The 72,089-nt window shown below is 33.9% G+C and overlaps 1 protein-coding gene across 1 annotated transcript; it reads right to left on the bottom strand.

Annotated features, from left to right (window-relative positions):
- Nucleotides 1-22,942: 22,942 nt before the first annotated feature.
- LOC113778857 lies at nt 22,943-55,805 on the bottom strand. Its single transcript, XM_027324374.1, has 22 exons — nt 55,554-55,805; nt 55,307-55,465; nt 51,369-51,431; nt 49,297-49,646; nt 49,131-49,200; nt 48,950-49,027; nt 48,797-48,856; nt 48,591-48,695; nt 47,511-47,621; nt 44,587-44,628; nt 44,339-44,431; nt 44,068-44,255; nt 39,567-39,850; nt 39,362-39,483; nt 39,173-39,215; nt 38,998-39,089; nt 31,022-31,070; nt 27,947-28,017; nt 27,697-27,816; nt 25,033-25,133; nt 24,685-24,730; nt 22,943-23,313 (listed from the first exon to the last, which is right to left on the bottom strand). The coding sequence occupies exons 2-22, from the start codon at nt 55,463-55,465 to the stop codon at nt 23,266-23,268; spliced, it is 2,295 nt and encodes a 764-aa protein (XP_027180175.1). The 5' UTR covers nt 55,554-55,805; the 3' UTR covers nt 22,943-23,265.
- Between the last annotated feature and the right edge of the window lie 16,284 nt (nt 55,806-72,089).

Raw genomic sequence — 72,089 nt, 5'->3', positions numbered from 1 at the left:
AGGTTAACTAATGATTCCACATCATCTTGGGAGTTAGCTATAGAGCAACTAGCTAATGTAATCTCCGACCGTTTTGCTAGGATTGAAGACAGGTTAGATGAATTAGCTTCTCACTTTGGTAGATGATTTGTACTATGACTCTAGCATGAATGGAGGGAGTGTTGTATGTGAAAATGGATTGCATTTTGATCAAAATTATGAATCTAATTTCAGTTTCAATGAGAAAATATTCATTTCACATGATAGTACCTTTGAAACTAACTTTAAACCTCAAGAGGTGAGTCTTAACGACTCATTTTTCACCTCTCTTGAGGAATGTGTTGAAAGTATAGTGTTTAAAGGTATTATTCACCAAGAAAACCATGCCGACGTTCCTTTGGTGAGTTCTCATGTGGTACATATTTAAGATAATATCTATGAAACACTTGAGATAGGTAAGCCACTTCCATTTCTCACATCATTAGAACACGTGGCTTTTGTTGTTAAGCCACTTTTTAATGATCCACCATAATCTAAAATGGTGGATTATTCAATGACAAAACCTCCTTAAAAAATGAGGTAAAATAGTCGAGCCAATGACTATAAACAAAAGCATTTGTTGGGAGGCAACCCAATATTTTTGTTATTAATGTTAATTTTATGTGATCTTATGTTTAAATTATATGTTTGAGTTATCTTGTTGTTTTTCTTTTGTAGGTATTGGAAATAGAAACAAATGTGACCAAATAAGGTGAAAAAGACGAAATTTGATCAAAAAACTCTACTCCTCGATTTGAGTAAAAGTTGTTTTTGATTCGCTAGAAAGGGGTAAAATGCATGTTTTGATTGTTTTACATGTGCGTGCATTAAATATTTTGACAAAAGAATCATCTAGAAAGCATTTTGAGCATTTGGGATAAAAGTCAAATTTTTGGAAAGTTGCAAAATTTCTACAAAAAAACTGCAGAAATTGAAAACGTGAGATCAGAAATACACGACCTGAAGTCGCGTATTCATGAGCAGTGTATTCCATTCCGCGAAAACAAAGAAGAAAATGCGAGTCTCAAAATGTGATTTCTAGTCATATATTCAGAAGTTGTGTATTTGCAAAATTACAATAGAAAATGCGAATCATTAAAACGAGACTTTAAGGCCGCATTTTATGGACTCACGTTTTTAGGGTTCTTTTTAAAAGAAAATGCAGGTTTCTTGTTTATTCTCTTCTTCTTCTTTTCCTCGTGTATTTCCCTGTACCTTGAGTAGTTTCTTCTCAATTTTCTCACCAAGATAAAGGCATAGGAGTTGTGGATCACCATTATATGTTAATTAATGCCTTTGTTTCTCATTTCCCATTTTTAGGTTTATATCACTAATGATTACAAATGGAACTCATGAAGCGTTGAGGATACACGGACAATGGATTGTGAAGTTTCATATTCACACATTTTAATCACAACAATAGGGGAGTATTCTTTTTTTTATCTTGATTTCTCTTTTTACACATTGAGAACAATGTGCATATTAAGTGTGGGAGGGAAAATTGAAATTATATATGTTGGTTGTGATTGAAATGATTTGAACTTGATATTGGGAATATTTTTTGTGCTTTAATTTGTTCAAACTTAGGTATGTTGGCAGGGAGTTTAGTCCATTTATAAGAAAAAATTCTATCAAAATCTTGTCCAAATTTGTAGAATTGCCCCAAAAGTTTTCAAATTTTTCAATTTTATCCAAAGGGCAACAAGTTCCACACCATTAGTAGTTCAATTTCCTTCTACTTTTGAGATAAATATATATGATTTGAAAACTTCTTTTCTCAATTGATTTGGAAATGATTATTATGTGATTATAATTTGTGCATTTGTAGGAAAGTATATTTAATAAAGTGGAAAAAATTATACCTACATTTTGCATGTTTGATGAAATTTCTTCTTTTTACCTGATTTTATAAGTTAAATGATAAATATGGTCAATAACTGTAACACTCTTCTCATGATTATTGTTTTGAGGAATTTTTATTATCTTTATTTTAAAAAAGAAAAGAAAAGAGAAGAAGAAAAAAAAAAGAATAAAAGAATAATAAGAGTTATTCTACTCCAATAATTCTTGTACTTAGTAACCGGGAGTCTTTATCTACAAATGTCGACTTTTGCGTAAAACGATACTAGAATTAAGAGTATGCAAAGTAACTTGAGTATGTGAAGTGTTGAGTAACCGACGGTCTTCATCTAAAAATATCAATTCTATCGTAAAAAGGCACTTTCACAACTTGAATAATATTTAGCTATGATATATGAATAAATATGTTTTTAAGTTGAATAAGAAGATGATTATGAGTTTAGGAAACATTTTATTAACCATATGAGTTACTCGCTTGTAAAATTGGGTAAAGATGAGAAATTGAGTTGAACTAATTAAAATCATGGTATAATTGGCTCTTCTGTACTTGATATTATGAGTACTTGAGATTAGTTGAGTGATTGCATAATAGTTATTTATCTTGTTCTTGAGGAAATAAAGTTGAATGGTGCACATATATTTCATTTCAAAATATAGGATCATTGTTAGTTTATATTTCTTATTGCTTGAGGGCAATGATTCAGGTGGGGGAATTTGATATGTGTATATTTCATGTGTTTAAGTGTGTTTTATTAGTTAGTTTTTGAGCATTTTCTTTAGTTTTATAGCTAATTAACTAAGTTTCTAGTGAAAATATATATTTTATGGTTTAAAGTGTAAAAATTGCATTTCTATGGATTTTAGTGGTGAAAACTTCATGTTTTTATATGTTAAATGATTCAATCATCAAAGGGAGTGAATTGAGAACATATTTGGAGGATTATTGATGATTTGAAGTGGTTTAAAGAGAATATAAAGTGCAAGAGATGAAATACAATTAAGTTATAAAGAAAACCAAGTTTTATAGCTTTGACACCTTGTGATATTTTGGTAATATCTTGAGTTATTGAATTGAGGTGATTCTTGAACCATTTTGAATCTAAAAAATAGGTCTATATTTGATATGAAAATATCGGAATCCAGTTTAGTTGTTTTCATTGTCAAAAAGTCGAAATACAGAAGTGAAACTCTGTTGTCGAAAGCTGAAATACAGCTCTGACCAGTCAAGGGTAATTTGGTCATATCTCGGTCCATAGAACTCCAAATTGGATGATTCTTAAGGCCTTCAAAGGGTTACAACTTTCATGTTTTGTATAAGAGCTAGTTCAGCATCCATCATCAAGAAAATATCAGTTGAAGTGGTGCTAAAGTGAAAATGATTTCCTCCAATACGCGAGCTAAAGTTGTGTATTGCTAAGGTCGCTATTCTCTTCTGTTTTCTGCAACGTGCTCATCAACTTGCCTTGCTTTCACACAACTTTTCCAACTATCAATTTAGGCTATATCTGACTAGGAAAAGTGTGAAAAGTTTGGAGAAGTATCAAGAGTAAAAAATGACAACTAGAAACAACTCATTTGACTCTTGAATTCTTCTATAACTAGCAGCCTTGGAGAACATTTTCACAACTTTGGAAGGCTAGAGAAACTCCACAAAAATGTAATCTTTACTAGAATTTTCTTAGTTCATTAGTTAGGATATATAGAGTAATTAATATAGTTTACCCTTCTTGTATTTGTAGTTAGATTTGGATGAAAATTAGTGTAGTTATTACTTATAATTTACAAGTCTAACCAAAGATCCTACTCTTATGTCTAGCATGTGGTATCAAAGCATTAGATTGAATTTATGGCTAATAAATCAATTATGTCATACTCAATTTTAATTTATTTTTTCCACAAAGTTTAAGACAAATTTATGAGAATTGTATGAATTATTATATCGATTATAAATTCACATTATTGCTGCACCTATAAAGTGATTTATGGTCTTTTACTGAATTTCTTTTAATTGATAGCCTTCTATTGTTCACATGCAAGACAATTTCATGCCTCACAAGAATTATTGTATGCAAATTACATGTGTTGAATTCTTGTGCAACCACAATGTGGAAGCTTAATAGGAATTCATTTAGTTTGCTGTATGAAGGCCTTGTCTAACTATTCCTTCAATTCCTATTGTTTACTAGTGTTTTACTTTCTGTGAACCCATGCATGTTTTTGTATTGTTTGTGGGTGGAGTAGGTACTCTAATAATTGTTGTTCTCGTTAGAAAGGTGCAACTAAGTAAACTATAGCCTACTATCTTTATTAACGCAATTTGAATTTTCAGTCCATGTGGATTGATTTAACACCTTGTCCTTTGTATGAAATAGTTGGTCAAATAGTCAATTGCTTATATTCGAGTAATATACTAAATATAAGTTAACCATGACCACATCCTATTAGTTTGGTATTCAATTTACCAATTGAGCTATTGCTCTTCATGGCATTCAAGGAAATTTTATGGGGTCCATGTAATTGTTAGTCTTGGGATACCAGGTTATAGTTTACTTTGGATTTAAGTCATATCATGATAATGTAATTCCTAAATTACGAAAAGTGTGAATTTTGACTTTTTACACAACATGTTTGTTGTAAATTGGCTTGTATTTTTTAATATGCCATTATGTATAATTTTACTGGTATATTACAAATGGTAAATTTGAGATAATTGTATGCTTAAATATTTAAGAAAAAATAAATTGGAATCACTATGCATTTGTTGTTTGGTCCTGGCTTGATATATATCAGCATGAAGTGATTTGTGATAAATGAAATAGTAAATAGATATGTACAATTCAAAGTTGATTCTCGATGGATTTTGTTTATGCATTCTTTAACATAATAGTCTATCATAATGTTATCCCTAGATTAACATATGCGATATGTTAATTTTGCCATTCAATATCCTAAATTAAGCATGCAATTGCAAATTTGGTTTTATGGTGTTTTTATATGGGAACAAATTAAAGAATCCCATATTGATGTGTATTTGAATAACTTCAAATATTTTGTTAAAAAAATTCAAATTAACGTAAATTGAGCCAACACAATTATATTCTTGGGCACCTTAAGGCTGAATAACCTATATAAACATGATAGTGATGATTAATTAGTTGTCATCAAAGTGATGTAATTATAATAAAGTTTATTAAATGGTTATTTATATGAAATCATGATTATAGAATTATAATATGCCTAAAGGTGTTATATTTCTATATCCATGAAATAGTTGTTATATTCCCTAAAAGTGTATAACTTCTTTGATACAAGTGAATAATTGTCACTCACTTGTAAAATTGCCCAACTAAAAATAATATTTATGTTTTGGTTTTATGAGTGAATAATTGTTTCTCACTTATGGAGTGAATGACTGGCATGTCATTATTCAACCCAAAAGTAGGATACAATGATGCAATAGATTACTAGTCTAATATTCAATTGTTTAATAAATCTATTAAACAAATTGGTTTGCTAGACATTAAATTAGGAAATTTTTCTATGCCCAAAGGCAAGAACTATTTCTTTAATTTATTGTTTTATCTTGTGAGTTTAGATTTACTATTTTAGTTAAAATTATATTAAGACAAAATAGCATCCTTATACCTTATACAAGTATTCTTGTTTTTAACTTGTATTATATTCCAATAATTTGTGATTATTTCCTTACGTTGGCCAAAATTATTCGGTTCTCTTAATTTTGGATGCAAAATTAAATTAGCACACATGAGTATGAATCTCACTTTAATGTGTATGTGCTAATATAACAGTTGGATACAAGTAGTTAAAGCAATTAATATTATTAATATGCTTATTAAATATTATATTCACATAAAGATGTTTGGTTATTACCCTTAAGTGATTAAAGTCAAAATTTTCAAAAAGGTGTTTGTGGAATTATAGTATATTTTTGACAAAGCACCTTTCAAACACTTTTTGTTTTGACTCTGAAATGGTGTGAATTAATTCTTGAATTTACGGTGCAAGCTATTGATTTATTTATGGTAAATCCCATGATTAAAATTTCGATAATTTCTTGAGCATTTCATTTTAAATTCTCTTTGAAACTTTGAACTATTCAGAAATATTTTACAATACACATTAAAGAATATGAATATTACTGACACTTAACCATGTGCATGTGAAAGAACAAAAGTAGTTTCAATTTGAGAGATGAGACATTAAAAGTTAATATTGTGCCTCATTAATGTAGAAATGCAAAAAGAGGCAATGATGTTTCCATAAAGGATGAAACATAAATTAAGATAAACATTTGCCATCCTTACCTAGCCAGAAAACATTGAAAGATTTGTGTTTATTATTATAAGTTATTTTGAGAAAATTCAATAGGTGTCTCATTTTATATGTTTTGACTATGAATGACACTCGTTGTCGTACCTCACACAATTTATAGTACCAAAATATGTTTAGTCTTAAAAGAGAAGGAAACGTATTTGATAGGGAGAAAGCATATGTTATAAAAAATGATACCTTTATGAATATACAAGTGGAGTGTTTTCACCCATAATAGGGAGTTCTTTTCAAAACATATTTGGTCGCAATCTAGAATTCACTTCTTTTAAATTAATAACTATTGAATATAATTTAAATGTTGATTATTCAATAGTAGTTTAAAATAATAAATTTATATTTCTAGATTTTGAACTGACATATGAAATTGAACAAAACACAACTTGCCTTATATAACAATATTTGGCATTAAGTGTGTCATTCATTTAAACTCATTATGTTTGCTATAGGGGATTGAAATATGTCTCCATAAGTGTATTTTGATAAAATGAAAGACACAACAGTTTTAAATTTTATCAATCATAGCATATATTTAGACTATATATTAAAAAATAGACTAGTCAGATTGTTATGGATGGGGAAAATAATTTACTTTGTTAGTAGTCATAATAAAGATTTTATGAATTATTTTCTACTAAGTTGAAGTGGTTAAAGATATTTATTTATCTTATTTTTTATAACAATTCAAACTTAATGACTTTGTTCTTATATTTAACATGTTCATACGAGAATAAATGTATAAGAGCTAGAAAATAAATTGATAAAAGTTGGGATAATTTGAATATCCTATGTATAATTTCTTGATAGATTGCATTGATAAAGAATATACACTGCTTAATTGACAATATTTGAGTTATGTGTTTGTATCAAGAAACGAACACTTTTGGACAAAATAAATAATAGTTTGAATTTTTCTTTACTCTTGTACAGTGAAATCTTGAAAATTTCATTATATATGTTTTCTGTGTGTCCATCCATTATTGTCGAGAATTTTATTTATGTCATGGACTGGATTGATATTTCAGCTTACATGGAGATATATTATCAATATTTAAGCAAACTAAAATAATAACATATAGATGTTTTAGCTTATGTAGGAATATGTTATCAATTCTTAAAGAAGCTAAATGCTTGAAATACTGTCATATGTTGCAACAGTTTTTTATATTAGAAATGTTTAATTTTTTAAAAAATAGAATAAGTGATTTGACTCGAATAATGGACTTGAAAGGTACAAGTGAATTATGCACGTTACCATTATGTTTGGAGATTAATTGCTTTTCAAGAGAAAATTTAAAATTTCAACAAAATGAATGTTTTTGAACTATCTCATCTAATCTTCACTAAAAAGTTTTAAGAACCTAAGATTGGAATTTGATTATTATATTTTGAAATAATTGCAAATTATATGGATGCTATGATATTGTAATAAAATATTTGTTGTTTGACCTATATTTTGTCGATTTTGTACTATTGGCCATTTGAAAGTCATTGGCTCAATTTTGATACTTTTATTAAAGCATGTGAGGAAAAGTGGGAATTGAATCGAATAAATTGACATAAAGTATAAAAATTAGAATATTAATGATAAAATAGTTGCAACTACCTGAGTTCATTAGATTTGAATTATAATCATTAATGTTATAACTTAAGGATGTCAGCTAAATTGTTGTCACAATCATATGACTCATAAGGAATGTATTAACTTATTGTATAGTTGCTACTATATTTCTAACTATTTGTGGATAATTAAGTCCACTATGTTTTACTAAGAATTGTCACTATTGTATTTTTATAGAAGAGTAAGTGCCTTAATGGATTTAAGCAAATCAAAGTGAATTATGTATTACATTGTTCAATACAACATGCCAAATTTAGGGTGTCCATTTGAGCATACTCATTAATGAAATAATGGCGCCAAAAAATTTTGTGAACTTGGATGGGGTTTTGCTACTATTGATGTTTGGACATATTAAATTATGTTGTTTATGCACATTATCATGAGAAGTATACGCAGGATTAATATTTGGACGATTAAATGGAATCAAAGTTGTTTATTCCTTCCTCAATAGGTTTATCTACATTAAGTTGTTAGAATTGTGATACATCGAAGGAAATATATTCGCCAAATTGATATATGACCACCATGATTCATTCTAATAATGGTGTAGGATAGAACATAATTAAATGTTGTGGCCACTCTACTCTATTTATTGGTACAGGACTATCATAATTTATATAGTTATTTGTCCAAGTGGGAGAATATTAAAATAGTAGTGTGGCCTACATGACCACAGACAATGTTCTAATATTCATTAATTATGTCACTAGTTTATGGAATAAATAACTACTTAAATAAATTTATGTTGATAATTATATAATCCTAAAAATAGACAATTGGAGGAAGTAGGGAGTTTTATATTGGTCATATGTGGATGTATTGTATGATGTTTATTGTGATACTTATATGATAATTACAGTGATTATTAATTTATATCTCATCATTATGTTTAATAAATAAAGTATGATATATCTAAAGTATATTAGGGTATAGCGTTATCCCATGATTGGAGAGATTATGACTCTATAAGTATCCCAAGGGCTCCTGGCCCCTCTTACCACTCTAATATGTTGTTTTTTATCCATCACTAAAACAACATAAAGAGAGTCAGATGAGGGAAGACTAGGCTGCACGGATACAAAGTGAGGAAAGACTAGGTTGCATGGATATAAATTGTGTGATTCTTTCTTTAAAGACATCGTCAGTAGATTAAAGTTAATTGGTTACAACAATCATAAGGTATGCCTCAAATTATTGCTTATGATTTACAAATCTAAACTAAAGATCCTGCTGTTACGTCTAACACTCAATGCTGCATCAAGGTTTCGTTGTCTAGTTCTATTGCATTAAACTAATCGAATCATAGTGTAGATAAGGTTTTCCATATGTCTATAGTGCAATTTCAAAGAAGCAATATAGTAAATAATAGAGATATATTCTTTGACAACTTCTAAAATTTAGCTAAAGTAATTCTACAAGATTTGCAGAGGAAGTCACTCAATTTTGTTATCTTGAAGTTTAAATGGATCTAGTCATACTTTGATTCATAATTTAAATATAAATGTAAAGCCAAACAATGAAACCAACACAAAAAATGTCAATCAAAGCCAACATCTAGTAAAAAAAAAGTTCTGCAATAAACTAGAACCACAGTAAATAAAATTCGAAAAGACACCAACTCCAATTCTTTTCGGTAAAAACATGACTAGGTAGAATTTCGAAGTAGCGATTAGATCCTTGATCAGCATTGGATCGCAATTACTAGTCCACTTTTCCTTATATAACTTCTAAGATGGAACCCAAAAAAAAAGTCCAATCTGCTTAATGTATAATTTGACAAGAGGTAACCAACAAAAATCAAACAAAAAATGTTCTACAAAATGTATATATATATTTGTATTAAGCAATGGAATATTAACATGCATACCTCTAACTAATGTCATCAAGTAGAAATTGAATCCAAAATAAGGGAGTTTCTAACCTATGCCTAACCAAAATGAGGGATTGTCTTATAGATCAAGTACCACAGACTATTTATAGACTAGGTTAGAGACTGGTGAAATGAAAATCTCTAGGGTTTCATTCCATCAAGGAAATGTTACCATTAATCATAATTTGAGAATAATATATTTGACTAATTGACTGATGTGATTGATTATTTGATATCAATTAATAGAAGAAATCAATCAATCATTATTAATAAAAGATATTAATCAATCATTGATAAAATATCAACCAATTAATTAGAATATCAATCACTTTAAAATCAATTATGTGGGTCATAATTGCCTCTTTAGAGGAAAGTCTTACATTCTTGCACTTGACCATGGAATAGTCATATAACTTATGAGTGACTAGACCATAAGTCTTTATTGTCACTCAACAAACTAACAATTGCTTAATTAGAAAATAATAAAAAATGAATAATGGCAGTTAAACTCTTAGGGTAAACACTTCCTTGCATGTATTACAATGTACTATACATTCTAACCAAGTATTAAAATAACTTTATGAATAACTTCAGATAAGTTACTCAATATCCAACTTTATGGATCAAATGGTCCTTACTTTATACATGAACAACAATGTGAATAGTCATATAACTTATGGATGACAAAACCATAAGTCTTTATTATCACGCAACAAATTCAACAATTATGTGGGTGTAAAAGTTCCTCAAAAGTACACTGTTGAGAGATCACCTAATACTGATTAAATTTGGACTTAGGATGTATTAAGTTTGGCTCATTCCAAGAAAAACCTTTTGAGATTTCACTCTTTTTACCTTTGAACTTCAAAACCACCATGGCACCACATGTAATGGAACCAACCAAAAAAAGAAAGAGAAAAACAATATGTATTCAATAGAGTTTCAAAAGAAACTAGTAAACTTGAGTGTACTTGGGAGATGAATCACAAGGTTTTTGCTAATATTTTTAGAGGACAAAATGAGACTTCCTGGTTTTACCTAAAACTCAAGGAGCTTTTGTGGATTTTTCCCTTTCAATAATGATCAAAATAACAATAGATAGTGATATAAAAATACAGGCATCAATCCAAACATCAGTTTGAGCAATAATTTAAGTTTCTTTCTAGTATGTCTAGTGAATAAAACGGCTGACTTTTGTGTTGAGCCTTGAGCTTAATGGGCTTAAGATAATTAGCTTAGTCAGTTTAGTAGAAATAATGTAATCCCTATCTAGTTTGGATTTGGGTTAGAGTAGGGTTTTTTATGTTTTCTATTTAAATCGCAACTCTCTACATTGTAAAGGGCTTTTGACCATCTAATTAAATAAGAATTAAGATTTTCCTCATTCTTCTTCTTGTTACAAGTTAGTTGTGTCTCCTTGTTAAGAGTTATGGCTTATCAATTCAAAGACCATGTTTGAATTGTGGCGCCGTTCTATCCTTCTATTCCGAGGTTCACATCATGTGCTAGATGTTGGGTTGTGATTGTATCAAGGTTCTTCACTAGTGTGCGGTGATGGGTTAAGGATACCATCCATGATGTCCCTTGAATTTCAAACCTTGGTTCTCTTATTTGTTTAGTTGTGAGTTGAGATAGTATCAATAGATTCGCAACTAAGGGGATTTGTAGGGTCAAGGGATCATACCACCCTCTCAATTTTGATTCTATAGGATGTAGATCTTAGGCTGATCACATGCGGGTTTCGATGGAGTCCATATCAGATAGTATGTGAAATATCCTTAGTTACTATCTATTCATATGCGAAGAGCAAATAAAGCATTTAAAGGAAAGAGAACAAAACCCTATAAATATAATTCAATTCGTACTTGGCTAACGTGCAAACGATCCACTCAACCAATCCTTCTGCCTTCAGGTACTCGAATATTTAATATTTTGTTGATTTTAAATACACTAATCATTTTATTAATGACATAATGACACTATAATAAGAGATGAATGCCATTAACTATAATTGAAAAACCTTCATTATCTTTCTTGGAGACATTTTATTAGTTAGTTTTTTTTGTTGAATATTAGCCAAGAATTGAGAAGAATATTTGGAGTCAAGATTCATTTATTTATTTCTTTTCCATTATTCATTTTGGAACTTACAAGGCTCATTTAGTTTAAAGTTGCGAGTAGATCATTCTAGATTCATTGGAATGCATAAAGATAACTCTAAATAAGTCACGTGCCCACTAACTCATTAACTTGACTTACCAGCTAACTAATTAATTAAACACATTACTGAATATATTCCCCCTTAATGTGTTTTTCTTGAACTCCAAACCTCTTTTGAAAATAATTAAACTTGTTTTTGGAAGTGCATTGATAAAGATATCTACAACTTGGTCTTCACTCTTGCAAAATTTCAACTCAATTTCACCATCTTCAATTACATCCGAAATGAAATGGTGTTTGATAATAATGTGGCGAGCTATGCAATGATAGATTGGAATTTCGGTAATGTCAATTCCTAATTTATTATCACAAAACATCATCGTAACTTTCTTTTGCTTCTGATCAATGTCATTAGGAATTCTTCTAAGTCAAATGACTTGTGATATTGCTAAACTTGTAGAAACATATTCAATTTCAGTGGATGATTGTGCCACACTTTGTTACTTCTTTGATGCCCAAGAAAATACTCCAAAATGTGAAAAATAATAGCCTGAAGTGCTCTTCAGATCATCAAAACATCCACCCTAGTCTCTGTCATAATAACCATGCAAATTTTTAGTAACTCCTTTGCTAAATTTGATGCCATAGTTGAGTGTCCACTTGATGTATCTTAACACTCTCTTGATTGCTCTAAGATGTAATTGATTAGGATTGTGCATAAATCTTGATAATAAACTTGAAGCAAACATGATATCCAACCTTATAGCTGTGAAATAAAGCAAATTTTCTACCAAACTTCTATACAAAGTAGAATCAACTTTTTTTTATTCCATTTTCTTTAACAAATTTTTCACTCACAACAAGTGGAGTGATTATAGGTTTGCAATCAGCAATGCCAAACTTCACAAGAACATTTTTAGTTTTTTTTTGGCAAATAAAGACTCTATCATCATATTGATAAATCTCCATGTCAAGAAAATGCTACAGCAATCCCATATCATTCATTTTATATCTTTTCGTCATATCTTTCTTAAAATCAGCAATCATTTTCTTATTGTTATTGGTGTAAAAAAATCACCAACATATAAAGCAATAATGATTATGTTTGAGTTACCTTGAGTTTGCTCACTTTTGCTCTTCTTGAATTCTTGCTCCATGAAGTAAGAATCAATTTGGCTATACCAAGTCCTAAGAGCTTGTTTTAACCCATACAATACTTTTCTCAGCTTGTACACTTCCTCTTCTTCTCCTTCTTTCATAAAGTTTTGAGGTTTAAACATACACATATTCCTTCTGTGAGGACTCGCAAATTTCTTGTATTTTCCTCAAAAATACCCTTTTATTTGAAAATTATTATTTATCAAAGCCCCCTACCTAATTATTTCACACTAAGTGTAAATAAACCTAGAAAATAGGATCTTACGCTTCGGTTTCAAGTTTGGAGCAAAATTAGGATTTTCGCAATTTTTCGCCGGATGAATTTTCGGTACAGAGTAAGGATTAAATTTGGGGATTAAAAGTGACTTTTAAGTGAGAAATAATATGTGACTAGTGGCAATGATATAAGGTTAGTGAATTGGAAGTAAAAACCCTAGTACGTGAGTTTTTAAGAAAAACGGCGCGAACCGGCGGGTCCCGCGCATTACCGATTGAACGCACCACTTGACCACCATTTTTCTTACCAAACAAGCTTATTGACTTGTGAGCCAAATATCTTCTTAAATTGCAGCAGCTTTGACCGAATTATGAGGCTTAAAATGCAAGGAAAGAAAGAGAAAAAAAGAAAGGTGGTGGTGGTGGTGGCGACACTTGTCGCCACCTTAAGGCTTCTTGACCAAGACTTAGTCTTTCCATTTAAACACCAAAATTCAGCAACTTTTCTCTTCATTTTTGCTGCTGCTGGCCGAGAGGAAGGAGAAGAAAAACACTAAGGGAAAACACTCCATTTCCTTCTTGATTTGCTTCAACCCAAGTAACAAATCCAATTCTAAACCGATTAAAGTACTAAGTGTGAGTTGGGAAGCTTGAGGAACCAAGAAATATCAAAGGGGGTGAAGGATCACTCTATCAAGCCTTGTTTTTGAGGTACCAACATTTGATCATGATCTTTGTTGCTTTGAATCTTGCTTTAAGATGTGTTTTTAGCTTAAGTTTTGGTTTGATTTCATGATTATGCAAGTGAGTGTGATGAATTTGGAAGTTTTCCCCTTTTATATGATGAACTAGGGCTTGAGGAATTTCTGCCCAATTTGTTGTATGATGCTTGTATGTTGCAATTAAGGTTGTATAAGGTGTTTTGGTAGTGATTAGAACAAGAAAATTGAGAAAGTTCCATTGATTACAAAAAATTCCAGAATCTGGAAAATTTTCCCCAACATTCTGTCCGAATTTATATCCCTATGTTAGAGGCCGATTTGGCCTTAGGTCAAAGAATGAAAGTTGTATAGAATGGTATTTTATAGGTGCCTACAAAATTTCAGCTCAATCGGAACAACGTAGGTCGTGAAAAGTCCAAAATACCCTTACTATTTTAAGTATTTCCCCAGCAGTCCGTTTCATCAGTTAGTCCAGTTTATCACGTTTTTTGACTAGGATACGTACTGATTTAGCTCTTGGCCAAAACATGAAAGTTGTAGTATTCTGACTTAGCTTTCAAATGCCTCTGAGAACACCAGAATCGGACTTTTATACTCTGAGGTATAACCATTACAGTATAATGCGGTTAGGTAGCCGACAAATTGAATTTTGGTTCTGTAATTTGAGAATTTGGCTAAGTTACATTAGGAACTGGACGAAGTGACCTTCATGAACATTGTAGCCCTGAGTCTTAGCTTCGAAACAGCATAGGTTACGCCTCAATCCGATAAGCGTAGCCTCGGATATGTTATTTCTGCATCCATACGTCAAATCTGTCTTTTGCTAAATTGAATTTCTGCACTTGCTATTATTGTGAATCTTGTTCTTATGATATTGTGAGCCTATGGAACGGCTCTTGACATGAATTGCTGATATATGTGATGTTGGGTTTTGGTTGAGGAAAAATAATGAAGCCTAAATGGCTGGAAAATTAGGTAAACACAAAAGGGATGCTGCCCGAATTTTTACTCAAGGACTAGAAAACTATATTAGCGACTTGAGTAAAGGTTAAGTGATTATCACTTGAACTAGCGAGGACCTTTGCTACTTATTTGTCGAGGGTTATACGTTAGGACTTGGCCGAACTTGTGCCCTTGAGGAAAAGCCTAATGGCCAATGTAAACTTGAATTTCCTTGTGCTTTCAACTCAAGTGTTATTTCCAAGCATCTATGTTACAAAACCTTATGATTTGAAAAGTGAGTAAATATTTCACGAGTGTCTTTCAAATGAGTTTCAATTGGTCGATTCTTAATGAACGGAACGTTTAAGTTTCGAATCCTACTCGTGTTTCAAAGTTCTCAAACTGAAATTTTATCGCAGATTTGGACTCCAAACCCGGAGTACCACCTCGACGCGAGAACTAGAAGCACTATTGTGGTGAGTGCTTCCAAATATCCGATTGTACTTGTTACATGTGTCTCCTACTTGACTTGTATGATTACGCGAAAATGAATGATAAGGCAAGGGTGTACTTTACCGCACTTGCCTTAAAATGACTTGTTCTTGCTATTGAATATACTTGACTTGCTTTACATGTACTTGAAATTTATCTTGCCTGGAATTCCAGAAACCCTGAGGCTAGTTAATCGAGTCGAGCCGGCAAGGGCCTGGTCGATTAGATAACGAACCCTGGGTTACTAGTTAAGTCAAGTGGAGTGTTATCTCCTCGGCGATCCGGTATACTCGAGTATTACCACCCGTGTTTCGTGTGGCGTGCGGGCCCGAAAAAGGGGGTTGAACGGTGGACGGGGATTGGCGTGTAGTGAAGTTTTATTTTGGATTTGTTATTATTTGAAAGTTGACGGAGTGTCAACTACCCATTGAACAAGCTGGAATGGAGCTGAGATATGATTACCGTATCCTTATATATGATTGCAAACTTGATATTACTTGGCTAGTTGAAGTACTATTTCCCTGATTTGACTTGTTTGCTCACTATTTCACTACTACTATGTTATTTGTTGCTTTATTGGCCAGTTTGATATTTGGAACTTCATTGAGCTTCGGCTCACCCTATTAGTTTTGTTTTCCTTACAGAGGTACGAGTGAAGCGTGAGAAGTGTAAAGGCTAGCGTAGTCTAGTTACTTTAGACTTTGTTTTGAATTTGGTTTTGTACTCACGCTATTCCTCGAACGGAACATTTTGTACTTGGATTGTATACGTTTTGAATTAGTTTAAGTATCGAGACTTTGTACCTTGATTTCTATCAATGTAAATTATAAGCTTGAATTGCGGATGCTATCTATGGTTCATGGTTGTGTGTACGTGATTTTAGTGAGTGAGTCCTGGCGAGAGGTAGGCAGGCGGTCCGCCGAACCCTCTGGTACGCCTTAGGGGGAGGTGGGGTCGTCACACCTTCAATTTTTCATTCAAAAATGTAGATTTGACATTAAGTTGGTAGAGATTCCAACCTTTTTGGGTTGCCATGGCAATAAGAGCTATAATTATATCAAATCTTGCAATTGGTGCAAAAGTTTTATTGTAGTCAATCCTGTGCTGCTATGAATAACCTTCTGCAACAAGTTTTACCTTCTTCTTTAGGATTAAGCCATCCTGATTTAGACTGACTTTGTAAATCCACTTGACACCAATGATCTCCTTGTCTTGAGGCTTCTCAACTAACTTTCAAGTTTTGTTCTTTTCAATTGCACGAATCTCCTCTTCTATTGCCATCCTCCAATCTTTTTCTTCATATGCTTCAAAATTTTTTGCTTCAATAATGTAAAAGTTACATCTTGCATAAACATCATTCAAACTCCTCATTTTTTTTGGAGTTGAACTTGGAGAATTCGAGCATGAATTTGGAGGTGAAGGTGGACTACTTGATGGAGTTGAATGGTTATTTCACTTTCTTCTTCATTTGTTGAATTTTCTTCATTTTCATGATGTCAAACAACCTGCTTTGGAATCTTTTTCTCATCCCAATTCCAAACAGCATTTTCATCAAATAAAACATCTCGACTAATAATAATTTTGTTAATATTCAAATCAAACATTCTATAACCTTTAGACTAGGAACTATAATCAACAAAAAATACATTTTCCACTTCATCAAGCTTGTACCTCTTTTCGTTTGGAATTTGAGCGTAGCAAATGCTTCCAAAATCTTTCAAGTGTTTCACCAAAGGCTTCATTCCACTCTATGCTTCAATTGGAGTTTGATTCCACATGGTCTTTGTAGGACTTCTATTGAGCAAATATATAGTTGTATAAATAGCTTCAATCCAAATTTTCTTTGGCTAGTTTTCAGCACGCAACATAGATTTCGCCTCGATCACGGTTTGGTTCTTTCTTTTCAATTGCGCAACCAACGGTCAGCTACTTTTCCAAGTTTTCATCTTCGCAAAATTCTTGGAATGCATTTGAGGTATATTCCCTGCCACGATCACTCCTCAACATCTTAATGCAATGGCCACTTTTGTTTTTCAACAAGGCTTTTGGACTTCTTAAAAATTGAAAATACTTCAGATTTTTCTTTCATGAAATAAACTCAAATCATTCTTGAAAAATCATCAATAAAAAGGATGAAATACTTATTACCTCTATGAGAAGTTGTTCTCATAAGTCCACAAACACTCGTATGACCAACGCCAAAATCTTCTTGGCTCACCATGTAACTACTTTAGGAAATGGTTGCCCATGTTGTTCTCTAAGTGCACAACCTTCGCAAACTTCATGCTTTTCCTCAATCCTTAGTAAGCCATGTGTCATCCCCTTTTGTTGAAACACCTTAAAGCTATGAAAATTCAAATGACCAAATCTCTTATGCCACAACCATGAATCTTCATTCACATGTGCTTTTAAGACTTGATTTCTACTATAATTGAAGTTGACCAAAAAATTTCGGTTGGTTTGCATTTGTATTTTCATAACAAGCTGTCTACCATCCTTTTTGTCATAGATAGAACATTCATAATTAACAAAGTTAATTGCATATTTATGCTCAAAAAACTATCCAAGACTCAATCAATTTTGTTCTAAATCAGGAACAAATAAAAAGTCATGAATAAACTTTGTACCTTATTTGGTTTGGACTCCAATGGTTCCCAATCCTTGTGCTTGAGCTATGAATTCATTTTCGATCTTCATTTCAATCTTTACAAATTCATCCAAGTCAACAAAAATGAATTTATCACTTGTCTTGTGATTGCTATAGCCATTGTCAAGGTACCACACATCATTCTTGATTTCTGAGGCCATATGACGAGCATAGAATAAGTTTCTTTCACCTTGCCTCTCTTTTAAAAATTGTGCTTGTTGATTGGTCGTAAATATGTAATCCTTCTTGATACAGCCAAATCTCTGCAATTATAGCATTTTAATTTATTTTTGTGCCAACAATCTTTTTTAAGATGATTTTTCTTCCCAGAATAGCTGTAAGATAGTGAATTTTTTACACTAAAAGCTCTTTGAATGTTTGAATGTTGTTACTTCCTTTTCCTCTTGAATTTTTGCCTCTACATCATCTAGGGCTATATCTACCACCTCTTTGTCAGTCTTCACTAGGGGTGCAAACGAGCCGAGCTCGAGTTAATTTTGTGAAGCTCGAACTCGAGCTCAAAATATCAAGCTCGAGCTCGAGCTTAAAAAATAAAAAATTATTATTATTTTTATTTTTAAAAAATAAAAAATAAAAAATAAAAAATAATTATTTATTTTTAAAAATGAATAAAATAATAATTTTTTTAACAAATAATAAAATATTAGGGATATATATGTAATTTTACTATTAAAATAAAAAATAAAAAATATATATATAATTGAGCTCGCGAGCCAACGAACTTAAAGTTTTTGAGCTCGAGCTCGACTCGAGCTCGTATTCGAGCCGCTCGCGAGTCTCGATTCGCGAAACACCCCTAGTCTTCACCTCTTTAGTAGCTACAAGATGCTCTCCTTTATTGGTGCTGGGGCTAAAATTCAGCTTTGCTTGGAAAGCATTTTCGATAGATTTTTCAGCATGTTTACTCATCCTTCACTTAAGAGCTTTCAAGGATCCCATCAACTCTTGAACATTTATTGAAGAAATACCTTTTGTCTTTTCAATTTTGAACACCAATGGATCAAATTTTGGGGGTAAACTAAAAGAATCTTCTCAACCAATCTGTTGTCATTAATTTCTTCACCAAATGTCTTCATTTCATTTACAATTTTGGTAATCCTTGTATAGTAACCCATCTTCAAATTTTCAAGATCTCTTCTAAGAGTTTGTAGAGTAACATTCTTTACTTTAAGATTCCCTTGGAACTCCTTTTGTAGAATCTCCCATGCTTCTTTGGCTTGTTCGAGTCTCATGATTATTGAAAAGATATCCCTACTCACAAATTACTAGATGTATGAAAGAGTTTTTGCATCCTTCTTCCCATGTTCCTTAAGTATCTTTAGCTCTTGATTGGTGAGACCTTCTTCACCTTTGGATTTTTTGTAACCATTATCTACATATTACCACAACTCTTGTGGTCTAAAATTTTTTCTTATTTTCACGTACCAGTGGTCATAGTGCTCAATGGAGAATATGGGAATTGGAGGACCACCAATAATATTATTGGCCATTTTGTGTAGTCGAAAAAATATTCAAATTTTTCTGATTTTAGGAGATGAGTTCCTTAGCCATGGTACCAATTTTACTGGATACTAGCCAAGAATTGAGAAGAATATTTGGAGTCAAGATTCATTCATTCATTTCTTTCTCTCTTTTTCATTTTGGAAATAATGAGGCTCTTTTATAGTTGTGAGTACTCCGTTCAACTAACTTATTAATTTGAACAAATTCATTAACTTAACTTGCCAACTAACTAATTGATTAATTACTCAATAGTATTTTATTTTGTTTATTCAACAGGATGACTTAAATTGCAAATGAACCTAATGAAGTTAAGCATTGATCGTTGAGCTTAAGTTGCATTTACATAACTCTAACTCCAATTCTACGGCTTGCCATCAAACTCAATCGAGCACCTGAATTTTTTAAGCACGAGTTTAGCTCCATATTAATCTAAACACCAGGACTTGGGTCTAATTGAACTGAAATAAATTATAAAATGGCATAATTCCCCTTTCCAATCTTAAATCCTGTCGCTTCTTTGTACAAATTTTTTTTTAAAAAAAAAAAGACATAATCCTTTTTGAGTAAGTACAGAATGTATTCGCTAATAAGTGAGCATTTAGATTAATTTTGAGTCTCTAAACCAACAACTCAATGTTCAAACTAAAAATTTTATTTATACTTCCAAAAATAACCTAGGACGTAGGGAAGAAACCATTATTACCAATATCTCCAAGTTGAACCCAAAGGTTTTTTGGCTTTTGTTGAACTTCAACCTCTTGTCTTGCCAACAAGTTGTTAAGCTCCACCATAGTGGAACATTCTTGAAGCTACAAGTCAACATCTAGTGGATTATCAAAAAGCGTTGAATAGAAGCAAACTTATGTGGTAACTTGTTGATTTTGATTTGACTAATTCTAAAGGTCTCTCTGTTTTAACTTTGGCCTTTTTTGTTTTCGGTTTTTGAATAAACATAAACATATGGTTACTTTCAATTACACTATCCCACTCTTCTAACATAACATTTAAAAAAGCTTTTTATCTTCAACCTAGTGGTTGAAAAATCTTAATATCTTAGTTTTCATTGATGCCACCGAAAAAGTCTGATAAAAATGTCATGAGGTTGAAAATAAGCATTGGAATTGTCAAAAACGGTAAACCAAACATGGTTCACAAAGGTCCTATCAGGTTTACCAGAAGTCCTTTAGATGCCCTTTTGCTTCTTGTTCCAAATGTACCTAATACTTGCGATTGAGATCCACTCTACATGAGCCGAACAATTGAAAAGCCAAATACTCCCTCCGTCCCACTTTGACAGTCCTATTTGTTTTTTCACACAGTTTAAGAAAAAGTAGTTAACTTTGTTGGAAAAGTAAATTTAGATTGCTATTTTTCTAAAATACCCTCACATTAAATATGGTACAACTTTATGGGAATTTGAATTGATAGTAAAAAAAGAATTAACTCTCATTAAATGGGGTAGGTTTATAGTAACAATTACTTACATTGAATAAGGGTATTTTAGGAAAAAATTAAAATACAACTACATTCTTCAATTGGAAAGTGGACTACAATTTGGAACAGATAAAAAAGGAATACAGAACTATCAAAGTGGGACGGAGGGAGTAATAATAATAATAAGGGTGTATTTGTTTGCCTCAAACACTTTCCTTCGCTAAAAATGATAAAAGATAAAATCTCCAAGAGTTCTCCACCACTTCTTAAGTCATAGTTGAATTTAAATGTAAGCTCTCTTTAAAGAACAAGTTTCAGGGAGTCTAATTTTCTCCTACAAGAAGATATTTTAAAGAAGCTTTTAGAGAAGCCTTAAGAGTTATACAGATAAGGAATGAGTTAAATAGAAGATGTGATAATTTGGACATCTACCTTGCAAGAATCCCGAAAAACAAAAATCCTAACATTGGAGTGGTGTTAACTATTGAGAGGTGGCAAAATGGATGACTTGGGTGGGTTTGGGTTGGGTAAAATGGGTAATGGATATAAGTGAGTCAACCCATTTATATCCATTTAATTAGATGGGTATAAATGGGTAAGTCAAAAAATGAATTGGGTAACCTAATTACCCATTTATAACCCATTTATTTTAACTTTTGTAAACTCATTTAAATTCATTTTTGCAAACTAAGTTATTAATTTATATATGCTATTTAATAATTGAATAATAAAAATATAAAATTTTGAACTAAGTACTATAAAAGCTAACATAAAAACTTAATCCAAAAAGTTTGAACCCCTAACATTTTTTTCATATATAAATTTAAAATTTCATTTTGGAAAGATAGGAAAAAAGATTAAAACTTATCATAAATTGGTAATGCTAAAAAATGAGCAAGTTAACAAACTAAGAGAAAATAAAATGATAAGATAAAACCAACAAATAATAATAATAATGAAATAAAAGTAGTTAACATCATGACAAAATGAAAAATCTGAAAAAAAAAAATAGGTGAGGGAAGAGAGGAGACTTGGGAAAAGACAATTATAAATGGATTAATTGGATTTGATGGGTTACCCAATACTACCCATTTAATAAATGGGTAGTATTGGGTAACCCATTTATAGCCATATGCAAAAATTTAAGATATGCATACCCATCTATTCGTGGACGGGTATGGGTAAATTTAATTAAATGGGTTAATTTGCCACCTCTAACTATTGTTATTGTGGCATAAGCCTATCGATTATTCATGTTTTTAAGATTTTCTCAATTTTGGGAATTCTGTCTTAGTTTCAGCTAAACCCAAAATAGAGAGATCGTTAACAGATACCCCAATTTGAAATTTGCTTTTGAATCAAAATTAAACCACTGACTTTTCCAAGCACCAATATTCACAACTAACTATGGCCAAGAGAAGAAGGTAAAGGGCTTTGTACGTTCTACCCCCTTTAGTCAATTTTGCCACAACAAAATTCAGTCTTTTAAGCCATCGAGAGAAATGAAATCGGCGTGAATCTACAGGGGAAAAGTGATTGATGAGTCTTAGAATTCAGGAGCAAAAGGCAACTGTTACTGTTCCATTCTCTAATGATAGAAGGATTAAGTAAATTAGGATCTAGGTCACAATTGGAATCAGCAAAACGATTAAAAGGAATTCCTTTTCTATTTTGAAAAACAACTTCAATCATTTGTAACCATATTTACTTATAAAACAACTCATCAAGTTTGGATACATTCTCTTATTCCAGAGGCCACCAAAACCTTTTTTTTTTTTTGAAATCTGCTTTCAAGCCCTAATGAGATAGCTGTCAGAGATCTCAACATACTGGTTATTAACCCCAACAGTTTTTCAACAATGTATTTATGGACTATTTCTCTGGAGGTCAATAAATCAACTCATAAACCTAATTCAGATGTTATTCTCTTGATGTCCAAGTCATTTTAGTTTAAGTACAATATGCCTTTTTTATGGCGAATGGTGCAGAATTTGTCAATCTACTTTGCCAGAGAGGGAAAGGCATCTTCTTTCTAAGGAGAACAATGAAATCTTGAAGAGTAGACCCATGGGCCAAAATTTGATAGGCTTTATACATAGACCCAGAAGTATTCCAAAAGTTGTGAAATTAAACTACAAAGTCTAGCTCAAAGATGCTATATACGATTACAATTTGCTATATCACCATCTCTCCAACCAATAATTTAGAATGCTCTATCACACATCTGCCCCAACGGAGGAACAATACTCCTTTACTTGAAGAAGAGACCTCTCTTTTTACCTTTCTTCCTTTCAATAGCCTGCAAGACCAGGATGGAAAGGGATAAATTTTAGAGGCCCCTCTTTTTGCAAAACAGGTAAGGGACTTGGAACTAGCACTGCACAGCATTTCACAAACAAGCATAGAATTCGATCCATCTACGAGCGCACTTTCTAATTGTGTGTCAACCAAAATAATCAAACTACAAAAATCCTTCATCAGGTGACACTATACCACAACAGAGCAATAAAAGCCCTTGTTTATTCCCCACGTTTTGATAATTATGCCAAACGCCTTTCTCAAGACCAGTACGTATTGTGTTTACAAAATTCCAGATTTATATTTATTTGACGATACCAATTTCCAAAATTATCGATTCCTCAATCATTTCAAGATTACCATTTTTAACCACTCAATTACAGCAGTATTTGCAAAAACAAAGAACTACTTTAAGAAACAACCAAATGTATTTCTAGTTCATGTGTCAAAGAAGCTACAATTATATTGTCATCCATGGTTAACGAATATTTTTTTTAAAAAAATGCTGCATACAAGTTCTAGATGTAGGACAAAATACGACTCATCTCGCCTGCTAGCACTAGCCGAGGAGGTTTTGGAGGAAGTTGAGATTGTTTCCAGGCCATAAGCAGTAATGGGGAACAGTAACCAGGGAAAGAAGAGGGCAAGAAGACGGGGACTAGGGAAATCTTGAGGGAAAAAAACAAAACTACTAAACAAAGACCTGTAAAACTTTTCATTAAAAAAAAGAGATAAAAAGAATTCCTATTTCCTAATATAATACGTAAGCAGAAGACTAGTAAAACTGTTCTAGAACTTTCCAATGACAACTCCAACTAGTTTCCTAATAAAATCAAATAACTCAGAAAGACTCCATGATAACCAAAAATCTCTGGCAACCAAACAAAAGGCCAAAATTTCCACTTAAGACATCATATTCTGAAAAGCATTAAACTTCGAGATATAATTGGCTAGGACACTTGAACCATCTCAAGACCCTAGGCATCACCACAGACAGCTCCCTTAAGATTAGAATTTCTTCTTTCTTGTAAGTGATCCCTTAGATTTCTCCTTAAGCTTCAGAGATGACAAATACTTATCCAACTAACTTATGGCCGTTTCATCACTTTCACTCCTCAATTTGCGAATATTAGAGGGGTTAATTACAAGAAGTTAACATCGAAGAAGAACTATACTCAAAGTTAAAGAAAATCATTTGCAACTTTCCCGACAACTTTCTGGGTAATTGATACATTTTTGTGTCAACATTTATAGCCAATGGGGCGTAAGGAATAGAAAAGTAATTTTTGGGTACAAATTGATGCTACTTAAGAAGAAAGAACTTAAAACAATCAACCTTAAATTAAAAAAGTGGCAAGTTAAGAAGCCATACCCTTATGACAAATAATCTCAGGATGAGGACAATGGTATCCCTTGAACTGCAAAACAGAAGCAGATGCAAAATTTCAAACAAATGGTTGGATCACATACATGAACCCATTCCTCCCGATACCTTTTAACCACTTTAAATTTTGAAAAAGAATTCAATCCATCATTTAGTTGCACAAGAATTTTCAGATAAATTAGCAAAATTTCATCTGCTGATTACATCCAATGTAGTAATTAGACATTTCTAGTCCTACAAGATTACTTCAGGTGGTAATTACATCTTTATCTTTCAAGTAAGTAGCTACCCATTCTCACACAACGGCGGCTATCATCCAAATAATTGATAACGCACCTGCTTATATCGTTTGAACTGTTTTCTGACCTCAAGAGGCGCTCAATTCCCTGACCATCAATTATTGAGAATTCTGTTGGACTACCATACGGAATAGAGACCTGACAATAAAAATGAAACCATAAATCACTTAAACAGATGAGGGGGAAAATGCCAAGCTAGAGAATATAGCCCTATTACTTGAAAAAGAAAAAGAATGGCACAAAGAATCACATCTGAAAAGTTTTGTATCTTAAATTATGTTTGTTAAATTCATAAATAGTAAAAGATATGCATCATACAAAAAAATCGTTAAAATTAGTTTTTTAGAGCATATAATTTTAGAGCCATATAAGAATTTCAACAGTTGGACAATTTTACAGTTTTACTACTATTAAGAATGGTGTTCCCAAAGAAAATCAACTAACAGCAAGCAAAATTGTACTGTGTGATGCTCCAAAATCAGGTAAATGACCGCCGTCAGTGGTACCTTCCCAGAGTAAAATGTCTCTGGAAGTTTTTAACTGATTGTCCAAAAAAAAAAATTCCCGATATATTAAAGGTTCAAAAGATGCATAGATAGCCTAATGATGGAATTGATTGTCAGGACTCAGGAGTGGATTTCTAATTCTTTCAAGAAAGGAAACTATGGCATAGAAATTACAAAAAGTCCACATGGAAAAGAGATTTGCATCTAGTATCACAGTTTACCTGGTATCAATATACAGAGGAAAGGCTTCTAACACGGTTTCTAGAAGAGAAGGGAGGATATGGCTTCTAACAGGGATACACTCAAGAAGCTACTGGATTTAGTAAAAACGAGGGCAAGATCAAAAGCGTATGTAATGCATACCTAGACAATGCATAATAGCCAGAGTATTGAAGGACAATAGAGAAAAGCATGAAACCCAAGGAACGAAGTGCAGTACAACTCATTAAGTAAAAGGATGGAGCCCTTACTCCGAATACGTCACTTGATTACTAAGATACTGCATTAGCTCAATGTATAAAGCCATTACGTAAATTACTGGGACTTCTTTAGGCCACGTATAACATGAAATTTTTTATGTCAAACACAGAGAAACGAGCTATCCTATTTATTCTCAATTTGGTCAATGGGCCAATTTTTGTGTCAAGTTAGCCATTTCAGCTGTTAATTCACATGAAAGAAGGATATAGACTATTTCTGTGGCAATGTATCATACAGCTTCCTCAACAAGAATATTGAAAATGCGTAAAGGAGAACTGCCAAAACTACATGCTAAACCAAACATGAGAAAACCACATTGACTTCATTGTCAAAGATTTCTTCGGTATGAAGAACTAAATTAACGCAACAAAATTGTAGCAACCATGAACTTGTTTGGTATTTACCATCTAGTGTGCTTATTACTAGTATCATGACCATAATCGACAAACTCTCATTTTGATCTAGCTTATTGTCCATTACTGAATGCCAATAATAACATCATAGTAGTAACTAGGTCAATAAGGATCCCCTTCTATAGCCTCAGATCTATGGCTGTTGCTCAAATCCACCAATGCAAGCAATTAACTACTCCCAATAAGCACCCACTCCCTTCTCCTACACACCTCCCCTCCCCCCCCCCCCCCCCAAAAAAAAACCAGAAAAACTAAAAAGAAAAAGCAAAGGAAATTGAAGATGTAGATGTCTATAATAACCTGCAATACAAGTTTACATTTACTCTTAAATACTTTCTGACTGACTTGACTATGGCCAAATTGGTAGGATAGTTATGACCAAAAATTCTATCAAAATTTACTACCTACTCATAAACCTTTTTTCAATGCAGCTCACCATCAAGAACTAAACTAAAACCAAAAATAGAGTAGACGGCTAACCAACATTTGACTTTCCTTTCCCCATATACAAATGGTATCACTAAACAGAATGGTCATTGTGGTGCTTTAAACAGTCCAATAACAAAATTGGTGTGAAAAAGTATAGTGGTCAGATAAGACAAAAAGCAAAGTTCAATAGCCACCTTGGTACTACTTAAGTTCTTTTATTTGTGCAGCAGAATCATACACTTTCCGAAGCTACTAAATGGATCATGACTTCTCACATGATTTAACTAAAACAGAAGTATGTAAATTGCCTTAAGAACAAAGTTAACACATAATTTACCTGTAAATTCAGTTACCATAGAATGTGACATAGATAACTAACTTCTCAGGCATTTCTACTAAATCTATCAAGTTCTTTTTCTGATTGCCACAACTTGCCCTGCTTAGCCAGTCAGTCAAATAGGAAAGGTGCTGTGGAAGTCCATGTAGGCCTTTTGCCATGGTAAATAAATATATTGGGTTACGGTTAATTATGTGGGATTCCACTCATTAGGGTATTCTTCGATAAGCATGTAAAGAAAGCAACAGCAGGATTTTCAACACAATTTGCAGCAGTAGTCAGACTGAAAACTGCCATTGGGAATACCAACATTACTGCATTCATGAAAAGTTTCCTAGTGAATGTATTACATATGCTGTGTTCTTTGATTGATTTCTTAAGCATCTCAATGATCTAGGCTGAATTCTGCAATTATGTCCCCTGGTGCAGCTAATAAAAAAACAAAGCAGAAAAAAGGTGAAGGCATGCATGCCATGACAGACTTCATCTTCCTTTTCAAACAATATCCCTATCTAGAGATTAGCAAGGAGACATACAATTGTTGATGACGAAAATTTCTCAGAAACCACTACACCACTAGGCCCACTGCACTTGATGCTATAACTATCTCTCTTGATTCCTAAAGTAGCTGGCTCCCATATATCCAGAAATCCCGTCTGTTAAGACCAAAGGAAAGTGAAACAGATAAAGCAACCAAATAATAATCAACATGGAGTATCAGCTTAACTTTATATTGAACTTCAGAGTAAAAAATAGATCCGCTAAGAACTTGGTTAGACATCATACCGACAAGGACACCTTATATGAAGCATGACCACTGTAAAGTGTCCTCTCTATGCAGTGCTGCATTTCAACATCTGCAATTAGAGACTCCAATCAGTACTAATTAGTTAAAAAATCTATCAAAAGTTCAGAACAAATGGTTACACCCACTGGTGATAACAATGTGTGACCTATCAAGCATTTTTTTTTGTCAGCACAGAAACAAGAGATATAAAATAGCATCCGAAAAGTAACATTAAGCTAATATAAGTTTGGGATAAATCCAAGAAAAAACGTAAAGTGTCTAGTCCAGATAACATCGGTGGTGACACAAGGTAGGTACTGGAGGACATCTAACACTAACATTCAGAGCACATATTTAGCAGGTGGACCGGACCAAGGTTTCAATTGTTCTAACTCATGGTATAGTTTAATCTCATGAGTCAGTCAACAGGATACCCAACATCCACCAGCGTCTACGTAGCCTGTTTGGTAGGAGTTGCTGGTATCAGAGCAGAAGGGAAAGGGTTTGAGAAGGGAAAATGCAACGAAAAAGTAAAGCTAAACAAAGAAAACCAATTCGTAAGGCCCATTTCTAAAAACTGTCAGACAAACTACAATTAAGAAAATAAAAAAGGATCAAAACTTAGCCAAAACAGCAGAGGAAGCTGAAAAAAGAAACTCGCGTAAATATCCTACTCTAATTCCCACTCTTAGAATTGCAAAAGAGACACAAGTTAAATGTACAACGAAAACAGATTTTATGACTGTCCAACAGAAAAAACAAGAGTAGAAAAAAGTAGTGTAAGACAAAATGAAAGCTTGTGCTTTTAAATTGTAAAAGGCGGCTACAGAAAAGCAAGTCATAGCTTTTTCACAGACAAGAGGATCTGACAAGAATCCAAAAGGTTGTAACTGCTTCCAAGCATAATCCAGAGACCATCAGAACAAGTAATCTATAGCAGGAATCATCCAACTTCCAGTTTCTTCAATTCTGCACCAGTTAGCCCTTCAATTATTTTGACAAATCAACCAGATAGCCTTTCTTTGACAAATCATACAACTCTTATTGAAAGCACATTGTTGTTAAACCACAGGTTTTATACAAATACCAATTTTACCACCAACTTTTTTGAACAGTAAATGCAGCAAGAAATAAAACTTCAAAAATCCTACCCCCTCTGCTCTTCCCCACCCTTCCCCTCTCAGATTTGGTCACGCGACCAGATCTGAGAGGGGGAGGGAGGCCAGGAATGTGGGGCCATGGGGAAACCAGATGGGGAAAGGGTGGCGAGGGAGGCCGAAGGGGAAGGTGAGGTGGTGGGATAGGTGGTATGGAGGAAGGGAGGAAGAGAGGAACGAGGGAGGAGGAAAACATGGGGGGTAGGAGAAAGGGTGGAGGAAGAGAGGAAAATGGGAGGTGGCAGAGGGAGGCAGGAGGAGAAAGGTGAGGTGGTAGGGGAGGAGGGAGGAAGAGAGGAGTGAGCGAGGAGAGAATTTGTTGGGGGGGGGGGGGGTAGTAAAAAAATTACCCCAATATATTTCTAAATTTTAAGAATGCCCTAGGATAATTGAGAAATTTTGGAGATATAATGCTGCGGTAAAGTTTTTGAAAAACACCTAATCAATACACACATCGATATACACACACACATACATATATATAGATATGTCTATAAAGACATGTCTCTGTGTGTGTGTCTTTATACACGTGTGCACGCGTGTATGCGCGCACACACACACACACACACACATACATATACATGTATATATACACACACTATTACACGCAGGGAAGTTGCAACTAACAAATAAATCAAACAGCTTCACCATCATCAATAAAAAAAACCATCCTCATATATGCAGGGAAATTGCAACAAATTATACTTCTTGTACTGGGTAGGAGATTATTTGGAATAATATTTTGTAAAAACACTGCAGTGCTTTTTGTGATGTAATGTATGTGAGATAAAAAGGTGGTTAGAAATATAAAAGGATAGTTGCAAAACATGTTTGTGGTCTAGTTTTCTATACTGATGTCTCTTGGCTTGGAATTATTCCCTGAAATCCTTCAGCCATTTGACTCTTGCAGATAAAGGATTTAGGCTTGGGTTTTTTCCCTTTTTTTTATGTTTGATTTTATTTATTTACTCATTTATTTATCTTTTATGCAGGGGAAGTGTGGGATTTAAGAAACGGGAAAGGGGAGGGGGGGGTTTGAATCCAAGACCTCTAATTCCCAAGCCTCAACCTTAGCCACTAAACCAAGGCCTCCTTGACAGTTAACATTTCATTGATACCAAAAGGCCAAATTCATATGACTAACATAGTTTAAGAACTACAGTAATCCTTCTAAAATCATTAGGGACTTTCAGGGTAAAATACCCTCATAGATTACCATAGCCAAAGTTGGTGATTGGTACAAATTAGCAGCACAACAGCCACTCATCAATCTATTTAACTGAACACCACTCTTGTTCATAAAAACATTCCTGTCAAGCACATCAATATGTTTAATCCATTTTGCTTCTGTGCAAACCCATAACACAACAATAGTGGTCAACCAGGTTCAAAATTCCATAAGAGACAGTCATGATCAGCTCATTTTGCTCTTCATGCTCCACAATATGCTGATAGAGGCCAACTCCTTAATGACAAAGATCACATGCACTAGTTGTAAACCCTGCTTATTTGTTTCCCTCTACCAGCCTAGTAGGAATTCAATAAAGTCGTACTATCATCAAAAGGAATTTACCATGTACTGTGGCGCCAGAAGGAAAACTTTAGAACACTTCTGCAGCTGATTTGCAGTAGTACATCAAACTCATTTCCACAAGTTCTTTAGAAGAATCTTCTGAAAACACCTAACGCTTACTTCAAGGAAGTTCTATGCTGGAGATACAAAAATGAGTTTGCAACCTGACTCTTTCTAAAATCTAAGCAAACATTCTCTTTCTGAACTACCAAACTTCCACTGCCCCTATTGGGAACTTTCTCAACAAATCATTGCAGTAAAAGTCAATCCATAAAACAGAAGTACATAAACAAACACAAGTTCAAATTTCAGATATTAATAAATTAAAAAGTTGAATAGATTACCGCAAGTGATCTTTCTATGTTCATTGGCAAAAACTTTTACCAGTTCCCCCTGAAAAGTCAAGGAGATGAAAACATGTCAGACTCCATAGACAAGGATTACCAACAGGAGAGTGAATAAACACCACCAAAACCACTCCAAACTAAGATTAGATTTTAGTTCAATGACATCATTTTTGGCATTATAGATTAAATGCATATTGGCACATATCCAGAAATACAACAGTAATAGATGTGCCCTTAATCACCATATAGAAATAGTGTATGATGGGCTTCCTACAGTAGTTTTAAGACAAAAGTCAGATATCAAATATCAAAGAACACTAAAGAAGACAAAACTTTCAATTGCATGAATAACCCACTGAGAACAGAAACACTAATTTTGAAACAGAATGCCCATCATAGACTTGTTTTTCAACGTCCGAATAATACAGTTCTACAGCTAGCTATAAAGTAACAGAAATCTATATCAAGATCCAACACTTCAGTTGTGTGAAACACAAAGCAATCAAACACTGCTCCAGAGGAGATATGGACAAAACATTAACAATTAGATGTTGAGGCCATTCTCCCTACCAACAAGCTCATTATTGAGCCAAATTTTCCACTGAGTTTTTGAATTTGGTGGATAGCGTTACAAGTAATTCATCAAATTGTGAGATTTGACGACTATATGTAGTACATGAACTTCATTTAACACTTCTAGATGTATAGCATTTCAGAAGCTCATTCTTTTGTGACTTTAGATGACATCTAATCCAACATTAATCTAATGTTTCTGCATTCTGTTATTCACAACAGATTGTAACTTCTTATTGTCGAAGATATTATCTCCTATGATTATGGGAGATATTATCTTCCATAATTATCTCCCATGATCATGAGAGATATTACCTCCCATGATTATGGGATTTTATTGCTTATGATCAATCAGGTTTGAATAGATAGGATATGAGTTGATTATGTAATCCCTAAAATCATGGTTCTATTACCTTAAGTGGTGGCAGAACTATGATAGGGTTGTCCTATAAATGCCTACCTTGTAAGCATATTTAGGGTGTGGGAAAATAAAGAAAAGTAGAGTTTTTTGTTCATTTTTCTTTTCTTTTAAAGATTTACATGGTATCAGAGCTCCGGCTCTGTACCAATCCCTGCCATGAACTACCGAGCAGCCATGACTGGATCGACTGCTCACACAAGAGAAGACTCATCCTCGTCTTCAGTAGTTATCCAAACTACAGATTACTCCGCTTCAAATTCTTCTTCCCTACAAATAACCGTTCATAAATTAAATGGTTCCAATTATCTGGAATGGGCTCAATCCGTAAAACTGGCTATCGATGGCAGAGGTAAACTCGGCCACCTTACTGGAGAAATTCAACAACCAGCTGCTGAAGATCCCAATTTGAAGAGATGGCATTTAGAGAACTCTCTAGTTATCGCTTGGTTGATAAACTCTATCGATAGGAAAGCCACACTTATTTCTGCCCACAGCCAAGGATGTGTGGGACGCTGTCCGGGATATGTATTCCGATATAGAGAATTCATCTCAAATTTTCAATCTCAAGACGAAATTGTGGAAATCAAGACAAGAAGATAGAGATGTTACAACCTACTACAATCAGATGGTAACTTTATGGCAGGAATTGGATCTTTGTTATGAGGATGAATGGGACTGCCGTGCAGACAGTGTTCGATACAAAAAACGGGAGGAGAACGACAGAGTCTATGTCTTCTTGGCCGGACTAAATCAAGAACTTGATGAGGTGCGAGGTCGTATTTTGGGCAGGAAGCCTCTCCCCTCCATTCGTGAAGTATTTTCTGAGGTCAGAAGAGAAGAATCAAGGCGTAAGGTGATGCTAAAGTCCAAGGCAGAGGATGAAGTTGAGACTTCAGCATTGGTTTCTAAGGGGACAGATTTGGACGGAGATAAAAGAAGGAAGCCTTGGTGTGAACACTGTAAAAAGTCGTGGCACACAAAGGACACGTGCTGGAAATTACATGGGAAACCATCGAATTTCAAGAAGAAAAATGGAGGTGATAGCAAGGTGTTGCAGACTGTGAATGAGGATTCTCAAAAGCAACAAATTGACTCTGAGACACCAGCCTTCACAAAGGAACAATTAAGCCAACTGTACAAACTCTTTAAGTCTCCACAATTTTCAGTCACTGAGCCAAAAAGCTTCACTCCTTTCTGTTCTTTTGCTAAAAATGGTAATCCTTTTACTGTTGCTCTTTCATGTAAAACATCAAATGCATCTTGTCCACGGATTGTATGGGTTATTGATTCTGGGGCCACTGACCATATGACTAGTTTGTCACAATTATTTTCTACCTACAGTCCATGTGCAGGCAATAAAAGGGTCAAGGTTGCTGACGGATCATTATCCGTCATAGCTGGCATAGGTTCCGTTGTCATCTCTCCTACTCTAACACTTCATAGAGTTCTTCATGTTCCAAAGTTATCATGCAATTTGCTGTCCATAAGTAAATTAACTAGGGATCTCATGTGTCGGATTAATTTTTTCCCCTCTTTTTGTGAGTTTCAGGAACTGACCACGGGGAGGATGATTGGATGTGCTAGAGAAAATGGGGGACTTTACTTCCTTGAAGATGGATCAAATATGACAACACCAATCAAAAACACATGTTACGGGTCTGTCTCTATTACTAGTAATAAAGAGATTATGTTATGGCACTTTAGACTAGGACATCCTAGTTTTTATTACATGAAATACTTATTTCCAGATTTGTTTAAGAATAAAGATTCATCTTCCTTTCAATGTGAAATCTGCGAATTGGCTAAACATCATCGGTCTACATTTTCTATACATCCTTATCAACCCTCAAAACCGTTTTTTCTATTACACACTGATGTTTGGGGTCCCTCTAGAATTTCAACTTCATCTGGAAAAAAATGGTTTGTTACATTCATCGATGATCACACAAGAGTTTGTTGGGTGTATTTGTTAAGAGAGAAATCAGAGGTTGCAAGTGTGTTTCAAAAATTCTACAGCATGGTTTTGACACAATTTCAAGAAAAAATCAAAATTGTTCGGAGTGACAATGGAAAAGAATATTTCAATAAAATTTTGGGAAGTTTTTTTCTTGAAAAAGGGATTGTGCATCAAAGCTCCTGCAATGATACCCCACAACAGAATGGGGTAGCTGAAAGAAAAAATAAACATCTTTTAGAAGTGGCGAGGGCATTACTTTTTTTCAAGAAATGTTCCTAAATATCTATGGGGCGAAGCAATTTTAACTGCTACATATCTCATAAACAGAATGCCCTCAAGAACCTTGAATTTCCAAACTCCTCTGAATTTTTTCAAAACAATTTATCCCATGTCTCGATTAGCATATGAAGTCTCATTAAAGGTGTTTGGGTGCATAGCCTTTGTTCACAATCATGAACAAGGTCGAACTAAGTTAGACCCTCGAGCAAGAAAATGCATTTTTGTTGGATATGCACCCACGCAAAAGGGGTATAAATGCTTTGACCCCATTTCGAAAAAAATGTTTGTAACCATGGATGTAACATTCTTTGAAGATAAACCTTTCTTTGGAGATCCTCTTCAGGGGGGGACTCGGTATGTAGAAGAACCTGTAGAAGATGATGATGTTTTTCGTATTGAAAATCAAATTTCTGATCAAAATTTTGTTGATAGGAGAATTGATTTTTCTGATTTTTTAGAAGAATCTACAGCAGCATTTCCTCAACAAGAATCTTTTCAAGATAATAATCCTGAAAAATCAAATGACACTCTTCAATTTGCCCGTAAAAAGGATTTTGAAAATCGTGAAAAAATTGATCATGGATTAGAAGAGGATCTCTTGTCTTTAGTGCCAATAACAGAGTCGAATTCTCTTAGTGAAAGAGATGGGAATGTAACTGAAAAAACCTTGAAAACCTATGTCAGGAAAAATCATCGAGGAAAAGATAAAGCTCCCCCTTCTCTTCACAACAAGGAATCCGAACCTAGGGCAGTTTTTGATGTTTTTGAGTCATCAGATAAAGTTTCCTCTGATTCAAAGATTGCTGATCTGGATCTTCCTATTGCACTTCGAAAGGGAGTGCGTTCTTGTACCAAACACCCTATGACTAACTATGTTTCTTATGAAAAGTTATCCCCTACCTTCTTGACATTTACTTCACAACTTTCTTCTGTGGAAATTCCAAAGAATGTACAGGAAGCATTACAAGTTCCAGAGTGGAGAAAGGCTATTGAAGAAGAGATGTATGCTCTTGAGAAGAATCAAACATGGGAAGTAACAAACCTGCCACAAGGGAAAAAGACGGTAGGGTGTAAATGGGTCTTTACCATCAAGTATAATTCCGATGGGACATTGGAACGGTACAAAGCTCGATTGGTGGCTAAAGGGTTTACTCAAACCTACGGGATCGATTATCTTGAAACTTTTGCTCCAGTGGCAAAATTAAACACTATTAGGGTGCTTCTCTCAATAGCAGTAAATCTTGATTGGCCACTCCAACAACTTGATGTCAAGAATGCATTTTTAAATGGTGATCTGGAGGAAGAGGTGTACATGGATTCTCCCCCTGGATTTGAAGGGAAGTTTCAGTCTAGAGTTTGCAAGCTAAAAAAATCGTTATATGGTCTCAAACAATCTCCTAGGGCCTGGTTTGAAAAATTTACTAGGTCGGTGAAGGATCAAGGCTATATCCAAGCTCAGAGTGATCACACCATGTTTGTTAAACACTCCAAGGACGGGAAGATAGCAGTACTCATTGTGTACGTGGATGATATCATCCTCACAGGAGATGACTTAATTGAGATGGAACGGCTGAAGAAAAGTCTTGCTTCTAGCTTTGAAATCAAAGATTTGGGAACACTACGATATTTCTTAGGGATGGAGGTAGCTCGGTCCAAGAAGGGCATCGTTGTGTCCCAACGCAAGTATGTTTTGGATCTTTTAAAGGAAACAGGGATGAGTGGATGTCGACCTGCAGACACTCCTATGGATCCGAATCACAAGTTAGCAGATATAAAAGATGGAACACCAGTTGATACTTCTCGATACCAAAAGTTAGTAGGCAAGCTAATTTACTTGGCTCACACTCGTCCTGATATAGCTTTTTCAGTGAGTGTTGTGAGCCAGTTTATGCATTCTCCATATGAAGAGCACCTTGATGCAGTATATCAAATTCTGAGGTACTTAAAAAGTACTCCAGGAAAGGGATTGTTTTTTAAAAGAGGAGATCGAAAGACCATTGAAGCTTATACAGATGCTGATTGGGCAGGATCAGTGATTGATAGAAGATCAACCTCGGGGTATTGTACCTTTGTATGGGGCAATTTGGTTACTTGGAGAAGTAAGAAACAAAGTGTTGTAGCTCGTAGTAGTGCAGAAGCAGAGTACCGAGCTATGGCTCATGGTGTGTGTGAGATGTTATGGCTGAAGAGAGTTTTAGAGGAGCTGAAAAGACCTATTGAACTTCCAATGAAGCTCTATTGTGATAACCAGGCGGCAATTAGCATAGCTCATAATCCTGTGCAACATGATAGAACCAAACATATTGAGATTGATCGCCACTTCATAAAAGAGAAACTTGAAGGAGGAATTATCTGCATGCCATTCGTTCCATCAGCTCAGCAGATAGCTGACATTCTCACCAAAGGACTCCTCAGACCCAATTTTGAATTTCTTACAAGCAAGTTGGACATGATAAATATATATGCACCAACTTGAGGGGGGGTGTCGAAGATATTATCTCCTATGATTATGGGAGATATTATCTTCCATAATTATCTCCCATGATCATGAGAGATATTACCTCCCATGATTATGGGATTTTATTGCTTATGATCAATCAGGTTTGAATAGATAGGATATGAGTTGATTATGTAATCCCTAAAATCATGGTTCTATTACCTTAAGTGGTGGCAGAACTATGATAGGGTTGTCCTATAAATGCCTACCTTGTAAGCATATTTAGGGTGTGGGAAAATAAAGAAAAGTAGAGTTTTTTGTTCATTTTTCTTTTCTTTTAAAGATTTACATTAATCATACACAATGATAAAGTTTGAGAATATGATGTTTGAAAGGCTCAAGTACAGAGTCATCAAGCCTCCATCACTGGGGAGGCCGGGGGGGGAGCTCTGGAGCTGTTTCATATGTATCCTGGAAACAGGATTGGAGTAGGAACCAAATGTGCTTGGTTGCAAATTTAGACACAAAATGTCAACCAACCTGATTTTAAGAACATATGAACCACATTGAACAATGAAGTCTCACCATAAACAACTAAAATGTACTAGAGCTCTATCAATAATGTGACCAGGAAGTTGCACTAAACACTGACCAGTTATAAGCTAAGCAAAAGGTTTTGAAATATTTTTGACCTCTCTTGTAGGATAGAAGTATCTATTCTATTATATTGTGCATATATCATCATCTCCTTCAAACCTTGAAGCTGAAGCACTGACCCACTGCAATTTCTGACTTGTAAGTTTGAAGGATGATTAACCAATCTGTCTTTTGGACTATCTCGCAATTCTTACTCGGGGAGTTTTTCAAGCCATACTGGAGGAGGTCAATATATTAGTTCAATTTTCTCTAAAGACCGGCAAAACTTCAAGCCATCCTTTGGGTATTTGGGAGTTCGTCTAAAACTTCACTGGATCAAAGAAGTTGTTTTGGGAATTTGTCCAAAAACCCAAAGGATTAATGGATTTTCACAAACACCCCCTCCCCCACCTCCCCTCCCTCCATCCAATCTTCTCCCCTCCTTCCTCGAACCACCAACCACTTACTCCACCCAGCACCCCTCCTCCTTCGCCTCTTCTATCCCGCCTCCACCTCCACCTCCATCCCCATAACCACCACCACCCCCTCCCCTTCTCTCCCTCCCCCTCTTTACCACTCCACCACCCAACCCGCCACCACCCCTTTTTCTGCCTCCCCTCTTTCCCCTCACCCCCACTTCCCTTCCCTATCTGGTGGTTACACATGGCATAAGAAAAGAAGCCACAGCAACAGCAGTGCGTAAGATAGGCAGCAAGAAGGTCATGGCATATTCGGAAAAACTAGTCTTAGTTGCACAAAGAATAAGAAAAGAAGGCACAGCAACAGCAGTGGGTAAGATAGGGGGAGAAGGCCATGGCATATTTGGAAAAACTGATCTTTTTGCCTTGTTGCCTCACCACAAATACATTTTAAATGCTATGCAAAATGACAGCAATCATCAACCATGCTAAATCTGGGCCAATGAAATCCTTACTCGACAACAAAGGAGAACAGACCCCTATCCATACATTTGACTGATATAATAACATGCAAGTGAATAATGCACAAAACAGTAAATGTAGCCCTACTATCTTAAACTATAAGCGTTAATTCTAGATTGTACAATGAAAAAATAAAATAAAATATAGTCAGAGGGAGAAGGTGGGAGCGTATAGAATGCCTCGCAGAAGGGTGACATGTATAAGCTTCAGAGAGGAGAATAGGCAAGTACAAAATTGGGTGAGGAGACTAATTCATGATGTTTCTTGTCCTGCTAGGCTTAGAGATAAAGAAGTTTAGCTCCTTTAAACACTTTTGGCAGTTTCACTAGTCAATGATTATGAGACATGACCTACTGAGCAGTATGTTACCCTTGGAACCCACAAAGGCAAGATCTCTCTCCTTCGCTTTACCTCTTTCCTACTTCAAGCATGACTAAAAAATTAATTGTTGGCATTCTCTTTTACTACTTCAAGCATGAATAAAAAAATAATTGTTGCATTCTTTGATGCTTTGAAATGAATGAAAAGGCAATTAGATGGGCAACAGACGAATATCCTAATTTTACTGATCAGCAATTACAGCAATAACTAAAATCAGAACAACAGTAATTCTCAATTAATATAATCAGGAAGCAGATAAAACTAATATTCATTTAATTTACCAACAAATCAGGTTTACTGCAACTAAAAGAGGAAGTAGATCACTAGCCAGTAAGAGAGACACTGTACCTTCCGCTTCCTGTTGTCCAGTGGTTGGACTTCAATAGCAAGGTACGTATCTACATCATCTGCAGCAACCAGATAGTTTGGTTGCTTTGCCCCTGTCAATTACAACACTAACAACTTAACATGACGAATTTTTGCAGCAATGGAAATAAAAAGATATCTATTTATCCATGAATACCATCTATGTAGTGAAAAGATCCATCCTCCAGATGACGCACCCACTGCAAGTTCAAAGATACAATTAAAAACTTTCATACAATCATATAGCATAAGCACTTTTTTATATAACTAGAGAAAAGAGAGAGCAAGCAAAAGGGAACCAAAAAAGAGAAAAAAGAAATAATGTTGAATAGCAAAAACAGAACACCTCAAAATTACAACTAGTAGTTCCATTAATCGAGTATCCACATGCTTGGAGTTCCCGTCCTGGAAACGCTTCGCCAGAAATTTGCAGGCCCTCTATTGCAGGTAATGGATCATCTTCTCCAGCTAGGAAGGCAGTAGAATTAATGAACAGTGGGTAACATCATGCTTAAGAATAACTATAACAACCAAAACACAAGAATTCTTACCTTCAGAGAAAGATGACGAAGGTTCTTCAAGAACAGGGGGTAAATAAGGAGAATATGAGGTGCTTGCATCATCAAGAGCACTAGTATATGCTGAGCTTTTAGAGGCCCAATTAGCTTGTGGCTCTCTGTCATTCTGTTGTCCCTCCAAGTCAGAATCCTCCATATCACTGCTGACAAGATCTTTGAAAGTAACTTGTTTAGTAGAAGTCACATCTTTATGATAAACTGGAACTGATTCACCCATGCTAACCGCATGTGCAGCTAACTGTTGATTTGCTATGTCCCTGAAGTCAATCAGAACTAATGAATACAGGAACAAAGAAAAGAAAGCCTCACACTAAACGAAATTAAAATTGCTGCAAACGTAACTCAAAAGCAATCATAAAAATGTCTATTCCATGGAGTAATAGTAACAATTCAATTTCAGTACAAAAGAACATAGGTAAATCTTTACAAAGCCACTAACAGGAAACATGACACTCACGAAACTATTCTTCCAATATTTTGCTCGATCTAGAACAGGAATATATCCTTAATAGAAAATTCAATAAAAATGATTAACAAAAAAAGAAGAAAAAGAAACAAGATACCAGATATATTTTAGAAAGGCATTCAGTGACCCATCAATTGACAATAGTACAAAGTCAGGTGGAAAGCCAAACGCTTGGGATCATCTTATCAAGAAATTCTCTCTTAAATTCCCAGCTATCATTATGATGTTGCATTACAATTTACAACTTCCACAAAAGTATATTTAAGAACCTAAAAAGAAATACTATAACCAATGAACGATATCAGCTTGCATAACAACTTTGAAGAAAATATCATCCATACAGCTAATGAAGTACCAAAAAGGATCACAAACATTACAAGCAAAGCCACAGCCTAAAAATGAACTTAATGACCAAAAGGAGTTGGAATAAGACAGGTCCTCAGACCCATCAATATAGTTTGCACGGTTAGCACGGGAGTTTCAACCAAAAATGAATTTAAGAAAGCACAATTTGCTCAACTTTGAGATTTACAAGACACTACACAGAATTTGGTCATGTGCTCCAATAAAAGCCTAGCACCTACAACATCCTTGGTACATGTGAGGCCTTGGGTTGGCCTGTAATCTTGTCGTATAAAGCACCACGTCAGAAGATTTTCTACCCTGTACTAATTGGTGTTGTGTGATAGAAAGTACCATGCACATGGCTCATTCATTCTACTGTTATTGTTTGATATCTAAGATTTCATTTACCATTTGCAGAAAGACCACCTAGAACTGCCTAAGTGAAAAACCAGAGTTTCTTCATTCAATTAATTTACTTTCAAGCTAATTAGCTAAGGCCAAAGAGGTGTCACTGTTTATTTGCAGTATAAAATTTGCCTCAGTTTGGCAAATATAAATGTGTGTGCACAAAAAGTAGCCAAAGATTCATTGAGAAATAACAATACTGCCAGCTCCCGAGCTTTTGCGACTGTAAACCCAAACTCCATCTAAAAAGAGAGAGAGAGAGTGACAGAGAGAGGGCGAGCTATGACGAAGTCCTACATTTATATCTACTTTGGTCCCCATCTCATGCTACCAGACCATTTGTTGGGCTTCACAGCAGTGCATTGCAGGTAGTAAGGGCGCCTACCAAAGCAATGCCTGACTGAATATTAGCATTATTTAGTTTTCTTACAAGATTGACATTATTTTTAAAAGAGCAAGTATAAGCAAAACCCGCAAGTATAAGCAAAACCCGTAAGTCTACCAAAACCATATTTGCAGACATGAATACTTCGTCGCATCTCCACTAAATCTCTTTTTCTAAATAATCTCCCTTCTACCACTCCTTATATCATTCTGATCAAACCATCAAAATTGTTTCTCAAGAAAAGAGTAGAGACACTAGACTTAAAAACAGTTCTTCATGTTAGGTGAAATTCCAGTCTTCACACAACTCCAGATGTATCTCAGGTGGACACACTTCCCAACTGGTTCAAATGCATAGAGCAACAACACAATCGCAGAAGACTAAAATATATTGGAAAGCTTCTAGCCTAGGATGAATACCGTCTTGACCCCATTCCACCAGTAAATTAAGGTAACAAATTGAAGCTTAGAGAAAATGAAAATGTCTAAAGCTACAAAGTATGCCACTCGTAAAAAGTAACACTTTTCAGGAACAGTGTGTATTATTGTAATAGTAGATGGATAGAAGATAGAAGCTTCAAAAGTTACTGCTTGATAACTGCCCCAGCTGTCTAATTTGCTTTAAAAAAAAAAAAAAGCTGTCCAGCTCTGTATTATATTTTAGTCAAACACTTCAGACCCACATCTTATAAACAAAGAACCCAACATTTCTGCTGGTAACTGAACAAAGTTCCAACATCAAAATGTTGGTACCATACACGCACTTGAAAGCACTTTTTCATTCTCTAGAGGAACCCATGTGTTTCTTAGTAGTAAATGTTTATAAGGAGAATACACTTAAAAAGGGCAAATAACTTATTTACTATTTCTGGTAACTGATAATGATTTTGGGGAGGGCCCAAGACAAAGGCATGACAATATCAAATAAAAATAAGGGTTAATCACACTTTGCTCCCCTAAACTTTGGGGTAGTCACACTTTCACCCCTCAAACTTAAAAGATACACTTTATCCCCATAAAGACTAGTCAAAGATTTCTACCAAAAAGATTAAGAGAAAAATGCAATGGCATTATTACCCTTTTATTTGTGAGATTATCTATAACTTACAACAATTTCCCTTCTATTGCTAAAAGATGATCATCTTTTTATAATAACTACCATACAAAAATATCAAATTAACAAAAAAGAGAAAAGAGTTCACATTTATTTCATTATCCGTAAAATTTTTCCCATTGGATTTCATTTTTATATAGACTTTCTTCAATTAACTAGACATTAAATCAAACAACAGGTATAAATAACAGAGTAACAATCACAGATAGAGTAAGCAATTTTTTTTTGAAGAAAAATAAGGTAACATTAAGCTTGATATTTTTTGAGAAATGATTTTTATTATTCTAGTTTATGCAAAACTGTTAGAATAATAGTATTGTCTTCTTTGATTGTCATATTAGTTAAATATTAAATACATAACCAAAATTGCTAAAAGGGGCTGACATGCCTTATTTTTAAACTAATAGAGATCTAGTCCAATTCACTTTTTGTCGGCTATACAAGGGCAATAATAGTAAACTATAAAGAATTTCAACAGCAAAAGGGCAATTTTATCAAACCACTCATTTTTTTATGAAGTTAAGATTCCCAAGGTCAACTAGTCTCCATTATGGGTAAAGTGTATATTATTAAGGTTGAGGGTGGTAAAGTGTGACTACCCCCAAAGCTCGGAGGGGCAAAGGGTGATTAACCTAAAAATAAGGAAGTATCCAGAAAACTGGAGATTGGAAGAATGAGGATCCCACAGAAAATACGCCATCAGGTGAAAAGAGCCCCAGTAATCATGAAAATACTCCACAAATGATGGTTTGCATCATAACACTGTTTACGAAAGCTTTTGCACTCTTCCTGCAATAATAATAAACTATAAAGAATTTCAACAATAAAAGGGCAATTGCATCATAACACTGACATTTTTTTTATGCAGTTAAGATTTCCAAGGTCAACTAGTCTTCACTGGGGGTAAACTGTATATTTGTAAGGTTGAAGGTGGTAAAGTGTGACTACCCCAAAAGTTCAGGGGGAAAAAGTGTGATTGACCCTAAAAATAAAGGAAGGATCCAGAAACTTGAGAATGGAAGTATGAGGATCCCATAGAAAATATGCCATCAGGTGCAACGGACCCTAGTAATCCTGAAAATACTCCATAAATGGTGGCTTGTATCTTAACACCATTTACAAAAGCTTTTACCCTCTTCCTGCCAAGGAAGCTCTTTTGCAAACATCTACCAATTTTCCTTCAACAAAATTAACTCTTACAAATAGTTTCTTTAACTTACAAATGCTATTATAAAGAAGTACTACTTGAACAATAAACTGGCATGACAAGTAACAAATGGCATTCCTTCAAGAATAAACCAGGGGTGAAGACAATGGAGCTGTAAACAGAACAGAGAAACAAATGGAGAATATACGATTCAATGCACCAACTACTTGGAAATTAAATGAAAGCTACATGCTCAAGTGACAGCATGAATATACATGGGACATGGGAGGTTAGTCAATGGTATAATACTTTACCCAAGGGTTGTGCATAATGAGATGGCCATTAACAATTCATGAGGCACAGTTTAGGATTTTTACGAACTTTGTCATTCCTCAAAAACAATGAAACACTATCAATCAACTAAAATCAGAAACCATCATATTCAGTAGCACGGTGATTGTTTTCTAAAAGTAACAAGTATATAGGTCATTAATTCATTCAAACAGGACCAGTTAATGAAGAACTCAATTGAAACCAGAACCCACCACCAAAAGCAGATGGTTGAAATTGTACATTCAGTTCACAGTAGCAGTCTCCATTTGACCAGGCTCACCTGCTGGCAAGAGGTGAATACCTCCCCAAGTCATCAGACTCTGGATTTTTCACACCACCACCACCCCCCAAAGCACTCTGGCGATTCCCCAATAAATCCCAGTCTGTTGTTGTCTGAGGGTCTGAAGTCATAGGGATCTTCCCATTAGAATATGGTGGTTGAGGCACCAATTCAAGCCCATTTTTTATCTGAGAACAATATGTGAATTTTATAAATCCACTGGGATGTCACTACAAAAAAATTCTGATAAAAAATAAAAATAATGCCCTACCCCAGAAGAATGAGATGGCGACGGAGAAAAATTCGAGGGGTTTACATCAGAACGCCAAGGTGCCAACTGGTACTGGGACTCCTTTAACTTCGCCTACATTGACAGAGATACAAGCACCAAAGTTGTGGAATTTCTTTAGGTTATGAGAAACTGGGTAGTAAACCAAGTACTTGAAAATAAGCAAGAAAGTTATATCCTATTCTATCTGCATCTAGAATTCACAATGTTCTTAAGCACCTCCAACCTACCTCTGTGACAAGAAGCTTCTCTTGCATGTGTCTAAACAGTACCTGAAAGAACAGGATATCAGGAGTCCACCATATGTAACGGCCCATTTCAAAGGAAAAGGAACATTTCTATACATATATATCTTACAGAATATGGGCATGCTAGTTTCAATTTATGAGTTTTACACATTACCATATACATACAATGTGATAAACTACTAAATCAAATTAAAGACTACTTTGGAGTAAGATGGAAGTAGAAAACCAAGGAATTTATGCAAAACCTGTTGTTTTCATTATGTATCACTACGTGTTATTTCCATCTATAGAGATATCAATTTAGTAGACTTAGCAAAGCCATACATGTCTCTTTGTGTGGGCATGTATGTATATAGGTGTCACTCAACTGCCACTTTATTATAGATGTGTAGGGAAGAGAGAAAAAGAAGGGGTGGGGGGGAGGGGGGGAAGAAGATCTGAGGAGAGTATTTTGCTGGGCTTTCTTCTCAATTCTCTTATAGAAAATCATAGGATGTGCCTGCCTCACCACCTCCCATGTTTTCTTCTCAAAGCCAGAAGAAGAAAAATTGGAACTTGAATAAGCAGCAAGAGAATGAATGGACAATTGAAGAGAGAAGGAAGAAACAAAAGTAGGGCAAGGTGGCAGGTGACGGGAGCAAGTGTACCATGCGCAGTACAATGGTGCTTCAACAAAATGTTCTAGACTTGAGCAAAATGGAGTTTTAATCATAAAAAATTTGCAGACCAGCACGGATGGATGTGAAAGATGAGGCAGCAGCAGAGGTACACTCAGACTGAGGGCATTATATTCTTGTAACCGAATTAAGTGGTGCACTGCCTGCAGAAAACAATCTTTGGCCACCGATCTTCAGTGCCTCTAATAGTAAAATATACAAAAGGTGGAATGTTTATTTCAAGTATCATAGTCAACATTTTTGGAGTTGATGCTTAAAAAAGTTGCAGATTATCATGTTATGCTCTCTCTCCCACGTCCAAATAAGATCTGATTGAACAACTATCCTCTTCATGCCCTTCCAAATCTCTATTATCACAAGAAAATATTTCCCCGTAGACCATTATTTAATACTGAACATGTTAGAGCATATTCTGCCATCGGGGAACTCAGTACGTGCATTACTTTTGATAGAGTTGAAGAAACTTGAATGTGAATTGTTGACAAACAAACAATGACTTTAAAGCATCAAACTGTCTTAAAGTCTTAAAAAGCAGTCAGCTCTCTTGCTTAGTTCATTCTAAAAAATGGTCTATGCTATTGAAGTCAATTCACAAGCCCCTTGACAAACCTAAAATTCCATACATGGACCCCATATATCTCTGAAAACCAAGACTACCATCCGTAGAGCTGAGACCAATTTAGATCTTGTTTGCAATGTCTTATAGGAAGCCCCTGAATCTACGAAAGATGCACGTAAGCAAGATAAAGAGCTGAAGAAGCTTGGAATATGTGTATGTTTGAATCAAACAATGCCTTTAAAACATGATAAGCATTCCAATAGTGGCCAGCCACTTGCTGGGCCCATCTTGGAAATGCAAATACTTGAATTGTTTCACGAGCTCTCTTGCAAACAACCTAAACAATGATATGTGAATCCCATACATCTTCGAAAACCAACTAAAGCAATCATTTGAAGAGTTTGTGGATCGATTTGGCTGTCTTCTGCAATGTCTTATGGCAGATCATTGAATCAACTAAACATACCTCCTAGTTATCTCCATAGAATGTCTCTCTAAACATACATATGCTAAAAACTACAAAGATATATTAATGGTTGAGTGATGGAGAGAGGCAAGGAGTAAGGGAGCTAACAAAAACATCTTGACAATGTCTGACAAGCTATAAGTGTGATGTAGATTTGTACTAGAGCCAATGAAGAACCAATTTTGTGTTACGCACACTTTCAGAGGAAAATGAATCGTAAAGTCAGTCAGATACATGTTTTATTTCAACTAATCCCAGCTATTGAAATTTAACCATCCCGAGGCTAAATTGACACACTTTTTTCAAGACAACATGAAAAGAAAGGCTAACAATCAAAGTAGAGACAGTAAATTTACATATAGAACATGCAATGCACATAAGCTCAAAAATGGATGCTTAAATCCTAGGTATCGTTGCCTAGTTTACCCTCTTCTTTTTGCCTTCCTCCACTGTTATAAATTTCCCCATCTAAAAATAGATTGACTAATTCCATAACTTGCATCCTCTTCAAATGAAGGCAAGTTAATAAACAAATTTTAGCAGGTTTTCATGATGATTAATATTAGTCCATCTAACACATCAATAGAAAGGGTAACACAAAAAAGTTCAAAAGCATTTGTCAAGCACATCAAGTTTTACCAGCCCACCCTCTTCTTTGCAAAAGTCCAACAGCATTGCCTCTTAACATCCACAAAAGTTCCAATTTAAGATTTAAGAAGTTGAGAAGGAGAAAGGAAAATTCCTAAAATTATAAATAAATGGTTCAAATTTGCACACAGATTGAGAAAAGTAAAGTTTGACCAAGACAGATCAGCTACCAAAGCAACTCTTTCCATCATTGCCGCTCAATTAAACTTCAACATTTTTTTTAGTTGAGTTTGGAATTTTAAAAAGGCACAAGTACCAAAATACAAAGATGATTTCTAACATTACTTATTGGAAGAACATTACTTAATTGTTTTTCCTTTGAACTTGTATTAAGGGCACAATAGGAAAATGAAGCTTCAGTTATTTCCATGTTAAACGATGACAAATATTTTGCACAAACGAAAATAGCAACCAAGACATAAACTAAGATGGAGGGAGTATCTTTTCATCTATTATTTCAACACCACAGCAAACAAAGCAGTGAGTTCACGACGACAGCAACCATTCATTTGCTTGAAATGCATTACATAAGCAGAAAGACCAAGTTCATTCTAACCTTGACATGACTGACAATGGTTTGTGCATCAGCTGCATGTGGTTGAAAAGCATACTCAGCAAGAAGAGGCATTAACGAAGATACAAACGTTGATCTCTCTTGCTGTGCTGCCTGAAAGAACCCAAAAAGATTAAGATAATGTAGACTCAATTATTTGTAGGGAAGCAGATAAATCCCTGAAAACATTGAAACGACTAGGAAATTGCTAACTCTTACCAAGTCCAATTTAAAACACATAAACAACAGAAGTCAGTATATCTTTTACTTAGGACCATCCATCTCATCAGGTAAGGTACTAGACCACAATGTTCTTAAAAGAACTAAAATGAACAATTTAAGGTTAAAAATTTGTTGATTACTCGTCCAGCCACCGAACAAATGATGTGATAAAATGCTTGATAAAAGCTCAGAATCAAGCGACATATCCCCCATATTTGAAGACTGAAAAATAATTCAGAAGTTTATCTTTCCAAGCTCACACAGAATTTTGTAGAACACTTAAAGGAACATAATCGTTACAAGCTCCGTGCTACACCACCATACCATCAAGGACCCAACAAAAAAAGGGAAAAAAAAAAGACAGCTATCCTTCAGCTCCTTATTTGGTTATTCCATATTTTTACTTGTTCAATAACCACCATTTGCAATGACAAAGTTGCTTTTGCATTCCTATGTAATCAAACTAAAGTCACTAACTAGTTACTGCCTCAACAATCAATAAACACATCTAACGTGATCAGTAGTCCAACCTATCAAAAAATACGCATGTAGCATGCCCTAGATGCATTAGATTGACCACTATTCTTTTCGTGCTGGCTGAGAAATTGCAGTGCACTGAATTCCAGAAGGAGGAAGTCATTCCCTCACAAACATAACTCCGTACCAGTTCAAATCATGCAAAGGAAAAAGGATAAGCTCACCAAGTATGGTGGTTCTCCCTTATATAGGGCATGGCCATCGAGACCAGTAAGGGCTGCAGATAGCTTTTTTCCCCCAGGGTGGAGTGTGGGGAGTGGTGTAGAGAGGTCAAAGCAAAGTGAGATTACCCCAGAATAAGACAAATCATCATACAATATATACCTGTAATGCATATGTTAGGCGTATATTTTCTTCTATTATGTCTTGCCTATAGGAAATTGCTTTAGATGCAGCATCAACAAGATCCTGTTGCTGTTGATCAAAGGCCTATCACAAAAGAGGAAAATAAGTTCCACAACTCCTCTTGAAGGATTTAAATTACACAAAAAGAATATTCAAAATCAGGAGCTAAACCAAATAATGCCCACCATACGCATATATGCAATGCGCTTCTCCAACACATATTTCTCATTCCTTATTTGTGCTTCCTACCAACAGAAATATTTTTTCAGTTACCTAGGAACAGAATGAACAACTGTCAAGCACACAAATTTGAAAACCAAAATTCTCCACCTGTTTACCTTAACTGAATATTCTGCAAGATGCTTTCTTAATCGCAAAATCTCTTCTTCATGTTCCCGATTATTCAAAGCAAGATCCTAAAGACATTCATTTGATCAAATCCTCAGACAAACAAAAATGTATTATATTTTGTAGTCACTTGTAGTCAAGTTCTTGAAAGAAACCCTTCAATGTAACTACCTGCGCCACAGACATCAGTCCCTGTGTGGGTAAATTTTGTTGTGGATTCAACTCTTCATCAGCTTGAAACCTAAAAAAATCAATCTAATCTCATAATGATGCCTCTGCATACTCATTGCATATCCTGCTCTGTTAATAATGCTACTAATGCATAGATATCAAGTACCTGCTAGTAGAAAATGATGTTGTAGATGGTGAAGATTGTTGGGAAAACCCTATATTCTCTGTTGCCACCTGACCACCACTGAAAACATTCAATGTGCCATTGGACCTGCTATTTTCAGATTGAACTTCTGCACAAGCTTGCATTACAAGATGGTCATCATTGTTAACTAAATCTTTGTTTGGAATAACTGCGTTAGGCAAACCACGACTAGAAGAGTTGTCCAAACTTGCGATCCGATCTACTTGGTTTTCGACCCCAAAGACAGGCTGATTATCATAAGAAGCTATACGAGCATTATCACCAGAATGATTAATCAGATCTGAATGATGCACTTTCAGGTCATTTGATTTCTGCAAAGGATTACCATCAAGTAAAAGATAGTGTTGACAAAAAGAAATTGGAACTTTCACGATAATTACATGGCAACAGTCATGAATTAAAAAAGGGAAGGCAGCAACAGTGCAGCAGCAGCAAATACTTATCTAATTCATTGTTCCAAACAACATATGCAGCTAGATTGCAAGCTTTTATTAGTTACTTCAGTACATGGTGATGACAGCGGAAAAAAAAAAAGCAACTTATATCTTCCACTTTTCTAGATAAAAGAGTCCTATTGAGAATAATTATCCATGACTTGAAACATCTGATAACATATCACTACATAATTCAGTTGTTTTGCTTCATAATCCCTGTGTATGCAAATCTTTTCACCAAATTGACAAATATATAACAGAACTCATCATGCATGTGCAATTTAAGTAATAATATATTAATATAGCAATCATATATTGGAAAGGGATACTTAATTTCCAATCATTAATTGACACACATTTTTGCATTTTCCACTTACATTAGCTTATGTGTTATTCACATAAGGTTTTTCTTTCCTTCTTAGATGAATGAAAGTAGGTACAAATCCTAAAAGGCTAAAGGACAAAATATTAAACAGTTAGAAGCTTTCTAATCAGAAAAATGAGGCCATCTAACCACCATTTGAAAGTATAGTGGTGGCTTTCCTATTAATGAAGTATTGATATGGACATCTATCAATGTCACTTTTAAGGCAAGATGTCTTATAGTTGATATAAAGCTGATAGCAACAAAGTATAAAGCATCTATCAAATGTGTGGTGTTACACAACCTAGATACCTGCTTCTTCAAATGAAACAGAACAAAGTCATACATTGCTCAAGACACAAGCAGGTGGCTGGATGTGTGAAAGAGAATGAGAAAAAATCTAAGGCAAGAAGCAAGTGGTAATGAGCCCAAAGTGGTCAAAAACATACGCCATCTTTCTTGAGCCTCGAGAGACTGGAGAAAATTTATTACTCCCAGGAAGTGCTTATTTTCCAAGCCTAACAAGTCTTGTTGAACTCATTCTGAAAACATGTTTAAAAATTCAGGCATATTTAGGAGCTCCCTGCTGGAGTGGAGACAGAAGATTTAAGATAGATGAAGGAAAAACAAGGTTCTTTACTAGAACAAGACTTTGTCTTGAGGAGGCAGTGACAATGAGGGAACTCAGACTATAGGAAATCTTGGTCCAAGGGGAACCTGCAAGGAAATCTTAAATGCTACAAAAGACACTACCAATTATTACAGGAGAGTGCATCTAAATTTAGAATCTCAGATCAGTTCCCACTGGAATCAAGGAATTCAAATTTCTAGGTTTTGCAAATTAAAATCCAAATTAGGCACATTCACCTCATTAGACAATCCCAGAAAAGACTTCCATCGACTGCTTCTTAACAGAAAGTAAATACTCCATTAGCGAGTAGCATTATAAACAACAGCATATTAGCAGAATAAGTATTATGAAGCATATGCTGCACCAAGAATACTATGAAAGATATGATAATAAGCATGTGCACAAAATCTGTGACAATTGAGCATATATGGTGAAAATGCTAAAAAAGAAAGGTGCCTAGAGAGTATTTCCACCAAATATTTTTAAGATATTCAAACTATATGATAAGACCAAGGCAATCAGAATTTCGTATTATCAGCCAACTTGAAATGAAACCTGGCAAGATGGATAATACAGAAAAAAAATCATGGGAAAAAGGACATACATATTTTTCAAGTTCTTGAATCTTCTTCTGAAGTTCAGCCCTCAAACGATTGTTTTCATCCACCTGCAAATGAAATCCAAACTTTAAACAGCTATACTGAACCACTAAAAGAACTAGCAATCAAGAGAGTTTATCATACAGTACAATCTCTTTTTCCAACATAATGTAATTCCACAAACAGAAGATATATCATTTTATCATGCAAGGCACAACACAAATATTTGCATAAAAAATATAGGAAACATCTGAAATCCCAGAGCAAGAGCAAAATAGACAATCTGATAAGCAAACAGGAAGTAAAAATCTGGAAGCAGATAAAATTGTCAATGCATAGACAAACACTAAAGTAGATAGAGCATGTTTATGCAATTCAAGGTAACAACCGGGATTTAAGACTTCAAGAAGAACTATTTAGCATAATCAGCAGTAGGCATGTCAAAAGCACCCTCCTCCTATTCATTGCTAGAACCCTATTAAAACCAAAGTTTTGCAGTATCAGAAGTATTGTACGGTACAACAGGTAGGCAACAATGTAGCAGCAAAGTGAAATTGCAATCAGATCTTTACCTAGATCCATGATAGTAGAACCAACGAGTCCCTAATCCTGACAATCAGAAAGGACTAAATGTAGCTAAAAAGTGATCTAAACAAGTTCTTGGAACACATTCACCTTCTGTAGAAGGGTCTGAATAGAGACAACAATTACTACAACTAAAGTAGACTATTCAACGTAAAAGCCATTTTTCATCTAAAATCAAACCATAATACCACCACCGCGAGAGATAATTTTCCATCATATCCAATATTCTAAAACAAAACAACTTTGAACATGCAGATTTTTGCTACATAGTCTGGAGATTTCAAAACAGAAGCTCAAACAATCACAGGCAAAATCCGTTTTGCTCTTTAGAAAAACAGGATATATAGTGCAGTAGTTCCATACTAAGTTTCTTCCTCACCTTGTATGGCAAAATAAACCATCACAAGAATGGGCTGGCAAAATTGGACATGGAGTCTGCTGAAAATTTGCTAGCACTAAAGTAGTTGGAAAAGTTTGATAGGAGGCTTGTCACCTGGATGAACCAAAGCGAGGGCATACACACTTCTTTTTGGAAATTGGCATAATTTATGAGCTACAGGGAAACAAATAAAAAAAAATCTTGGCTTGAAGAAGTTGCCAGAGTGACAAAAGAAGCTATTCCAAGAGATAGCTGGGGGCCAGAAATGAAAAGGGAAATCAAAAGAAGCTAACAACAAGGAAGAAGAAAAGGAGGGGAAAAATGAAAAGGCACACCATAAAAAGAACAGGAAATGAATTTAAAGCACTTCATTCTATAGAAATTCAAGGCATTTGCATAAAATCTATAACAAAATACCCAGAAAGTGTTTTTGGGTGGGGGGGGGGGGGGTTGGCAGCTAAGCCTTGATCTCTACAATCCCACATAGCCTTGTAATGCTGAAGCAGAGATACATGACATCAATTCAGAATTCTCATTTTAGGGCAAAGGTCCAAAAAAAACTTGCTGCAAAAAGATATTTGTGCGGCATCCATTATTAAAAAATTCTGCTTCTTCATCTTCTTTTCTTCCTTTTATTATGAAGAAGGGGTGATTACATGGATTTTTTTTTGCACAGAAGGTGAGGATCTACAATATGGGTGTGGCTGTAATATTGTTATGATATGGAAATGAGAGATGGGCGCTTGTCAGCTGGCCATATCTCCATTATTATTTGGGACATCAGACATGCATAGGTGCTACTTTATGCAAGAGAATAATCTTTGGTCTGACTGCTAAAAGTTGATATGCACTTGTGTGTATGAGATGTCATGGACCTCATGGACTTTTCAGGGGATGCAGGAGTCATTCAGGTGATGTAATGAAGGCAGCTCATGATTGAAAAATCAGGCCTAGCCGGTTTGCCTAAGCAACTGACTGAATTTTTCATGATGAGTTACATAGTTTTAGAAGTGAGCAGTAATTCTACACTGAACATGAAGACTAACACCAAAACACTTTCCTGCATCAATCACCCGATCCCCAGTCAGTGCTTTTGCAACACATAAATCAACACTCAGGCTCTGTTTGACTAGCAAGAATTCGTATGGGAAAATAAATTGGGAGACAGTTGGGGGGGGGGGGTAAACAAAGTAATTTTTCATAGCATGTTTGTTTAATTAGAAAATAGCGTAAAGAAACTGCACATGATGTTGTTGGCTCGATTGAACTCTTTCAAAAAACAAGATTTCCTAAAAATAGTTGTCATTTTAGGCTCCAAAATAGGCAGCATATATTCAAGGAGTGTCTCATTGAAGCTTGAGCAAAATCAATGAAATCCTTACTTTCAGATTTCTTTGAGCTTTCTCATTGATGGCATCCAATGTAATATAAAATTTTTTAAGCGTAAAGTACATCCATAGTCATCAAACCATTTCAAAGTCTCATTTTTCCTACTAAGCTTCTTTTGCTACTAAACTTCATTTCAAAGTCTCCTTGAACGTATTGATGTTCATTATTTTGGCAATTTAGCAAATTTGCCTCAATTATCCCTGACCCCATTGCACCTGATGTGCACAATACCACCCCATGGACATTTTTCTCACAATTTCTCAATAACTGCTGTCACCAATCCATTTCAGATATTCATTTCACCTGTTGAACTTTTATTTTTATGTCATTTCACCCATTGAACTTCCAGATGTGCACTAGGGATTTTTTTGAGAAATGGCGGAAATGCACCAGGGTAAAGGTATGCATCTTCCTTTAACTGAGACAAACTAATGCAAAGGCCAAAAACAATCACATTTAACAGCTCAATGGATGGGAAAGTTGGGGCAGGGGAGAGCCAAAGTGGGAAGCATCAAATTTGCAGTCTGGTCACCACTGTTCACATCAAACAAATTCTAATAATACAAATCTACCGCCATACTGAAAATTGTCATATCTATGCATAGATCTTGAGACAAAAACCAAAAAACTTATTTTAATACACTCAAAAAACATACAGGAAACCACATAAATATGACAGGAAACAAATGCAGCTTCCCAAAATTGATAAGAAAACTGTCTGTAACCAGCACCAGGCCACATGATTTACAATATACATATACATAAGGATACCTTTTGCATGCAAAAGCATCTTGAAGCAGCCTTATCTGAGAGTAGCAAAAAAAGTTACAGCCAAAGAAGGGATTCCTAATGACCAAAATGTCGAATACTTGTTTGTCCAGTCTTTCTTTTCTTTAGCTAAATACAGCTCCAGAACTACCGTGATTTAGGTTTTTCACCTTAAATTGTTCAAAATTTCCAACTTATCCTGACTCATTATTCCTAAACTTTCCCATGCCAAACCACATATATGAGCAGGTAGCCTTTAGACCAAATTATCCTGCAACCTTCCTCATCAGTTAAAGAGTATCCAACATCGTGATCAATGATTCAACAGAACACATAACATGCTCCTAGGCCAGAAACCATTGACAATAACTACAGATAGGCCGCATAAGAATGTAGACTGACATTACCAAACAAAATCACTTTCATCTTTTCTCATCCAAAAAAAGGTCAAATGGTATGCAAACAACTACCACCATTTAAACAAGTCCATCATAAAATTATTTTCAATCTAAGTGAACTCAACACAGACTGAACATATATTTTTTATTTAAAACAAAAACTCCAGAAAAATTTAAGACAATCGTTAGCCAGAGACCATTAAGAATAACTCGAGCAAGGCCTCATAAGAATCTATACTAACATTACCAAACAAGATTACTTTCATCATTATTCATCCACAAAATGTCAAATGATATACAAACAACTACCACCATTCAAACAAATTCATCATAATAGTATTTTCAATCTAACTGAACTCAACGTAGACTGTACAGATTAAAATAATTTGAAAAAAAAAAGGAAAAAAAGAGAAAAAAAATAAACCTGTTGCTTAATGGTAGCCTCGGCAGCTTCAACTGCTTTCATAACCTGAAACAATCCATCGTTGTTGTTGGGATTACTGCTGCTATTCATGCTATTATTGGAATCATTCACTGCCAAGCCTGCAAATTTACCAGCTAAATTGGCCTCTCCATTCTCCATCTGCATGTCACCCCCAAAAAATTACTCAAAAATAAACAAATGCATAAAAATCAGTCATTTCATACACATATACAAAGATTAATACTACCTTTCATTCAATTTATCCAATTCCAGGCCCCCCAACTCAAATTAATCGAGAGACCAAAAACCCTAGAAAGAAGAAGAAGTTCTTCTGGGTCTAGCAAAAAAAAAAACTACAAAAAAATTGATGGAAATATTGAAGTAGTAATCGGGATAAAATATATTGGGTATTGGAAGAAATGATGAGAGTAATAAGTGATCATTATGAAAGGGTGGATGGAGTGATCGAAAAGGGAGAGGAAAAGGGGAAAAAAATATTTAGTCCCTTAAAACGATAGTTAAGTTGCTGCCTAGCTTTTTTTTAATAAAATATTTAGTCCCTTAAAACGATAGTTAAAATATTTCGGGGACTGAGATTTACGTGCCCGGAAGTTGGACGGACCGCCCTCTCTGTGAAACGGTCAGTATTTCGGGTCGGATTGCTAATTAGACAGGATAAGAGATCATTGGTCAAATTCAGGTTTCATGTTTTGCAATAAAAATCTTTTTAGTTATTCTCTTTTTAATTGTTTTTTTGACAGCATTAAGAAAGGTTAAAATACGTGAGAGACCTATGATATGGTAGGATTTTAGAAAGAGTAATACACAAATCCAGCTTGTGATACGGTGGAAAGACACGAAACCTACAATTTTAAAAAATTTCCAAATAATTACCTTGTAGTATGGTCCGAATGTAGGATTTAAGAAAAGATAAAATACCCAAGGCTTCTTATAATATGCTCGAAACACATAGAAACTATTTTAAAAACTTGAAGAACTACCTTGTGATATGGTCGAAAGATAGGATTTAAGAAATGATAAAATACACAAGGTTTCTTGTGATACGATCAAAACACATAAGACCCACAATTCTTTAAATATCCCAAATAACTACCTTATAGTTTTGAATACTAGTAGCAAGTCTATATATATATATATATATATATGTATATCTACCCAACCCCAACTATCACACACAACTACCCGCACTAGATTTCTTTTCGCTCTCAATTGTCAAGTACACAGAATTCCTTTTTACTCCCAAATGTCAAGTATAGAATTCAAACCCTAAACCTACCAATAACAAGTTCTTTTCTTTTTTTTCACCTTTTCTTCCCCAGCTACAAGGCATACCACACCTTTTACATCCTCAATTGCGAAGTACAAGATCTAAATCATGAATTTGACAATAAAAAAAAACTCTAAAAATACACGCCTACCAGCAGAGCGACCTTAATGGTTAGCAAGTCATATTCTTCTTTATCAATAAGATTATAATTTTTTTATGTTTTATATTTTCTTTCCTTTTATTCCCCTTTTTTAATCACAAAATCATCTTTTCTTTTTTATTTATTCAGAAAAGCGTTTTATTTTTTTAATTCTTTTTTTCATTTTATCCCTTTTCTTTCTTCCACCACTTTGTTTCTTCCTTCATCACCTCCCACCACCATCCTCTATCTTCCACCACTTTGTTTTCTTGGTTCGAGAAACTATAGAAATGTTGATGTATACTGGAGATTGGTGTCATAAGCTATACGGGGTGAAGAAAAGGGAAAAGAAGACTAAAAGCAAAATTCTTTCTAAGTAATATTTAAAATATGTCTTACTATTTCTTGACTTCCTTTATTTTAATTTTTCTTTTTTGCAGAAATTGAAGAGTGCACAAGAGATTGTGTTGCCTATTTCTTGACTTTAAAGATGTTTGAGGTATTCTTGTTAAAACTAACTATGTACATGTGAATGTGCTACGTAGCAGAAATCTAATATACACTTACCTCTAACCATTGTTGTCAAGCACAAGTTGATCTTTTCTTGTGTCTTTGACTCTTTCTTGTCTATTCTAACAAAACAAAGTATGTAGAAGAAGGAAAAGTAGAAAAAGAATTTAGAATAAAGATCTTCTAACCTATACCTAACCTAAAAGTGTGCAATTGATAGAATACCACATACTATTTATAGACTAGATTAGGGACCCTTACTAGCAAATACAAAAATCTCTAGAGTCTCCTTCCATCAAGGAAATCTTGCCAAAATTCATAACTGAAAATAACTTTTTTTGACTAATTGATTAATTTGATTGATTAACTGATTGAATAAGATACCAATTAATATAGATATCAATCAATCATTAACAAATGGGAGATACTAATTAATTATTGACAAAATGTCAATCAATTAACTTTTTCTGCCAAAATTCATAACTGAAAATAACTTTTTCTGACTAATTGATTGATTTGATTGATTAACTAATTGAATAAGATACCAATTAATAAAGATATCAATCCATCATTAACAAATGGGAGATACTAATTAATTATTGACAAAATGTCAATCAATTAATTAGGATGTCAATCAACAATCATTATCCAATGAGAGATGCTAATTAATTATTGACAAAATGTCAATCAATTAATTATAATATTAATCACTTTAGAATCAATCATGTGGGTCATAATTGCCTCAAAAAGAAGCAAATCTTACATTCTCCCACTTGACCCATATGAAATAGTTGGATAACTTATGAGTGAATAACTACTTAAAAATGGCCATAAACCTTGTTTGTCACTCACCAAATTCAGTAGTTATGTAACAGTTGCTTCATTAGAAAATAATAATACATGAATCATGGCGGTTATGTTCTCATGGCAAACACTTCCTTCCATGTATTATTATGTATTATACTTCCTAATCAAGTGCTTTAAAAGAACTTTATGAATAATTTCATATAAGTTATTAAATGTCCAACTTTATGGATCACATGATCCTTACTTTATACATGAACAACAATGTGCACAAAATCATGTAAATATAAATATCTCGAGTGTCTATACAATAACAATAGTTTGAGAATAATAGCAAAATATTAAATGAACTACTGAGTTCCATGTGAGTTATATGATCATTAACAACTCAGTCGGCAACCTTTAGTTGTTTGATCAACAATAATAATTCCTTACTATATAATCAATAGCTACCTTTTGCTTTTCAAATAACTATTGAATACCTTATGTCGACTTACCTATTTTGACTCCCACTCTTTCATATATACATAAGGAAAGGGTGTAGTCAAATCAAATATCTATAATGGCCACAATACAATATCAACAAATTTCATGCCAAACAGTAGATGCCTGTGGTATAACTTCATAGCATCCTTGGTGAATTTATATTCATTCCAATGCATGATGTGAACATTATGCAATTATTCACTATTATTATTTAAAAGTAATCAAAGAACTCTTGCATGAAAGTCTTAAGATAGATTAACTATTTTTTACATTTTATTTTGTGAATATCAATGATAGAAGGGTTGCACAAATATCATGATTGAGAAAAACTCTCATAGTTCCACTAACCTTTGTCGCGCCCCATTTTTCGCGATGAAAAAATAAGAATAAAAATAGGTATTTATAAAAGCTATGATTTCCATTCAAAAATAAGTGAAAAGGACCTAGAATGGGACTTAAAAAGAATGCGACAATTTGGGTCCAAAATTTAGTCTAAAAGGGTTTTTAAGAAAAAATAGGAGTCGCCACTTGGTATGGAGTTTTGGTGTACCAAGTCACCCAAAAAATATTTTTTGACAAAAATAAAATAAATCAAAAACCCTTTTTGACAACTCCAGGTCTTTGAAAACAAGAGAAAATAGGTTCGGGAGTCACGGTTGAAGAAAGGGAAGACAAAGGTTTAATTGACTCAAACCTAAGGCACCCTTTCAACCTAGTCTAAGCTAGTTGCGAGGTTTAGTCAAAATTTTTTCTAATCTAACCCTTAATTTTATCATATTTGGATATTTTCTACATGGATGCAAATCTAAATTTATAAAATACCGAAAGGGTCAAAATATCCATTCAAGGGTTTAATCGAACCAATCGCATTAATTGCGAAGGCCACAATGATTCCTTGAAAGTGTCACGAATATGCGAATGATGAAATTAAAATAAAAGAAAAGAAATTAAATTATATACATATATAAATGATCAAAGAAAAAGGGAATGCAACATAAAGGGTACGGGAGGCAAAAACTCGTGACATAATTTTCTTATATATGGATTAATAGGGTATTTAAACTAAAAAGTTATAATCACCCATTTTCCATGTTTGAAATATAATTATCCTAACATGAACAAGCAAATGAACTAGCTTAAATGAAATGCAATTCTAAATAGCATGATTAGCACCTATAGCGGGTAAGGGATAATATAATAGGGAATATCATACAAATGAGAAAAGATCCTAAAAATGAAAATATGCATGAAAATGTGGTGAATAGCATACAAAGATGAATCTAGCGCAAGATGACCTAAAGGGTCTAGCGTTGGACTAGCCCATTTCTAAAAAAATCCTTACTAGCGTTGGACTAGCAAGTAAGCAGAGAGAGAAACCACAACTAGCGTTGGACTAGTGTGGTGACGTCATGCATTAACAATTCATAGTGAAACAAATAAAACATAAATTAAAACAAATAAACACATAAGAGCACGTAGCACATAACACGTAAACATAATATCTAGATGCCAAAATTCTAAGAAAAACGGATAAAACACATAACACATAAGCCACATAAACACGCAACCTATCTATTACATCGGGGAACGCCTAACTACAATCTAGAAGGGAAAAATATAATAAAACAAATCTAATTATCCTATCTATTACATTTTTGAGGTATTTAAATGGCTCTTGAATCATTGTAAAAAATTAACTAAAACATATGTAAGAAAACTTGAATGAATATTTAAATCAAATAAATAAAGCATATAAAAATATAAACACATAGGAACATATAAGAGCACATAAGAGCACGTAATTGACATTGAAATAATAAAAATAGGGGTACCTCCCGTTTGAAGTGGTGACTAAATGGAGTCAAATTGTCCTATTTATACTCACAATGAACAAAAGAATCATGGCACCAATTTAATTAAAAAAAACAATAATAATAAAAGTACTAAACTCACGCTAATATGTCAAACATAAAGAAATTTAAAACATCTAAAAATTACAAGTTGAATATGTTCAAAAGTAACATAATTAGTTATTGAAGAAAAGAAACAATCATAATAAAGAGAGCCAAAATTTGCCAAGGACTGAATTGCAAAAATTGAAAACTTTTGGGGGACAAAAATTATATTTTCCAAAGTTTAGGGGTCAAAATTAAATGAAAGATAAAATTCAGGGACCAAAGTACAATTACTATAAGGACCGAGTTGAAAAGAATTTAAAGTGTTATGGGCCGTAGTAAAACTACTCCAAAGATCAGGGGCCAAAGTGCAAAATCGTAACCAGATCTTCTTAAAGAAAACAGGCCACTGGGCCATCATTTTATTTATTTGGGCCGAACACTACCTAAGCCCAACCGAAAGCCCAAGCTAAAACACACAGGCCAGCCCGTCTTTTATCAATCAAACCCAGCCAAAAAATACATAGGCTCCAACCTCCTAACCCAACCGAAACCCAAAGAAAAATAAACCAAAGCCCATCCCCCAAAGCCTAACAAAATAACCACAAACCCACCTAAAAAACTCACCTTAGCCCAAACCCCTTTTTTCTTTCTTTCTTTCTTTTCTTTTTTTCTTTTCTTCCTCCACTTCCAGCCGTTTCTTTTTTTCTTCTTCTTCGGCCAGCTGAAGGAGCTTCAGCTGGCGGCCATGGCGGCTGCCGGTGGCACCACCGCCGGCGGCGGCGGTCGCCGGCGACCTCTCCGGTCACCAAAAATCCTCAAAATACACCCCCTCACTCGATTTTTCGCGTAGACTCCATTTTCGGAGTTAGTTTTTACAAAAGATGATCTGAAAGTGGCCAAAATGTCAAAATACAGTCCAGTTTTTATTTTTTAAAACACCCAAATCTTTCACCAAAAATCATAAAAAATATATTACAATACTCCTCATAACCTCTACAATACAACTATGATTTTAACTAACCAGAAAACAATAACAGAAGACTACATTAAGGCAAAACAGTCCCTAAAAATCTTTTTGGCATTTTTTCAAACAATTAATATGCATTCACAGACATCATTTCCTTTTCCTTCATCTAGTTCATGCCATTTCCCAATTTTCAGCAATGCAACAACAACAATACAAGGCAGCCAGCAGAAATGAAAGAAAACTAAACAATGAAGCATTGATTTAATGTGCTAGACAAAAACTAAAAAATTACCTCAATGTAGGTGTGTGTGAGGTTGAGATGGAACCGAGAGGAGTTGGGGAAGATTTTTTTTTCTGTTCTGTTTCTTTCCTCCGCCCAAGTCCGAGAGAGGGAGAGTGAGGGGGCAGGCTGCAAAATTCCGAGAGCTTCCCTTCCTCTTCTCTCGTGCGTTTCTTTTTTTTTTTCTGCCTCTGCCAAGTGAGCCCAGAGGGATTGGAGTGCTTTTTTTTTTCTTTTTGTGGCTTGTCTTTTTGGTCTCCTGAAACTAGAGAGAGCCGAGTGCCTCCCTTCTCTTTTTTTTCTGTATGTTTTTTTTTGTTCTGCGAGGGAGAGAGCCGAGAGTTGTCTGGGAGCTAGAGTGCTTTTTTTTTCTTCTTGTCTCTCTGAGCAGAGAACCGAGAGGGATTGTAGCCAAAGTGGAGCTTGTGTGTTGGATTTGCCAAAATGATGATTTCTTAGCTAATGAAAAGAAAGGTCCATGGCAATTGAGTGTGGAATGGGTTAATAGTTGTTTTGGTAGGGAAAATGATGAAAGTGATTTTTTATTTCTTGATTTTTCTCTTTTGTTTTGTGTTTTTTTTTCTTTTTCCAAAAACAAACCTACAAAAATGAGAAAATCATACATTAATATATATTAAAAAAAATGATAATAATAATAACTTATCAAATAGATAAAATTTCAGGAAAATATTAAAAATTGACAAAAATTTGGTGTCTACAACCTTAATGTATATTAATTTACTAGAAAAAATTCTTCTAAGATCAAATAAAGAATAAATTAATATATTATTGGAAAGAAACAATTTAAATTGCATTCTCTACAAATGCATTATGGTGACACATGTATACACCTAATTATCAAGAATCACATTAAGAACATTTGTTTTCATATTTATCTAATGTAACTCTAACAGTGAGTTACTAATGTCATAATTATCCTAAATAAAATCTCTCAAAATTTGGTAGAGATTTTGTGATAATTGTGACATTATTCTTGAATATGGAGATTTCTCCATTTGTACCTTATGAAAACATTACCCAATTCATCCTTAAACTCTTGTAGGTATACAACATAGTAACCAGAGAACTTCAATTCTCTATAGAGAATATTTTGCCTCTCACTGTCTCAAAGATAACGCAATCAGTAGGTTCAAAGTAGATTTATCTTTATATGTTTATTTGACAAGGAATTTTTCAATTGATTGCTTATCTAAAATAATTAAATAATTATTTTGAGAAAAGTTATCAATTTTCCATATGCAAAGGAATCAAATATGAATCCTTACCATTTCCAAACTCCACTATAGAGTCAAAACACTCCTACTTACTTCATGTTCTTAAGAAATTTAAATCTCCAATTTTAATAATTCTTGAAGTGTAAAAGAATCTAAATTTCTTGAAGTAAGATAGCTTTGTTTCCTTTGTACAGCTTCTTTATGTGTAGGTTGATTACCCTCACAAAACTAAACATAATATTTTAAATTTAATTTCCATCCATACCATAATCAAAGTGGTGTCTAAACAACATTGGAGGAAATTGTTTAAGTCTATACTTCAATTTCAAGACATTACTTACAAGATATAAAGATTGCCAAAATGCTACATCCACAACTATCTCATTATTTTCTTAAGGTACATCATTTGGATGTTACTAATCAAGCATTGCTTTTACTCATTAGCAATGCTTCATAATTAAGAAATTTATAAAATGAGCACATATAGGATAGTCCCCTAATTTTGTTTGCTTTCATTTTATTTTTTATCTCTCAAATTTCAAATTTCCTTTCTAGTTTGAATACTTACAAAGGTATCAAATATTGATCCTTTATCAAATAAGAAAGGAACTTTATATTTCTGAATGGTTACCTAATAGTGAGATAAATATCTCTCACCAATCAAAAAGGATAGAAAATAATTCACAAAATTTTAGTGTTATAATGAAACTCTTATGGCATCCATAATGGTTGAATAGTCTGCTTTACTTATGCGGTCCACCTGAAATATTATAGTCAATAAATCTAAAATCTTTAAAGATTTATGATTTATCAACTCTTTATTTCTTTATAGAGATATATCTCAATCTCTTATACCAAAATTTAAGGAGTTTTCCCAACGATAAACATACTTGTTGCCAATATAATTATTGTGGTCAAGTGCAATATATTGCTCAATTCAAAGGATGGTACTGAAAACTTTAGAATTAATAACTTCACTATTTTCAAAATCTACAGCTAGATAATGAGGTTTATAATCATACCCAATAGTAATTAATTTGAAAATAGAAATTCTAAAGTAATAAGAAAATAATGTTTTAGAAAAAAAATAAATTTTCTTGAAATGAGCAATAATACATCACTTAATTTTATGTGAACATTTTTTAGTTTCTATTTTGTTCACTTTTCATATAATCAGAAACTTCTTATACTGGCAGCGTAAATTGACAGCTTTAGCCAATTCACCAAATATATCACAATTTATAACACTCAACAATTGAAATTTTCTTTTGAGTTACTTTCTCTCAAGGTAAAGTATCAAATATCATTCTTTTACAAACAACGTTGGTCTTATTATTGTTTGACTTAATGAGAGCAAAATTACCTTTCCTTTCATTTCTTCTTTCATGAAGGTTAAGTTTCTCTTATTTCTTAACATCTTTATCCTTTCTTAATACACATAGTTAAAACAAGTAATTAATCATATATCTTTACGTGTATTATAAAGGTTTGAATGGTTAAGAAATTTTGCATGAAAGAATCAAGAATGAAATGCTATAGAAATAACTCAATCTCAATTTGATGGGATTTTAATTTATGATATAGTAAAATTTTCAACTCTAAGAAATGAGCTAAAATATACTTCAATAATTAAGTGTCACAAAAGAAAGCCTTCTAATAGTGCTAGTTAAAACTTGTAACAATTTCTTTATGGCTTTCACACAGGATTTAACTATACATAATTAGGGTTTGAACCCTATTTTATATGAATATGAGACAAAATGAGCAAACTATTAAATTGCTCCTAATTCTCATACTTAACCTCTATATTAGCAAATATATCCACATTATGAGAATGATTTGTTCATTCTCATGAAAGTGCTAATTTAAAACTTGCACCAAAAACAAAAGAGAATGAATTAAAAAATCAAACTAATAAGAACCATAAAATCATTGGAATGAAACACTAAATTAACAATCAAGAACTATGTCATAAAAAAGCTATGAAATTTGTACCTTGATTTTGAATCAACCTTATGTCAATTCAAATAGTAAATTCAAACCTTTCTGTGGACAAAGGTTGCAAACATGTATAGAATTTGCTTTACGTAATCATAGACTAGTAATCTAGAACAATGAATTAAAGAAATAATTCGTACCTGTGGACATAGAAATATCTCTAAATTGACTATCTAATTTACCATCTTATGTCAATTAATCTCATCAAAATAAATACCTCCCTGTGGGGCCAGATAGCTATCTCAATGAATTAATTGCAACTTGATATAGATGCCTTTTCTTCTAATGTCTTTAATCACTCAGCAATATGTGAAAAAGAAATACAAAATTTCTCCAAACACCAATATACTTAATATGTTGTGGCTACTCCTAAGTATATGACGTTATAAGAAAAGTTGTCAACTAGTCAATATGTTGACTAAAAATTCATAATTTCAATCACCAAACTGTATATGATGAAAACTTTTCTCATCAAATATTTGGGATGCTGTGACTACTCCTAAATATATAATGTAAAAGTGAAATTCTTAACTTGACGTCTTGTTATTTGTCAATAGTCAAAAAACTTTATGTGGACTGAAGTTCATTGAATTTTCCTTTTCTTTTATAATCATTTAATCTTATGTAATTAAAGTTATTTACACTGTATATTTGAGATGCTGCGGCTACTCCCAAATATACGATGCAAGAAAACTTCTAATGAAAATTCATAGAAAATAAGTAGTCACTTGTTGACTAGAAATCCTTAATTTTAATCAGTAAACTATATGTGATCAAAATTATAGTACACTAATGTTTGAGATGCTATAGCTACTCTCAAACATAAAGTGTGCTAAACATTATAAGGATATCAAAACAGTCAAAAAATATATTTTGACAAAAGAATTTCATAATTATCTTTTTTTTTATATTCATTTTTAACCACCCGTCTTCATGCGATTAAAATTCTTCATGCATCAAATAATTGAGATGCAAGACATGCTTTATAAAGGAAATTCTCTGAAATTTAAATCGAATTAACCATACTAATGTCGACATTATAATATGAGATAAATGAACATAAGTGGAGTGTACAAAATACTACATAATTCCTAATAACATTAGGAATGTGGAGGCAAACTCATATTGAAATCACGCCTTTAGATATTTATCTCATAATAATGTAGCAGAGGTTCAATAAACCTATAGTTCCATTCATATAAAGTCAACTAATTATCTTGCACAGATTAATATGATATTAATCTTTTGATTGTTGAATATAACAACTCTTTATATGTTTTTCAAATTATTATTTGTATTGATAACAACAATCAATACATATAACTCTTACAATCACAAATATGTAAGTTCAAGAAACATTTTAATTACGTGCAGTCATACCATATTATTGGAGGAAATATAGATAAATTATATAACCAAATAAGATATCATATGAATGATACATATACATAAGATTAGTCAATAATCTCAATTATTGAGAAAATGAACCATAGATGCCATGGCAAATTAAATTCGATTCGTTCAAACTTGATACGAATCTCTAAAACTTTTATCAGATTGCCAATAAATCATGAAATTATAAGTTGAACAACATGGTTAGAGGTTGGCTCTGATACCACATGTTAAAACTAACTATATACATGTGAATGTATTACGCAGCAAAAATCTAAATACACTTACCTCTAACCATTGTTATCAAGCACAAGTTGATCTCTTCTTATGTCTTTAACTCCTTGTCTATTCTAACAAAGCAAAGTATGTAAAAGAAGGAAAAGTAGAAGGAGAATTTAGAGTAAAAATCTTCTAGTATATGCCTAACCCAAAAGTGTACAATTGATGGAATACCACATACTATTTATAAGTTAGGTTAGGGACCCTTACTAGCAAATACAAAAATCTCTAGGGTTTCCTTCCATCAAGGAAATCTTGCCAAAATTCACAACTGAAAATAACTTTTTCTGACTAATTAATTGATTTGATTGATTAACTGATTGAATAAGATATCAATTAATAAAGATATCAATCAATCATTAACAAATGGGAGTTACTAATTAATTATTGATAAAATGTCAATTAATTAATCAGGATGTCAATCATCAATCATTATCTAATGGGAGATGCTAATTAATTATTGATAAAATGTTAATCAATTAATTATGATATCAATCACTTAAAAATCAATCATGTGGGTCATAATTGTCTCAAAAAGAGGCAAGTCTTACAAATCTGTCTTTAATTTCCTATTTAGAGTTTAGTCTAGTTGTACTTCATTCTAATTGCAACTCATGGTATTAAAATCACAATACCTTTAATTTGAAAGTTTTTTGACTACTTTTTTTGTCCTTTTTTGGCTAGTTTGTAACTACATTTCAGGCTGTTGTATTTTGGGTTATTTCTTGGCTACAAGTTGCTATTTTTTTGCTAAGTTACTGGCTTGTAATAAGTTGTTGGTTTTTTTACTGCTTAACAGACTAGCAATATTGAAGAGGACTTGTTTATCTTTGTTGCTATTTCATTGTGGTTCATATCAATGATTTTTGGATATTATTTGGTCCTTTTTCTTGGCTAATTTTTTAGCTATGCTTAAAGCAGTTTTTTGGACTATTTTTTGTTGGTTTTTTGTGCTGAATTTCTTAATCAATGGGCTGATTTTTTGACATTTTTTTGCTACTATTTTTCTTTCTTTTTTTTGGTAGCTCACTTACTAGTTTCTTTTGTTTCTTAATGTAGTTAATATTGAAGTGCTTATGCATTAGAAGCCAGCTTGTTGGTGAAGTGTTGAAGACACTATTTATATTTAAAGTTTGTTGGCAACTTAATCACTTTGATTTCTTGTGTGACAATGGTTTAATATTTCAAGTGTTGATGTGAGGACTTGTAAAAACCCCTCATATTTTCTTAAAATTCTCTTTTATTTGGAATTCATTACTTTGTGAGAGTTTTACAACTCATTTACTCCTTCAAAAGTTGGAATAAAGAATAGAATTAAGAGTTTTCCCTTTATTTCCAGAGTTAGGATAAACTAAGATTTTTGCGTCTTTTGGTAATGTGATTAATCGATATAGGGTGTGTACTAGAATTGGTGGTTAAAAGTGAGTTTTATATAAAAAAAAGTGTGTGATTAGAAGTGATAATAATAAGTTAGTGAATCATAAGTTAAAACACTAGTACGCGCGAGTTAGAAAAAAATAGTTTGAACCAACGTACACCGGTTGTTACCGATTGAATACACCACTTGGACACCACTTGATTACCTTAATATCCTTGCTATTATTGCATCAATATTAGCCTTTCATTAGCCTTGAGAGGGCCAAGAAAAGAAGAAAAGAAGAAAAAAATTTGAGATTTGATCCTAAGATGACACTTGGAGGCCATCCACCCAACTTTGACCAAACCAATTCCTATCTTCTTATCTTTCTTTTAGCTTCATTTCTTCCTCATTTCCTCCATGGTAGCCGAGAGTTAAGGGAAGAAAAGAGAGAAGAAACACTTCAATTTTAACCTTGATTTTGGCCTTGTTTGAGTTGAATCCAAAAATCTAAACTGATTAAACTTTCACTTTCGTACTTAGGAAGTTTTATGTGGTAAAAGTTTTGGAAGAAAGGGGTGTGATTTTCACTTACAAGCAGCTCTTGTGAGGTATAATGTTTTCCTTTCCTTTTCTTGTATTTAGTATTGTTTAAATTTGGATAGAAGTTTATGTTCTTGGCTTATGATGGTTAATTAGTTAGTTTTGAATGATATGGTGGAATGTTTAACTAGGATTTCAAATTTTCAGATGTAATTATTGTTGATCATCTAGTATATGATGTTGATGAATTTGGATAGGGACTTGGGGTAGTTATCTCATTCCTAATAAAATCTTACTAATAATAATCTCCTTTCCCAAATAATGTTGGAATAAAAATTCTAAACTAACTATTTCCATCTAAATAAAGTTCTCAAGGGTGCAAGGACTCATTGCCTATCCCCAAAGTTGCAAAGAATCAATCAATCATCCACTTTAATTGCTGAAATTAATTTCAAATCCCACAACCTTTTAACTTCGTAGATTCTTTAAGGCACACCTAGACTTTACATCAAATAATCTTCTCAACAGCTCTTTTTAATTTCTTTTCTATCCCAAGTTCCTACGACACAACCAAAACATAAAATATAAACAAAATCCACTAAATATTACAATTATCTACTAAAACAAAGAGAGAATTGACACAACTTATATATCTATAAGTATATTTTCATTAATGAATTCACATCAAATTATGCGACGAAATTAGTCTATGCAAATTAACAAATCGGACCATGCTTTAAATAGTCTTTTACGGTATAATTCTAAAATTATGAAGTAAAAAAAATTGGTAACCCTTGTAGCTGCCGTAACCCTTGTCGCCGAAACCTTAGCAGCCGTAGGAATTGGCCTCCATGGCTTCCTATGACACAACCAAAACATAAAATATAATAAAATTCACTAAATATTACAATTATCTACTAAAACAAAAAGAGAATTGACACAACTTATATATCCATAAGTATATTTTCATTAATGAATTCACATCAAATTATGCGACGAAATTAGTCTATGCAAATTAACAAATTGGACCATGCTTTAAATAGTCTTTTACGGTATAATTCTAAAATTATGAAATAAAAAAATTTGGTAACCCTTGTAGCAGCCGTAACCCTTGTCGCCGAAACCCTAGCAGTCGTAGGAATTGGCCTCCATGGCTGAGCTTCAGCTGTGGGTTGAAGGCCTTAATCGCTTATTTGCTAATGTATTACGGGATAGACCTGTTCTTTCACCATGCCGGATTAAGCAAGTGTCACAATACAAAGAAGAGCCTGTGACGACCCCACCTCTCCATAGGGTATACCCCAAGATTTAGCGGACCGCTTGTTTAACTCTCGCCAGGACTCGCTCATATAACTTAAAAGTTGAATTATAACTTCAAGAGTAAGAGTAGCAGTAGTTTCCAAACTTAAAAAAAATATATATATATACACACTCGGGTCATTTCAAACATCCATACATACTCAAAATACAGCAAAAGATTCAATCTCTAGTTGAAATCCAAACCCTAAACAAGCACTAGTACTATTACAATTACAAAGCCAAAAGATCTAAATAACATCCATCCGATCACAATTACTCGCCTATGCTTGCACCCCCTGTAAGGAAAATAAAACTAATGGGATGAGTCATAACTCAATGAGGTTCCAAAACAATTCATGCAAACAAAGAATCAATCTCAAAGCAAGTAAGAAGGCAGTCACTAAGCAAATCGATAACAGGTAATCAAGAACAAGTGGTACATTCAAGTAAAAGGATACATTTTTCCTCACATTGGTCGCTTAACTTGTAACCGTTGACACTCCGTCAACCGCGGATTACACTATCAAGTCTAGTAGATCACCACTTCACGCCATCTCCAACCACTGATTATCTCCCTTACCCGGGCACGCACGCCAATCAAGTAAAAGTAAGGTAATACTTGAGTATACCAAGGCCAATACAAGATACAAGACCTATGGTTCATTGGTCACCTTGACCAAACCCTTGCTGACTCGATTTGACCAACTAGCTACTGGGGATGGGATCCCAAAACAAGTATAGTCGGCAAGATATAACTCCAACCGGCTTTCAAGTCATGCATAGACATATTGATTCACAAGCAAACAAATCGACAAGAATTCAAGCAAGTTCGGTTGAATGCGATAAAGTACACACTGACCTTTACAATATCAAGTCAATCTCAATAATAAGTCACATGAAACATCACATAATCCAAATCATCCAATTTGAACACTCACCAATGAGTTACTGCTTATCAACGTCAAGCTCAGACCCTATACCTTGGTTACTCTCGAAATCTGTGAGTGAATAGCATATGGAAAGTTGCAATCAAACAAGGTTTCAAAATATACAAATCTTACTTGTTAATATCAAAGAAAGATCATGTAAATAAACCTTATAATGCTTAGCAAACTAGATGCAAGATACATGCACACTTCTCTTTGTTTTTAGAAAGAAAGCAATTAAAACTTTTAAATTTAAAACTTGACTTATGCAACTAGAAATCATGCTTAAAATGGCCATTAGTTTCTCCTTGTAAACTATATAGTTTTTGGCAAAATTTCATCTTATAACTCATAACCAAAGTAGAATCAAGTATCCATAAGCAAACTAAGTCCAAATCAACTACAACTCATTTTTCTACTCTCACTTTCACTCGCTTATACTATAAGAAAAGAAATGGGCAGCACCTCTCCTGTTTTTCCTTCAATTATCCTCCAATTTTCCAAGCTAAACTTCATGGCAAAACAACCCAAATCAACTCCACAAGTGATAAGGTAAAAGGGGTTCTTATACTAGGCCACCAAACTAACCAATTTAGGCATATACATGGCATATATTCATCATACACTCAAGTTGAAAAATTAAATCCTAGGCTGAAATTTTATAAACTAAATTGAAAAATCTTATTTTGAAACTAAAAATTCATACTAAAGATAGAAATCTTCATATTAAAACTCTCAAGTCCATAGCAAAACTAGATATCATTATCTCATGGCTAGAAAAATATAAATCAAATCTGAAAAATTTCACCAATCTTCACAAATCCATGAAATCTTTCACAAAATCTCCATATTCAATGTGACAACTCCACCCCCCTAGAGCGTATCCCAGGGTTTAGCGGACTGTCTACCCAACTCTCGCCAGGACTCACTCACTTATTCAAATAAAATAAGTTACAACTTCAAGAGTAAAGGAAATAACAGTTCCCAAACTTGAAACGTACATGTACATTCATTTCTATTCAAAACATTCGTACAATCCCAAATATATTACAAGATTTAAGTTCTCAATACATTCAACCCTAATTGAGAGACTAGTGCGAGTACAATCGCAAAATTTCTAAAAACTAGACTATGCTAGCCTGTACAAGTCTCACGCCTCGCTCGTACCCCCTGTAAGGAAAACAAATGGCGTGGAATGAGCTAAAAACCCAGTGAGGTTTCAAATAATAAGTTGACCATTATTGAAAAGTTCACGTTTCAAAGTAGCGAAGTAGCGAGTATAACCAGTCCATAAAAATGAGCAATAACACTTCAAGTAACAAATCTCAAAATGAATGAGCGTAAAATTCTTTTCTAAAAGAAACAATAACACTACGGATAAC

This window comes from Coffea eugenioides, chromosome 7 (assembly GCF_003713205.1).
Source record: "Coffea eugenioides isolate CCC68of chromosome 7, Ceug_1.0, whole genome shotgun sequence".
Taxonomy (NCBI): Eukaryota; Viridiplantae; Streptophyta; class Magnoliopsida; order Gentianales; family Rubiaceae; genus Coffea; species Coffea eugenioides.
The sequence above is the reverse complement of the archived record's forward strand: the minus strand, read 5'-3'. Positions and strand labels throughout refer to the sequence as shown.

Coding starts and splice junctions, on each gene's coding strand:
- LOC113778857 (XM_027324374.1), bottom strand. CDS start 55,465: ATGGAGAATGGAGAGGCCAATTTAGCTGGTAAATTTGCAGGCTTGGCA. Junction 49,647..51,368: donor TTCAAGAACTTGAAAAATAT/GTATGTCCTTTT, acceptor AATCCTTTGCAG/AAATCAAATGACCTGAAAGT. Junction 39,851..44,067: donor TATTCACCTCTTGCCAGCAG/GTGAGCCTGGTC, acceptor GATTGACTTCAG/GGACATAGCAAATCAACAGT.